Source organism: Ranitomeya imitator, chromosome 1 (assembly GCF_032444005.1).
Source record: "Ranitomeya imitator isolate aRanImi1 chromosome 1, aRanImi1.pri, whole genome shotgun sequence".
In the NCBI taxonomy this organism is placed as follows: domain Eukaryota; kingdom Metazoa; phylum Chordata; class Amphibia; order Anura; family Dendrobatidae; genus Ranitomeya; species Ranitomeya imitator.
The window spans coordinates 640366977-640439065 of NC_091282.1; the positions used below are offsets into that span (position 1 = coordinate 640366977).

General features: G+C 44.1%; 1 protein-coding gene across 1 annotated transcript; it reads right to left on the minus strand.

Annotated features, from left to right (window-relative positions):
- Positions 1-8064: 8064 nt before the first annotated feature.
- On the minus strand, positions 8065-37532 carry CRABP2 (cellular retinoic acid binding protein 2). The gene is made up of 4 exons (XM_069727633.1): positions 37286-37532; positions 17211-17389; positions 10650-10766; positions 8065-9242 (listed from the first exon to the last, which is right to left on the minus strand). The coding sequence occupies exons 1-4, from the start codon at positions 37353-37355 to the stop codon at positions 9192-9194; spliced, it is 417 nt and encodes a 138-aa protein (XP_069583734.1). The 5' UTR covers positions 37356-37532; the 3' UTR covers positions 8065-9191.
- Between the last annotated feature and the right edge of the window lie 34557 nt (positions 37533-72089).

The window sequence follows — 72089 nt, forward strand, 5'->3', positions numbered from 1 at the left end:
GGAATTCTTTTAATAGGTGAGCTGTGTACAAAGGAGGATGGCTGACCCAGCAGCCAGCTCCTTCTCAGCCTTTGCATCAGCCCGAATAGAGAAGAGAGCTGGTTTAGCCATTTAAAGACTAATGTGTTGAATCATTTAAGTGGTTATTACCAAAAAAATGCAAGTTATCCCCTACCTGTACCAAAGCAGATAATTTGCTGATCACAGAGACGTTCAATGATCCCGACATCAGGGCTCGGTCTTAAATGTTGTTGGAGTTGTGCATGCATAGCTTTTGCTCCATTTATTGTCCATCTAACTGCAGCATACAGCTATTGTGAGTTCCAGCAGTCAGCATGCTATCCAAAGGTTGCTTTTAGGAAATAACTCCTCATGGAAGGGGATAGGGCACTAGCAGAATGAGGTCATTTATCTATGATAGCCCGTTTAATGGCCACATTGGATTGCAATACAAACATGTGACTTTTGTAATGTGGAAATGTCATTCTCCTAAAAGCTTTTCAGATGCTAAATCATAGCTGTTTTAAGAAAAAAATAAAAAGTAGCAAATTTAATTGGTTGGACATGAATCTACAAATTCTACCTTTATCTTACATCAACTGACAGCCCTGCGGTAGGACTTCACAGCAAGCACCAAGGTGTAACAAGTACATACATCTCAACTACCAAGTGCACAGCGATTTGTGCACCATGAGTAAATAAACTAACAAAAGACTGCACCCTCTCTACAAGAAGCCAAAAGCCTCACCCAACTTGGGGAAGTCTAGAAAACAATGGTAGTCTACAGACACCTTCCGGGTTTCTGGGCAACTACTCCAGAAATGTTGTCTTCCTGACAGAGAAAAGAGCAACAATTATAATGTAGCATTACAGTACCCAATTATTATCTGCACATTAATTCAGACAGTGATAAACGAAAGTGTGAATGGCCTGTAGGCTTGTATCAATGCCAAGGAGCCATGTTGAAGAGATCATTCCTGGTGACTCAGAGTTGCCTTCAGGCAGACAAGCCATTTGTGGTTAGGTATGAACAGAGTTATTGTTAGAACATGTAATATCCATAATTAATGAAGACCTGATGGTAAAACAAGTTTTACTGGGACACCACTAAAAATGTATGGTAAGTCAAAAGAGACCAATCACATATACCAATGTCACTAGTAACTCTTCCTGTACTGAAGAGTATTGATGGCAACGTTTTGGCAGGACATTCTTTTGGGGGATAGAGTTCCTCATCATTCTCTGCTTCAAAATGGTGGCAATTACCAAAATATAGGAATATTAGTGGGCTCCCGAGGTGGGAACATCTTCATGTTAATGTTTTTTGTAGGATTTCTCCGATTCAGATCCTATTTATATAGAATTAGTTTTGAACTTTTGAAGACCAGATGATATTTCCGTTCCAAAAACAAATAAAATAGTTGGACCACCCAGAACTGGGAAAAAAGTCACTCCCTAATCTTCGAAAGCCTATTGTGGTAACATATGTTGTGTATTTTACTTTTTGCATATCCTTGTGGACATGTACCAGAGGCAAATAAGTGAAAATGTCACAAAATATGAGAAGCAACCATTGTTCCCAGCCAAAAGCCTCACCCAACCCTGTGAAGGCTAGAAGACAATTGTAGTCTACAGACACCTCCTGTGCAACTGGTGACCAACTATGTAAAAGTCTTGAGCTCCCCATGTACATCAGAGGTTTGTTGGCAAATACCGACCACATTCTGATGGATTTGGGCACTAGTGACCCTGTCAAAAGTTCACTTTTGGTATGGAATGTGCAATGTTGGAATTTTTGGTTAATGTTTTCTATACCATGGAGGTGATTTTTCTGAAAATGTCTTAAACTGTCCATACACACAAGAGCAATGTCAGCTGAACCTACCAATATTGGTGGAAATTACTATCCAAGGTGTGCTGACTTCTCTTGAAATTTAAGATTTCATATTTTATTCTCGAGAGGTATGCCATTGCCAAAGATGTCTGTCTGCAGTTTGTTTCCTTCTTCCCATTGAAAGTACATGCACATTTGGCAAAATGTACAAAGCATTTGTTAGATTAGGCAGGTGTGGGAAGGGAGAACTGTTGGACCAGCCACCAATTCAAGGTGTATGGTCACTCACTCAAGCGGTCCTCAATTATAACCCATTGGTTTTCCATTTGGGACTAAATGATTCCATGGAATAGATTTTTTGCCCTCCGTCCCTTTAATTCTCAAGAAATAAGCTATGACATTACAAAGTGTATAAAGAGAATTGTCAAAGTGAACATTTTTGCTCTTTGTTTATTTCTAAAGCTCCCCTGAGTATTCTGTGTTTTTCTTCAAATCTGATTTTATTCCAGAGATAATAGGTCTTTTTATTTAGTGCTGCAGGATCCTCATGGGCACGACTTTAGGCTGCAAGTCCATCCCCCATGGTCAAGTGCTTAAAAGATACCACTAAATAGAAAGACCTATATTGGTGGAAGCATGTGATAGATTTTGAAAACAAAAACAAAAACAAAAAGTTGAATACTCAGGTGAGCAGTGGGAGTAAAACTGGCCACGTTTAATCCGATGGATAAGAAAGAAAGAACAACCCCTTTAAGTACATAACTATTTTAATTCTACAACTCCTGGCAAAAATTATGGAATCACCGGCCTTGGAGGATGTTCATTCTGTTGTTTAATTTTGAAGAAAGGAAAAAAAAAAAAAAAGCAGATCACAGACATGGCACAAAACTAAAGTCATTTCAAATGGCAACTGTCTGGCTTTAAGAAACACTAAAAGAAATCAAGAACAAAAAATGTGGTAGTCAGTAATGGTTTAACCAAGCATAGGGAAAAAAAATTATGGAATCACTCAATTATGCAGAAAAAAATATGGAATCATGAAAAACAAAAATACACTCCAAAACATCACTAGTATTGTGTTGCACCACCTCTGGCTTTTATAACAGCTTGCAGTCTCTGAGGCATGGACTTAATGAGTGTCACACAGGACTTCATCAATCTGGCTCCAACTTTCTCTGCTGTTGCCAGATCAGCTTTGCAGGTTGGAGCCTTGTCATGGACCATTTTCTTCAACTTCCACCAAAGATTTTCAATTGGATTGAGATCCGGACTATTTGCAGGCCATGACATTGACCTTATGTGTCTTTTTTCAAGGAATGTTTGCACAGGTGCTCTATGGCAGGATGAATTATCTTGAAAAATGATTTAATCATCCCCAATCATCAGATAAGAAAAGTATCCAAAATATCACCATAAACTTGTGCATTTATTGAAGATACAATGACAGCCATCTCCCCAGTGCCTTTACCTGACATGCAGCCCCATATCATCAATGACTGTGGAAATCTGCATGTTCTCTTCAGGCAGTCATCTTTATAAATCTCATTGTAACGGCACCAAACAAAAGTTCCAGCATCATCACCTTGCCCAATGCAGATTCGCGATTCATCACTGAATATGACTTTCATCCAGTCATCCACAGTCCACGATTGCTTTTCCTTAGCCCATTGTAACCTTGTTTTTTCTGTTTAGGTGTTAATGATGGCTTTTGTTTAGCTTTCCTGTATGTAAATCCCATTTCCTTTAGGCGGTTTCTTACAGTTCGGTCAGACATTGACTCCAGTTTCCACCCATTCGTTCCTCATTTGTTTTATAGTGCATTTCCTGTTTCGGAGACATATTGCTTTAACCCCCTTCATGACCCAGCCTATTTTGACCTTAACGACCTGGCCATTTTTTGCAATTCTGACCAGTGTCCCTTTATGAGGTAATAACTCGGGAATACTTCAACGGATCGTAGCGATTCAGAGATTGTTTTTTCGTGACATATTGGGCTTCATGTTAGTGGTAAATTTAGGTCGATAATTTTTGCATTTATGTGTGTAAAAACAAACAAAAAAAAAAACGGAAATTTGGCAAAAAATTTCGCAATTCTCCAGTTTTGAGTTTTTATTCTGTTAAACCAGAGAGTTGTGTCAATGACAAAATAGTTAATAAACAACAACATTTCCCACATGTCTACTTTACATCAGCACAATTTTGGAAACAAGTTTTTGCTAGGAAGTTAAGGGTTAAAATTGGACCAGCGATTTCTCATTTTTACAGCAAAATTTACTAAATTTTTTTTTTTTTAAGGGACCACCTCACATTTGAAGTCAGTTTGAGGGGGTCTATGGCTGAAAATACCCAAAAGTGACACCATTCTAAAAACTGCACCCCTCAAAACCACATTCAAGAAGTTTATTAACCCTTCAGGTGGTTCACAGCAGCAGAAGCAACATGGAAGGAAAAAATGAACATTTAACGTTTTAGTCACAAAAATGATCTTTTAGCAACAATTTTTTTAATGTTACCAAGGTTAAAATGAGAAACTGGACACCGAAAGTTATTGTACAATTTGTCCTGAGTACGCCGATACCCCATATGTGGGGGCGGGGGGGGGGAACCACTGTTTGGGCGCACGGCAGGGCTCGGAAAGGAAGGCACGCCATTTGACTTTGAATGGAAAATTAGCTCCAATCATTAGCGGACACCATGTCGCAGTTTAAGAGCCCCTGTGTGTCTAAACTTTGGAGCTCCCCCACAAGTGACCCCATTTTAAAAACTAGACCCCCCCCTCAAGGAGCTTCTCTAGATGTGTGGTGAGCACTTTGAATCCCCAAGTGCTTCACAGTTTATAACGCAGAGCCGTGAAAAAAAATATAATTTTTCTTTCTTCAAATTGATTTTTTTTAGCCCGCAATTTATTTTTGACAAGGATGACAGGAGAAATTGGACCTCAAAAGTTGTTGACCAGTTTGTCTTGAGTATGCTGGTACCCCATATGTGGGGGTAAACCACTGTTTGGGCACACGTTGGGGTTCGGAAGGAAGGGAGCACCATTTGACTTTTTGAATGCAAGATTGGCTGGAATCAATAGTGGCGCCATGTCATGTTTGGAGACCCCCTTATGTGCCTAAACAGTGGAAACCCCTCAATTCTAACTCCAACACATCCCTAATCCCAACTCTAACCATGACCCTAATCACAACCCTAACCCCAACACACCCCTAACCCCAACCATAACCCTAACCCTAATTCCAACCCTAAGGCTGTGCACCCACGTTGCTGATGTGTGTGGATTTTTAAGCACCGTTTTTGAAAAATCCGCAGGTAAAATGCACTGCGTTTTACTGCAGATTTCCAATGTTTTTTGTGCGTATTTCACCAGCGGATTCCTATACAGGAACAGGTGTTAAACACTGCGGAATCCGCACAAAGAATTGACATGCTGTGGAAAATACCGAGCAGTATTTTCCGCACCATGGGCACAGCGGACAGTACATGGTACTGTAAATGTGATTGAAAACTGGTACGAATCCACAGCGGCCAATCAGCACCGTGTGCTAACCCTAATTGCAACCCTAACAGAAAGATAAAAATAAATATATTTATTTTATTATATTCCCTACCTAAGGGGGTGATCAAGGGGTGTTTATTTACAATTTTTTATTTTTATTTTGATCACTAATGATTTATCATAGTGATCAAAATGAATGAACGAACAAATCTGATGGCAGATTTGGCGGGTGCACTGCGGATGCGCCCACCATTTTTGAAGATGGTGGCACCCATACTAGAAGCCGGATGTACCGGGGGGGGTTTGGGTTGGACAGGACAGAGGGGAGACGATTGCAGTGGAGGAAATAAGGGAGGGTAGGGAACACTGGCAGCGGCGATCTGCAGTCGGTGGCAGATCATATTGCAGCGTCGGCCATGGCTGGATTGTAATATTTCACCAATTTTCATTGGCTGTTGAAAGTGGAAGAGCGATCATAGCCATGGGAGGGGGGGCAAAGCCACCTCCCCCCCCCCCCCCCCCCCCCGGGCTCAAGTATCACTCCCCCTGTCCCTGCAGGTCGGGTGAAATTTCAGTTAACCCTTTCACACGATCTGCAGGAATGCTATACTGCCATGACGCCACATAGGTGTCACAGGTCGGATTGGCACCGACTTTCATGACGCCTACGAGGTGTCACAGGTCGAGAAGGGGTTAAGTTTCTGGTCTTGACGCTTTGATGTCTTCCTTGGTCTACCAGTATGTTTGGCCTTTAACAACCTTCCCATGTTTGTATTTGGTCCAGATTTTAGACACAGCTGACTGAACAACCAACATCTTTTGCAACATTGCGTGATGATTTACCCTCTAAGAGTTTGATAATCCTCTCCTTTGTTTCAATTGATATCTCATGTTGGAGCCATGATTCATGTCAGTCCACTTGATGCAACAGCTCTCCAAGGTGTGATCACTCCTTTTTAGATGCAGACTAACGAGCAGATCTCATTTGAAGCAGGTGTTATTTTTGGGTATGAAATTTTACAAGGTGATTCCATTACTTTTTCCCAATGCCTTACTAAAAAAAAAAAAAAAAAAAAAAGGGGGGAACCATTACTACCACATTTTTTTGGTTTTGGATTTCTTTGAGTGTTTCTTAAAGCCAGAAAGTTGCCATTTGAAATTACTTTAGTTGTGCCATGTCTGTGATCTGCTTTTTATTCTACAAAATTAAACAACTGAATGAACATCCTCCAAGGCCAGTGATTCCATTGTTTTTGATAGGGATTGTATACATTTTAGAAAGGTCTTAAAAATTAAGTAGTACCTCTAGTCTCATGACCCACATTCATATCCGTAGGGAATGCCTGGCTTATGTTATAAGGAGGCAGTTCAGAAAGACGACATTAAGTCACTGTGATGATTATTTAATGCTAAGACTTCTCTTCTGATCCATAATGTGAGGGCTGTGTGCCGACTGTGCTTTGAAGTTGCAGACTAAGTTGATTCCTTACCAGAGGGAATTAGCGAGGGGTTATGAATAACTACTGTGGATTTGATTCCAGACAAATTTAATTAACCCGGTCTATAAATTTTTTTTTTTTTTTTATCATTAGACATCTACGGTTTATACACCCCTAGCGTAAGAAACAGGTTGCAGGTCTACTAAAAGAATGATCTGTGAATGGTACTACTCATGGAGTCCTTAAGAATGACATGCATCATAAGGTCTTTGTGGATGACACTATGGGATCCTTATGACTGGCACTATTCATGGGATCCTAATGGCTTGGCTGACATTGATCATTGGGTCCTTCTGGCCAACACTGATCATAAGATCCTTCTAAGGCCGGGGTCACACTTGCAAGTTCAATGCGAGAAACTCACGCGAGTCTCTTACCTCAAGTCCCGGCACTCAGGACCGCAGTGCTGTTAGCACTGCCAGAACTTGATGTGCGAGTTTCTTGCATTGAACTCGCATGTGTGACCCTGGCCTGACTCATGATTCATAGGATCCTAGAGTCCCTCTGGCTACAGCTATTCATGTAGGCCTTCTAGCTGACACTATCCACTGGGTTCTCCTAGCAAACACCATTTCTGGAGTCCTTCTTGCCAACATTACGTACTCATGGGATCTTCTTGCTGACACGAACTGTGATGTTCTTCTGACCGACACTATTCATTGTGTTCTATAGGAGGCTACCATTTTGGAGTCTTCTGGAGGTGATTATTGATTGAGATACTGTTTGTTTTTTTTGACTGTGGTATCAAAGATGGTAAAGTACAAGAATCAAAAATCTCTTCCTGGCCAGCATCTGCCATGGGCTCAACTTCTCAGCCTTCACTGTACAGCTCCTTTGACAATTTCAACTTTCACCATGTATGTGAGAAAAATGTTATACGCTACCAGTAATAACTATCAAAGAGCAAAAATATTCATACTACACCGATCTGGTATCCACTCTGGTACTCCATGGCATCCCGATCAAGGAAGAACAAAGTTCTTCAGCGGGCATTTCAATGCTGATCTCCTGGGTGCCTCTTGCAATGTCAAAGGTTGCTTGAGCACTAGCCAATAGTCTTCATAACATGCATCACGCCATGGCTTTGTGATGTCACAGATGCTTATTAATTGCAAAAAGTGTACAGGATGATTACCACGGATGTTCGCTGAATCAGAGTAGTGGAAACCAGATCAGGGTAGTGCAAATCTGTTTGCTTGTCTCCATTAATAATTCAAACCAAGAGAAAACTGTAAAATCAAAGAATTTTTCTTTAATTGAAAAAAAAATTATATATATTGACAAATAAATACAGAATTGATGCATAAACTAGAAAAAAAAACAAAACACGTATTGAGAGACATCTACCTGGGGAAAAGAAGAATCCTTGTAGCTAGCGGTACTACATTCTCTAGCCATGTGTTTTACATACATAAAAATTGTATAAAATGTTAAGAGTTACATAGTCAAAGAAGATCCTTTTTTTCATGCGAGCTGGTAAGTTTTGGAGAGTTTGACATTTTATTCACAAATTAAGACATGGACTCCTTCCATAAAATCATAATATCAAAAGAACTTGTACAATTTTTACCCTTAGCTAACCTAAGGCATAACCTAAGACAGTAACCCCATCGATAATTGCAGCCAATAGATTAGGTACAAATTGGAGTAAATGAGCACATCCATATGTCGCAGTCCAAGTGTGGTCCAGCCATACGCATCATGACCTAAACTCAACCACCATACTGTATGAGGCTGTTGAGTTGGGGTCAGGAGACCATTGACCCATCCACGACACAGATTTGTGAATGTAGCCCAAGTCTCACTTCTAAAGGCTACGTCGGCCCGTGTCTTATTTATCTCCATTTTACATGCACACAACTTGCACATGTCTTATTATCCAGTGCATCTTATAGTATAAAATACAGCAAGACACCTTCAGGTATCACTACTTATTCACATCTTTGCCAAATTATTGCTACCGAGAGTTTTCCAGGCGACCCTTCTTTTCGTAAAATAGGCAAAATATGGTCTTCCATTCAGAATGGCCGACAGAAGGTTTCTGCCCCCCACCCAAAAAAAATTTAAAAATGTTTGGAATGGTCCATCTAATCTCCGGATCAACTTTTTTACTTTATCACATAACAGACAATTCAATTGTTAACTCTTGTCAATTCACAGTCTTGTTAATGCCACTCCTTGGTGCCCAATTTCTACCATCTTCCAATGAGTAAATGAAAGATGGTAGACATTACAGGAGAAGCATTGGCATGTTGCTGTAAACGGGGTACTCTCTGCTTCATAATATATGTGTTATATGGGAGTCAGACTATCGGCTGCAGAAGGTGGTGCCTCAGGTCCCTTGGGCAGTTCACTGGTTTTATTCTCTGATGTAAATTCGTGTGCAGACGACGTCATCGGCGGTCATGGTCTGTAGAAAGAATGAAGGAAGGTTAATGTTTAATATAACCTTAGGGTCAACATGGGTAGGTCAATTAAAAACAGCACATGAAGGCAGGGGTATAACAACTGCAGTCACAGGTCAGCAGAGGGGGTCTGGGTGTGAGCCATTCTCTGACGTCAAGTCCGTGCTCGGCAATACACGCTACTGGCCACTCAGGCCACCAGCTGAGGCTGGCGTGCATGGCAGTGACATCACGTGCTCCTGTGCTTGCATGTTGAAGTCAACTGTACTTCAGAAGAGGAGGTAGCACAGTGGGGGAGCAGAGGTTTTTTTTTCTTACAGCAGCAGAACGGGGATACATACATAAATTTCAAATCTTGCACTGGGGCTCATCGGACTCAAGTTATGCCACTGTATGAAGACTCAAATGACTTAGGATTAACATGGTTAGCTTGAAAAGAAAGTATTAGTTTGTAGTCTCATTGAATTACTTTAGAGTCAACATGGGTAGCTCAATAGGAATGATATCTATTGACTCAATGACTATGGTCAATATCGGGGGCTTAAAATGAACAGCATCTGAACACTTATTGAATGGCCATGTGGTCAACCGAATTATTTTAGGACCAACAGTAACTGTAGACTCCGTGAAGTAAAAAAAAAAAAAAACCCAATGGTTTGCCAACGTGATTGGCCAGATTTGGAATATCCAAAAGACCCATTAAGGTGTGGAAGCCTCTGAAAAATGAGTACACACCTCCAATTATGCATTTATTGGTTGTTCCAATCCATGGATCCCGACATTGAGGGAATGATGGACTATTATGCCGAAGCAGCCACACAGAAGAAGGTTTGTGGTTCAACAACCCTTGAGTGAAAGATTATGCCAATGCAGTCATACGTTTTCGTACATCTTGGCCTTTGCACATTTTTTTTTTTTTCAGCGACAGGGTAAAAATATGAAGACTTTCTGGGAACGTTATGGAAAGGTCCTTTCATTGATGAATGACTAACAGATCAACCTGTTTCTAGACCATAGTGCTATCTGCATTAAAATATTGACCATAAATTACTGTCCGTTTTGACTTGGATGATTGAGCTAAAGTTTGGCTTACTGCATTTATGGTTGTTAAAGTTAGGGGTCAATGGTCCTGTAACATACATGATGAGATCAATGTTCCTGATAGCTGATTACCAAGTTTACTCTTAGGCTTGGGTCACATTTGCGAGTGCAAAGCAAGAAACTCACACGAGTCTCTTGCATCAACACCCGGCACTTGGGACCAGAGCATTCAGCTGAATGTATTTCTATACAGCTGAACGCTCTGGTCCCGAGTGCTGGTTATTGATGCGAGTGACCCGTGCGAGTTTCTTGCATTGTACACGCAAGTGTGACCCCGGCCTTAGTGGTGAAGTATCAGGGCTGGTTCTTACCAGGATAAGTTCTCCATCGTTGGTCAGTTCTCTTGTCCAGGAAGTCTTGGGACCATCCCCTTTGAGAAGCTTCTGTTCACACACAATCTTGTTCTCACTTTCCCATTTGGCCAAGCTCTGAAGAGAGACAAAGATAAGAGAAGGAGACACTTAAGTTACCATAAACAGACAGGTCCTCCATAGGAGCATACCCAAAACCATGGCCATCATCCATCAAATGCAGGAGACAGCAACCAACCTCATCCTTGAGAAATTTAACACTCAATTGACTCCTCTTCCACATTTCTCTGATTCATCAATGTCTGACTGGAAAGTGAATGGGGGCAGGGAGACAAATCATTACCAGCTCACTGATTGATCCAAGAGTGTGCACAGACCAGACCTGATAAATTCCAAGGTTGTGGCATGAAAGTATTGGCTGATGTCAAATCCTAGAATACCTTGTATGTTCAGATTGACCAAGCACTTCATGTTCATTCAGTGGAGCAGTTTCCCATGAGTTTACAGTTCAATGTAAACCTATGGGAAACCAAAGACGCTGTGCACATGCTGCGGGAAAAAAAACAAAACGTGCGGAAACACAACAGTTTACATTCCGCAGCATGTCACTTCTTTCTGCGGATTCCGCAGTGGTTTTACAGCTGCTCCTATAGGAAACTGCAGAAAAACCGTGGTAAATTTGCAGCAAAAATGCAGTGTTTTGCCCTGCAGATTTATCAAATCTGCTGTGGAAAAATCCGCAGTGGCCTAGAATACGTGTGCACATACCCTTACTGTTTGTAAATGGTTTTTAGCCATTTTTGAATATTAAGTGTACAAACTGCCTATTTTTACAAGCATTACACAATATCCATAGGTGAATATGGGGGAAACCCTTTAAAGTGAGAAAAGGTAGGCAGCTTCTCAGATCCTAAATCTGCTATCTGAGGGTTATGTGACCTAACTAAGGAAGGCTGGGAACAGGCAAGTTTTAGTGTAGATACTGATGAATGGTACAAACCATTTTTTGTTATGCAAAATAAAAGCACTGTCCCCACATACTTAACATCTAACAAAAAATGATGCGACATGTTGAATTAAGTAGTGTCTAGTACCTAATCAATGAAGCATCTACCCTGGGTGTTTTGCCCAGAGCCTCAAGTCTTTTGGTGCCATTAAGTCTTTTCTGTCTCCAGTGCCCAAAGTTGGTACAAGTCCCAACAGCTATGCATAAAAAAAAAAAACTCTAACACCCCACCTTGTCCTTCTCTAAACTATAGGCACACCATAAGGTCCATCAAAAAATGATTTTTTTGTGTCTGCCATAGATCAAGGCTGACTTGCAACATCTCATTGCATTTTCTTAGTAATCTCGCTCATTATTATAAGAACACAAGATAGGTGCAATATATTAGACAAAAGAATGAACAGAAATCTAATGGTCACTACTCCTTGCCAATTCTCCTGGATCTCTCTGTAGCATTCGACACTATGGCTCATCAGCTTCTCCTCACTATGCTCCGCACCATCGGCCTCAATGACACCGTTCTCTCCTTGTTCTCCTATTATAGCACCATTTATTCCATGGCGCTTTACATGTGAAGTGGTATACATACAAAAAACAGGTACAATAATCTTGAACAATACAAGTCACAACTGGTACAGGAGGAGAGAGGACCCTGCTCCTCTTACCTCTGACTGCTCCTTCACTATATATTTTGCTGGCTCCTCTCCCCCTTACTGTTAGGATTCCTCAAAGACCAGTCCTAGGCCCCTTCCTCTTCTACTAATGGTTTGTCCAACAGACGCTGTACATAAGGAGATTTGGTTTCAGTACCATCTCTGCTGATGACAGATTAAACACCTCTACTGCATTACTACAAAATATCAGTGATTATTCTCTGAATTCTACGCCCAACATTGCCATTTCCATGTGACATTCTACCATTACTCCCCAGCAACATTTCCACTGTTCCTTAACCCACTACATGTGATCACTCAGGTCACCCATCCCTCAAAAATATATCTAAAATTTGACCAGACTATTGCAACTCTTGGTCTCTCCCTCCAATCCCTTCTGAATGCAGCAGCTAGGATCATATTTCTTTCCAACAGTTACACCAGTGACTCTACCCTGTGCCATTCATTGCACTGGTTACCAATCCACTGCAAAGTTCAATACAAATGCATTATTCTCACCCAAAGCGCTCCACAGCACCAACCTACATCTACTCCCTCATCTCAGTCTACCTTCCCACCCGTGCCTTCCATTCTGCTAATCACCAAAGACTAAGGGTACCGTCTCACAGTGGCACTTTGGTCGCTACGACGGCACGATCCGTGACGTTCCAGCGATATACTTACGATCTCGCCGTGTCTGACACGCTACTGCGATCAGGGATCCCGCTGAGAATCGTACGTCGTAGCAGATCGTTTGAAACTTTTTCGTCGTCAAGTGTCCCGCTGTGGCGGCATGATCGCATCGTGTAACAAAGGTGTGCATGATATTCTCCACCTCTGCTGATTTTACATCGCAAATACGTCATGAAATTAATCGCTCCAGCGCCGTGCATTGCGAAGTGTGACCGCAGTCTTCGACGCTGGAGCGATAATGGAGCGACGCTGGAGCGTCACGGATCGTGCCGTCGTAGCGACCAAAGTGCCACTGTGAGACGGTACCTTAACATTCTCAATTTGAACCTCCCACTGTCTCCAATACTTTGTGTGCTGCACCAATTCTCTGGATTGCACTACCCAGGACAATTCAATTAATCCATAATATCCACAGTCTAAGCATATCCTAAAAACGCATATTTTATTTTTTTATTTTTTAGACGGCCTACCAGCCTCTCCTCACTTAACTATCCCCGTTTTGCCCACACAAAATTTTCTTCAAGATGAGGACCCTCTTAGCATCTGTACACACCCTCCACTCACTTATTAGCTCTGTCTGTACTACTGATACTGGCTGGTCACTAGTTCATTCAGCATTGTGAATCCCCCTATGAATCTTAGGGATGGCTGGACCGTACAATATAATTTTTTTTTTTACCTTGTGTCTCTCCCATTTCCTCACAGATTTGAAAACAGGGCCCTCACTTTTGGCATCTTGATTTTAGGTGTTTCTGTAATGTTTGTCTATACAAGTCCCCACTAAAATATAATGTGCTGCGGAAAAAAAAAATTATAACAAGGAGAATTTCAATAGGAGTTACTGAAGCAAAGAGGAGTCACGTCTCAGATAATGAGATCAGAATCATGTACAACTTGAGGAAACTGTGTGACCCATCCCTAGACTTGTCATGCCTGAAGAAGCCCATCTGAAGCCTTTGTTCTAGGTGGCACCTTGCCATCAGTTGTCCTTCTCTTTATTACAAGGTAACGACTTCCGACAATGGATATTTATCAGTCTCGTAATGGGTTTTAACAGTTTCTCAATGCCCTTAGTATAATGAGTTATATTAAAAATGGGCCTTCTGGGGATACGTGGATGATAAATGAGGCCATCACACCACTTAGGGTCTAATGTGCATTAATGCTTTGTCAATTTATAATTCCGTTTAAAGGTAACCCTAAAATTACCTGAATACCGTTCCTTTAAAGAAAACCCATCACTTGCTACAGATTATATATAATTTTTTTTTTTTACCCAATGTAAAGGCCCTTGTTCTCCTGAATCCAGCAATGTTTCTTTCTGTGCCTCTGTTCCAGAGATATGACCTCATGTTATCTGCATATAAATCTAGTCTTATTAGCCAACTGGGTTAGTCACCCATGACGTATAAACAAAGTCCACGCCTATTTGGCTAAACTGACTATTTACATAAAAGGGAAGAGGAGGCCATATCTCAAGAACAAAAGAGGGCTAGGAAAAAAAAAAAAAAAAAAAAAAAAAAAAAAACAAACACCATCTCTCTCTATATATCCATTATATCACTGCATTCAGGAGAACAGCAGGATTTACACCAGGTAAACAAAACTACATATTTATGGCAAGTGACAGGTCCCCTATAAATTTAATTTATCATGAAATCAGTACTCTGGTTCCTATCGACTGAAAGTGACAGTTAAACCTTAGGCAGAAGGATATAAAGAGAAGATCCTGAAACTGAAAATAATGGTCATTCTAGGCTCCACCTAGGTTCTTCAGAGAAGAATCCAAAGAAAAAAAAAATGGTTTTTTTTTCTATATTCCACCTAATAAAAGATCCCTCTGACAAAATACAGGAGTCTTTCTAGGCTCCATCTACAGGGAGGAGGTCTCGGGAGGGGGGGAAATAAAAGTGTGATCAGCCCCTTTAAGAGAATAAAGTTATAAATTTCAATACTAAAATCTAAAAAATGTCCCGTAATAATATTTCCCTCTTCCTTGTACTTGTGAATTAAGTATCGTAAGAAGCATTTGGCTTATGTATTCCATGCAAGATCAGGCATGGTCTCACATCGGTGCTGGATTTCTTTATGGCAACGGTTCAACATAACCTCACCTTACCCAACCACAAATGGCTTCACGGAAAGCAATCCAGGAGAACTGCAATTTCCCCTCTGCTAAAATAGTTACTCAAGGATTGCCTAAAACTGTCCTGCACGGGACACGAGGGGCGTGAAGCTCCCAGTTTCTACCCTTCCAATATCGGGACTCCTTTAATTTCCATCCACTGACTGCGGTGAGAACACGGGGTTAATTGTGGAAATCGACACGTGGTAAAATAAATATCTTTATGACTCATTACCCCAGACAGGGGAAGCCAAATGATTCCTGCCCGCTTGTCACTAGCCTTTAATATATTATTAGAAATCTTCCAGCACGCCATAAAAACAGGAACGGATTTGGTCCATGATTTAATGGCGGGGATAGGCGTCCACCTAAAATAACGAGGATTTTTTTTTCTAATTTCTGCTGCAACAATGAGTGCTGTGTTTCAGGCACCTGCAAGCCAAAATCCAAAAATGGGTTTTATGGGGAATTTTTTTTTTTGGACACTCGCGAGCAAAATATAAAATAAATGACAGTATTAAATCTCATGTGGTCGGCAATAAAACGACTTGTCGGTGCAGGGATGGAAACGATCAGGTTCAGATTTCTATTCCACTGGGAACTTTGACTGAAAGCAGGAAGGAAGAGGTGCGATGCCGGTGACGTACAAGGATGAATGCAAGTCACAGGACCCACACAGGTTGGTGACTGGTACTGTTGTGGGGAGTCTGTGGCTGAAAAACAAAAACAGGCAGAGATGCTTACCTGTCTAAATAGGCCTCAATACAATTGCACTACCAGGGTGCAGCGGACCAAAGTAAAAATGGCAACTGCACAGGTGCAATACCAAATGAGACAGCCAACCTTTAATCATGGATTGGCCGTGTGGTACACCTATGCAAAAAAAAATAAATAAATAAAAAAAATATATACTCTATGTGGCAATGTTCACACAAGGAATGTAGAGCATCTGGTTCTCAGCCTATTAATGACACGCTATGGCAGGCTGCTCAGTGCCAACTATGAGAGCAGAGGCCAGTTTACAGAACCATTTGGGCCCAACTGCACCCTGAAAAAAAAAAAAAAAAAAAAAAAAAAAAAAATGATGTGCAAAAACATATCAATATATGCAAGGTATTGTTTGATATTCTGGCCACAGTATGTAAGCTGGCAACACACGTCAAGGGTCCTTACGTTTGCCAGTCCTACTCTAACATGAAAACCACAAAAAGGAAATAATGCGCCAATATTCAAGAAAAAAAAAAAAAAAAAAAGAAAAAAAAAAAAACAGGCAGAGATGCATTGCTTACCTTACCTGTTTGTTTTTTTCTTGAATATTGGAGGATGTTTTCCTCTTTGTGGTTTTCATGTTAGACTAGGAATGGCAAACATAAGGACCCTTGACGCGGATTGCCAGCTTACATATTATGGCCAGAATATCAACCAATACCTTACATATATGTTTTTTGCACTATATGTTTTTCACGGTGCAGTTGGGCCCAAATGGTTCTGTAAACTGTGGGCTCTGTTCACAGGTTGAGTCTATGGCTGCCAATGTTTTGGAGCATTTGGAGGGCATTGTTACAGGGCTCTCATAGGGCACTGGACACAATGGTATTGTTGGGAGTACTGCGATACGGCTTGTGGGGATGATGTAAGCCACAGTCAAAGGCACTGTTATGGGGTACTGTGGCTGGTACAGCTATGGGGGAGCACTGTTGGGATAATTATGGCTATATTATGTGCTGGAGAAATTACATTATTATGAATCGCTTAAAAAAAAGAAAAAAAAGCTACTATAGTAAATTGCACCATTATGGGATATGGCAGCTGGCCCTTTTTTTTGGTGTCGGGGATTGAAGAGCAGGGTGCTGCTACTGGGAAAGCGGTGTTGTGGGACTAATGAGTGACATTGTTTTGAGTCAACGGTTTGTGAAAACTGACTGATAAAGGGCACCATTTTGAGTCACTGTAAAAGGTACTGTGTTTTCTCATTGTTATGGGGACACTATGGATATCCATGTCCTACATCAATACTAACAATAAGGATATGCCGTCTGATCTGCACTACCCTCATTGTTTCCAGAAGAGGAGCAGTTCGCTACCTTACACTGACGACCATCTACCGTCTGCTCATCAAACTCTTCTCCGATTTTGAAGTTGATCTCGGTGGTGCGGACAGTCGTGGAGGTTTTGATGTAGAAGGTCTCATCTTCCTGTTTGATCTCCACTGCCGGTTTCGAGGCTGCAGCCACAGCTATTTTCCGCAGCATGACATTGACACCTGCGGCGAAACATGACTGTTAGTGGCGCCACCTATGACAAATTTTAAAATTACAGCTTTTACAATAATATTTAACCATTCATCAATAATCAGATTCCACCAAAGAATTTGACTTTTAAACAAATTTGGTTATAAAATATATTATACTTTGCTTTCGTGACAGGAAATTGGTGTTGTCAAATAGTTCATTAAAAAGGTCACCCAGTGTCAGCTGATCTGTCAGCCGGTGGAGGAGACAGAACCCAGGCGCTCTTCCTCAGGACAGCTAATTTTATCCCCATTTGTCATAGGAACGTCTGTCAACGTAGTAGGGGGAATCCTATACCCCATTACATGACAGATGGATTCCTGCGATGCCCCTGCACCTGTGGGCAATTAGACCAAACTTGTAAAGTATATACTCACTTATCCCTTTAAAGAGAACCCATGACTTGCCATTAATGTTATCTGGTGTAAATCCTGATGTTCTCTGGAATCCGATGAGGTTTTTCTTTTGTTCCTGCGCCTCTTTGTTCCAGAGATGTGGCCTGCTTGGCTAAAAAGACTAGCTTTATATACAGAGAAGAGGCCATATCAGGAACAAAGGAAAAGTATTGCTGGATTGAGGAGAACAGTGACATTGTGTTTAACAGAGCCTAAGGCTAGTTTCATACTAGCGTTTGACAGTGCTGCGGATGAAAGCCTTCTTCCTCCTTCAGCTCCGCATACATACGTATGGCCTGCGTACCCAATGTTAAAGCTAGGGTACGCAGGACGCATGCAGACGTAGGCGGAGCTGAAGGAAGAGATGCGGCAGTGGGCGGGGCTTTATGGAGGAAGAAGGCTGCCATCCGCAGTCCTGCCGAATGCTAGTGTGAAACTAGTTAAATCTGCTTACTCAAGTACATAAAGATAATCGGGGTATTTTGGGAGAGATTTCAGTAGAAAGATGAATATTTCAACATTCTTTGTCTAAAAAAAAAATGAAATAAATAAATTCAAAAACAAACAAAAAAAAAAAAATAATCATTCATCTTACAACTTGTTTCCCAACCCTTGAAAAAGAGAATCTGGACAATTTTTGCATAAATAACCATCACGCTTGTGTTATTACGTTATTTTTAAAGCACATTGCCTGAAGGAAGTCAGTCAAGGGACGGGGCAGAGTGCTTGTCATTGCCGAAATATCTATATACATAATTGTCTAAGGGTCACTTCCGTCTGTCTGTCTTTGTCACGGTTATTCGTTCGCTGATTGGTCTCGGCAGCTGCTCGTCATGGCTGCCACGACCAATCAGCGACGGCCACAGTCCGATTATTCCCGCCCCTACACTCACTGCCCAGCACCCGCTCCATAATTCCCTCCACTCACACAGGGTTAATGGCTGCGGTAACGGCCTGCGGTGTAACACTCCGTTACCGCTGCTATTAACCCTGTGTGTCCCCAACTATTTACTATTGATGCTGCCTATGCAGCATCAATAGTAAAAATGTCATGTTAAAAAAAAAACAAAAAAAAAAAAACCTGCTATACTCACCCTCCGCCGCCTTTCCCGCTCCTCTGGACGCTCCCAGGACTGTGCCATTGCAAGCGTCAGCTTCTGGTGAGGTCCCGTCCCCGGGCTGGTGTGCGACAAGGACCTGCCGTGACGTCATGGTCATGTTACCGCGATGTCATCATAGGTCCTGCTCACACCAGCCCTGGGAGCGGAAGCTGGCGCTTGCAATGGAGTGGTCCTGGGAGCGTCCAGAGGAGCGGAAAAGGCGGCGGAGGGTGAGTATAGCAGGACTTCCAACGGGCCTTCTGGACAATATACTACGTGGCTCTGCTATATACACTACGTGACTATGCATATTCTAGAATACCCGATGCATTAGAATCGGGCCACCATCTTGTTTTTTTAATAAAAGGTAAAACAAATTGCTCTTGTGTTTAGGAGGAATGCTGAATACCATGAACAGGGCAGAGGAAGCATGCTAAAAACCGCCACGTGTGGGAAAGCACAAATCTAGAGATAAACGACCCAACATTCCTACGTGACAGCAAAAGACATACTTCACTGCAACTTCAAGTGCGCCACTCTGAAAGAGCCTGATGTTGGCCAATCTCAGAAGAAAAGACTACACTGAAAATTTGTTAATAGTTATTATTCTTATTGTTGTTATGGTTTTGATTTAATTAAAAAACAAAAAACATTAATTGTAAAATGATGTAATGTTGAGGGTCTGGCATTTTGATGGTCACCTTTTACTCTTTATTTTATTTTATTCCTGCTGCTCCCATGACTTCAGTGTTTTTTTTTTTTTAAATCAATCATACAGCCCCAAAGATAGGGGTCTCTCGAGCGTGTCTCAAGGGTGTGTCTTGAGCAACATCACTCAAGATGAGGAGACTTAAAGCTGCAATGCTCCTCTGGGAAAAATACTAATTATGCAAATGGTCTCTTCAGAGGGGAAGAGAACTAGAACTACAGTGCCACCTATTGGAAGGTAGCAATCCTACAAGTCAATGTTGACCCTTTAACGAGCCTTGTCACATGACTTCGGATAATAGCCAAACCAGAATCTCAATTTGCAGACACTGTTTCGGAGTACTGCCCCTTGTCAGTGCAAAGTGGAGATCTGGTTTGGCTGCGAGAGGCATCTGACCGATATCCAAGGAGTATCGTTTCTCCTATAAAGGTAGTGGAAGTTGAGGGCCATGTCCCAATGTAATCACTAGGTCCCAGTAGTTTAAATCTGCCCCTAGCTAAAGGTCCCTTTGATCTCAATGAAGATACTAGTACTGCTCTAGTTTATGTGGCAAGAATTTGGGTTCTCAGACTCCAGGACATGGGTGCGATCCCCACCTATTAAAAAAATTAAAAAAAACAAAAAAACAAAACAGAAATTGGTTGCCCTGGATGAAACTAGTTATGCTAAACCTCTCTGCTCTTTCCCCACTATGACCTCGACCAGGAGGGAGGCGAATCTCATAATTATGGATGATAGAGACGATATCTCCTTTCCCAAGAAAGCAGAAATAACGTTATTCTTGGAAATATACAATACTCGGATTGTGGAGCATCAAGAATCTGAACTCTAGGAAAATGAGAGGAGAAAATTAGTATCAGAAGGGATGACTAGTATGGCTTGTGAGGTCTTACCCTCCACAAGATACAAGTTCAGAGCAGACACATGATTTCGCCTCATCGGATGGAAAGTCACGTCTTTGTTTAGAGAGACCAGTATGATCCACCTCGGGACAAAGTGGACAGAGCTGTCATTTCCTCATAAGACTCATCTTGTCTGGAATGAATGAAGAATAAAGCCCTTGTTTGCTTGGTGCCTTGGCTGCTGATGGAGGTAAATTTGGCAGTCACTGAGCTCACGTTCCTCCTGTCAATTCAAAACTTCTATCATAGGTGGCCTGTGAACCTTTACAGCAACGATAAAAATGACATGGTTTTAACTTTGCCAGTCAATGAGTAGAGGACACAGCATTGCAGCCTTTACCTGGTTTACTGAAGATGTAACAGGACTCAGTCCAGGGCACCGGCAACAGGTACATTAGGTGTTCAGGCAGCCCAAAAACAAGTGAAATCCCCTTGCAAGTCAGGTTGGGAGCCTTCCACTGTGCGCTTGCTATAGTCCCTTGCTGTCTGTAATGTCCTAACAAGGTCCTGGTTCCTTCCCGTCCTGGGACAGTGCCTGTATAGTAGGCAGTTTGAGCAGTTCCTTCTGGGGTCTCTGCACAGTGACTCCAGGGTGCAGCTGTACCACAAGCTTAATTTGGTCAGTATGTGTAGTTCTGTGCCTTCCGGTTCTCCTACAGTTCCACTCTAGCCTTGGGCTCCCGGTACCAGGTTTCTGCAAGGAGGCCCTCTTGCAGCCTCCTTGAGCCCGAAATCTCTCCTCTGCCTTAAAACAGGGTTTGGAGTTCCTCTCCTGGCTGGGATGGATGGATCCTCCCAGAGGAAGGCAGCACTGCTGTGGTACCCAAGCCCCGGGGTGCCACACAGAAAACAGTACTCCTTTTATAAAATTTTCACCCCCAAAAATCAGGGTTATAGTTATGGGGGGGGGGGGGGGTAGAATATGACCCTGGAGACTGCAGGGACCCAAAAGGAGACTAGAGTTGAGCAGAATGATATGCAGGACCCCAGTCGAACAGTTACGTCAGTGGTCCTTTACTGCCAGGCAAAAGCTTTTTGAACCTCCTTTTATTTGCCAACATCCAAGACACATCTCTTGACAGGAAAGTGGTCATACCGAACCGACTAATCAGAAACAGTGCCAGGGATGCAAGTAGTTAAGTGGAAGTCTGTTGGACTCTAGTCCGGTGATCATGGACTACCAACGTCTTCCAAATTATTTTGCTCAACCCTAGAGGAGAGCAATGGATGATAGTTGGGGGTTCATGGTATGGATTTTGCATTGATGCACAGAACAAATTACAGGGAATCTTTCATTTATATCCTATGGTAGGCTAGAAAGCAAAACAAAAATGAAGATTACAATTTACAGAAGCAGATGATTTTCTATGGTGAGTTTTTTTTTTTTTTTTTTTTTTTTTTTTAAGTGTAGGGTCATCAGGAGCCTTATACAAATTTCTGCCAGTAGACTTACTAAATTCCAGTTCTGACTTTAGACCATGATCTAGAATTAGGTGCAAAGTAACTTGTCTAGTGGAGGTGTTAAATTCTTTGCAAGTCACTGACCAGGAATACAAGACAACTTTCTCATTCTACACCTGCTTTGATCTTTCTATAGGCTATAAAGTCAGAAGATTTACACAATCCTCATGGACAATGCAGAAGGCACTAAAACTAGTCCAGAGCAGTTTTCTGCTTGTGAATCAGAGGATCATCAAATAGCCATAAACATTGCACATTGAGGTGGTCAATTGCCTTTTTTGTTTGATGTAAAAAATTAACTGGTCAATGACCAGGGGTTAAGCTAAGGTTGAAGGAAATGATCAAAATGACTTGTTACCATTTGGAAAGGTCAAGAAGACAAGAGTTTAATTTGAATGGGGTCAAAAGATATTATATTAAGTCCAGGGGTGTCAATCATGGACTAACAGACCCCATACACAATAGACAGCTGTCAGCCAAAAGATGGTTTGACCAATTGGACCGCTGGCCGCTCTCCCCCATACACCAAGATTCCTCTTATCAAGAAAAGATGGATCGGCATGCTTAAATCAGACATGCTAGATCCTCATTTCTCGTGGCAGGCCTGATACACATTAGACTATCTTCTAAGGCCGGCTTCACACTTGCGAGTTTTACGGACGTAAGAGTGCAGAAACTACGTCCGAAAAACTCGCAAAACATACGGCACAATTATTCTCTATGCCCCTGCTCCTATCTGCCATATTAAACTGATGTGCCTTTTCTGGGGTGGCTGGGGGCAGGTGTTTTTAGCCCGGGGGGGGGGGGGGGGCAATAACCGTGGACCCTCTCCAGGCTATTAATATCTGCCCTCAGTCACTGGCTTTACCACTCTGGCGGAGAAAATTGTGCGGGAGCCCACGCCAATTTTTTCCGCCATTTAACCCCTTAATTTACTAGCTAGAACGGCCAAATTTTGCATAGACACACTACTAACATTAGTAGTGTGGAATATGCAAAAAAAAAAAAATGGTGATATGACATGGTTTACTGTATGTAAACCAGGTCTCATATCATGTCGGGTTTAGGAAGGAGAAAGCAAAAGCCGGTAATTGAATTACCGGCTTTCTGCTATATCGCGCTGGATGAAATATTAATATATCTATATATATAATTGCCTAAGGGTTTTTCCGTCTGTCTGGTCGAGGCCGCCAGGCCTCGACCAATCAGAGACCGGCACAGCATCGACGTAGAAATCCCGCATCTCTGATTGGTCGAGGCCGCCAGGCCTCGACCAATCAGCAACGGGCACAGCGATGATGATGTCATAAAGGACGTAGACATCTCACGTTTCTGATTCAGCGACGGGTACAGTATCGACGTAGATGTCATAATGGTTGCCATGGCGACGATGATGTCATAAAGGTTGCCTCGACCAATCAGCGACGGGCACAGTCTGCCGCGAATTCTGGAATCATCATTGTCCATATACTATGGGCACATGCATATTCTAGAATACCCGATGCGTTAGAATCGGGCCACAATCTAACGCATCGGGTATTCTAGAATATGCATGTGCCCATAGTATATGGACAATGATGATTCCAGAATTTGCGGCAGACTGTGCCCGTCGCTGATTGGTCGAGGCAACCTTTATGACATAATTGTCGCCATGGCAACCATTATGACATAATCGTCGCTGTGCCCGTCTCTGGTCGAGGCCGCCAGAGACGCGGGATTTCCAGGACAGACAGAAAAACCCTAATATAGAATATATATAAGTATATATGTTTTTTTACACATGGATCCCTTGTATAGCCGTATGTCGGTTTTGCAAGCCTGCGATAAAAACACGCAGTACGGATGCCATACGGAGGATGCCATGCGCAAAAAACGCTGAAACACCCTGCCTACGGAGGAGCTACGGACCACTATTTTCGGGACTTTTCAGCGTATTACGGCCGTAATATACGGACCGTATTTTCATACGCTGAGTGTGAAGCCGGCCTAAGCCTACCGTTTCAGACAACATTAGTCTGTATGGGGACTGTTAGCTATAGCAAAAAAAAAAAAAAAAAAAAAAAAAAGTGGTTTGTAGACCCCTTTCTGGTTGACAAAATTGTGAGGAGCCCATTTTTGATTTAAGACTCACTTCATATGAAGAGTGTCTGTACAATTCCCCTCTAAAATGTAAAGTGCAGTGGAATATGTTGGCGCTACAGAAAATTTATCATTATTAGATGAGAGCATTTGAGGCCATGAAGCCATGTGTAGAGTCGCAGGATTTCAACTGAACTATTTGGAAATCTGATTTTCTTCAACTTGGGGTAAATTTTTATGATCTGGTGGCCTTGGAGCAGCATGAGACGTACTCTGGAGAAGGTGGCACCTGTACTGACCGCAACCCCTGAACTTAGCAGCGCAATTAGAAGTAGCCGTGGGGGGTACCTAACGCTCCCTAGACCCCTCGACACAGCCTAAGAACTAACTACCCCTAAAGATAGAAACAGGAAACCCATCTTGCCTCAGAGAAAATCCCCAAAGGATAGACAGCCCCCCACAAATATTGACTGTGAGGAGAGGGAAATAACATACGCATACATGAAATCAGGATTTAGCATAGTAGGCCATACTAGCTAAATAGAAAGAATAGAACAGAGTACTATGTGGTCAGTAAAAAACACTAGAAAATATCCACCACAGAAAATACAAATCACCACATCTGACTAAAGACATGGAGGGTATATCTGCATCTCCAGAGACAGCTAGGCTGCAAAAAAAAAAAAAAAAAAAAATCCTTCAGACCAAGCCGGACAAGACGAAACATGAAAATGCACAGAACTATAAAGTCCACAGCAGGTGGACTGCAAAAACTAAGCCAGGATTTATCTTTGAAGAAAAGCACAGCGAACAGGAGAGACCAGAAGGGATGTGGATCCTCCAAAAACAATGGACAACTGGCACTGACTAAAGGATCAAGCAGGACTAAATAGCCGAGTCCAAATTGAACACACCTGATAAATGCTGCGATCCACAGACAGCAGCACTACCACTCATAACCACCGGAGGGAGCCCAAGAGCAGAATTCACAACAGTAAATGCTCCTGTTCTACCAAATCCAGTGTTTCTCTTGTTCCTGCACCTCTGTTCCTGAGACATATCTGTCTTTCCTGTATATCAATTTAGTCTTGTTAGCCAAGGTGGTTTGACCCTCAACTCTTCTCTACAGGACTACATCCAGTTGGCTAACAACTAAATTTCTATACAGTGAACAGGAGGTCATATCAAAAAAGGAGGAGAGATGCTGGAACAAGGGAAACAGCAACGGATTCAGAATAGCGGCATTTAAACCACGTAAAATATACAGTTATACAAATGTATGGCAAGTGATAGGTGCTTATTAAGGGTCATTTTGACTTTAAATCCATGAAGAACAATGTTTAATCAGTAGGGCAATAAAAAAAAAAAAAAAAAAAAAAATAGAAAAAACATACCATTATGGTAAATAAACCTTTAAGGCATTCACATAGCAATTTCTTTTGACCCCACCATGCATGGATACTGAGAATTTTCAGGCTTTCACAGCTAAATTTCTGCATAAATTCCATACCTCAGCACACTTGCTTTTGTATGAATTTTTGACTATTATGTTAGATGTGCAAAGTGTGATGCCGAGTCACTTCTCACGGTCTAGCCATGAGACGGCATAGTCAGTAGTCTGAGGTCAAAAGCCAGGAAGGTACGTCAATCACAGGGAAGAGACAAAGGCGTAGTCAGGTACCATTCCAAGGTCAGAATACAGGAGGAAAGTGGATCACAGAAGATGGGGGTTAACCAGACAGATGGTCAGAGCAAGTTCCAAGGTCAGGCAACAAAATATTTACAAACAGAACACAAGGCACAGAGGGACAAACCACACTGTAGCTGAAGGTACAACTGGTAAAGGTCTGGGAAAAAACAGCCCAGTTAAGTAACCTGGCAATCACCTGGGACAATAAACACTTGGAGACAGCCACCGCCTCCCAGTCTCAGATTGGACGGCTGAGCTTTCAATCAACGCTGACAGCTTCAGCACTACCCTGCACCAGATTGGTTGGCTGAGCCGTCTGTAAACGCATCCTAGACACACTGAGGAGTGGAAACATGGGAGATTATCTATTATATATATTTTTAATTAGTTCCTTGCATGTGTAGTTTACTGTACATGAATTAACCAAATAAAGAAATTACATGGGGTCCCCAATATTTTTTTGATATCCAGAGAAATTATCAGGCTTGGAGGGGGGGGGGGGGGGGTTCATAGTCATTTTGCCCTCTCCAGCCTAAAATACAAGCCCACAGCCACCCCAGTATTTGGGCATCACATTAAATGTGCCATTTTTGGCACTTTGCATGGCTCTTCCCATTTGCCCTGGTGCGGTGGCAATCAGGTTAATGGTAGTTGGGGGTTTATGACAGCTGTGATTTGTCAAAAGTCAAAGCTGCCATCAACCCCTGGGGTTAGTAATGGGTGATGTGTCAGACACCCCTAATTCAGTGTTTCAAAGAAAAAAAAAAAAAAAAAAAAAAAGGCAGAATAAAAAGGAGTCTCATTCACCAATTTATAACCTAAAATTGTTCCACAAAGCTCTGCCATAGGCCAGGTACTCAAATCCAGCTCCAGCATCTGTGACTAGCAGTAGAGTGACCGCAATTTACAGGAGCTAGATAGTGACTATGATGCCCATCAGAGCCACCGAATCTCGCTGAGCGCAGGATGAGCCAGCGGCGATGATGGTAGTGAGGACACCTGTCAGCACCTGTGAATAGCAGGAACTTTGCTGCTATTCACAGTAGCCGCAAAAAGATTCAGGGAACGTGGACTATGGCAGAGCTTTGTAGAAACATTTTGGGTAATAAATTGGTGAACAATGGACTGTTTTTATTTCTGTCTTGTTTTCGGGACTTTTGGAGCTGTTGGTTCAAGGCATACATGATAGGGATTTTTTTCCCCCAATAAATTGGTGAACAAAGGAATAGTGTTTTGTTTTTTCCTTCTCTTCATTACCAGGATAGTAATGGGAGTGTGTGATAGACCCCTCTACATTACTAACCCTAGGGCTTGATGGCACCTGTGATTTTAAATAAATCACAGCTGTCTAACCCCAATCACAATGCCCTGATGCGGTGGCAATTGGGGTAAATCAGGAAAAGCACCAGAATTTGTGCATCTAGTGTGATGCGCCAATGCTGGGGCGGCTGCGGTGTTTAATTTTAGGCTGGGAAGGGCCCAATAATCATGGACCTTCCCAGCCTGATATCAGCTCACAGCTGTCTGCTTTACCCTGTCTTGTTTTCCAGTCCTTTATTTATTAAAACCAGACTAAACACCTTCATAAATGCACTTACAACGCATGTGCTCTTCTCAACTATGGATTTTCTGTAACTAATGCAAGTCTATGGGGAAATTCCACACAGAAGACTGAGCATTCCCGCAAGAGAAATGGACATGATGTGGCTCGGAAACCCACACCGTACGCGATTTTATGCAGCGTAAAGAAGCGCAGGGGGTATGAGATTTCTATTAATCCAATCCACGTGCCTGTACTGTATAATGCAGCGTTTTGGAGGTAGTGAAAATATGCTGCATCCAGTTCACTAGTATTACTGATTGTGGGCACGCACAGTTAAAATAGTACTAGTCAAAAGACTAGTTAGGTACCAATTGCCACCATCAAGTTAGATAACTCAGTCAGGTATCATTAGTTAATTAGGCATCCATAGACATTAGACTAGCCAGTTGGTCCTGCCAAGTTCCCTGGGTCTAATGTGTATTGGGGACTTCCATCTCTTCCACGACAGATATAGGGGAAAAAGATTTCCAACAAACGATCCTTAAGTCGACACTAGATTGAATTCTCTTGTATAAGTAGAGTAAGATAGCTGCCAGCTGAACGATCGGTCAACATCTATACTGTATGGGGCCCCCCCCCCCCTTTATTAATGTCAAAATGACCTCAACATATATGGCTATTAGAAAACAGATGCTAACCATTGCTTCATGGCTGTGCGGTCACATACTATTTGTATTGGTTATTCAGTTTTTTTTATGGCTTTATCTCCATAGCTCTATTGCTAATCTGTGAGGTCTACTCACTATCCAGATTCACTACAAATTGGCTGCTGCATTCCCTGCATCTTCTTTTATACAGACTATGATAATACATCTTGATGGGCTGTGAAATCAAAAATTGCTCAGCGATTTTTCAAATTTTTTTTTTTATATTATTTTTTATTTATTTTTTTAAAGATACCACTCCAGTAATCAGACCACTATTTTAGATAAAAAGGTTTTATATATCTAAACCGATATTAGTCTTAAAGTGTCCTGAAAAATACAAAAAAAAGAGAAAAACAACACACATGACTGAAAGTAACATGATTTTCTATATAATAAAATATATATACATATATGTTCTGTTTTGTTAACTCTGTGCCCGGATACCTGCTGCATCTACCACCCACCAGTTAAGTCCTACTGATTTTTCATGCAGTTGCAGAAGCCTGTGGTGAAAAATCATAATGGTTCTCTCTCAGCAGAGGATGTAGACTAAGTTCTGTGTCAAATTCACAACCCCAACTGTCTTTCCTTCCAGCTGGCCAAGCTGTCCTGGTTGAGAGCCAAGATTCTGCCAACGACCTGGCTGTCCAATGTCTATGGAAACATTGGGACTGTGGTGGGGGAAGGATGTAGGGGACAACTGCACCTGTTGTGTGTGGCATGCACTAAATACTAGTGGGATTTAGAGAATTAACTCATTTGCCACTGACATGCAATTTGGATTAGCTGTTAAATCAGAAAAATGACTTATTGCTTAAAACAGATTTTAATGTTTACGTTATTAATAAATTTAGTAACTTTCACCACATTAACAATCTTCATTAAAAATGGAAAACTTGTAGTTTTCATAATGGCCAATGCAAGTTTTTTTGTTTTTGTTTTTTAAACCAATAACTTTCTGCTTCAGAAAATGCACATGTACATTAGCTACAATAGAGAAACTCCGCCCCAATCTTTTGTATTGAAGCATCCAATGTGCATGTGCAAAGGTCATTGTGAAGGGAGAGGGAGCATGAAGAGCTGTGACACCCATTATGATTGGTGTATTTTGCATTATTAGCTGTATATAATAATCTTTATTTTTAGATAGCACTAACATTCTGCAGCGCTTTACAGTTTGCACACATTAACATCGCTGTCCCTGATGGGGCTCAATCTACAATCCCCATCAGTATGTCTTTGTAATGTGGGAGGAAACCGGAGTGCCCGGAGGAAACCCACACAAACACAGAGAGAACATAAACTCCTTACAGATGTTGTCCTTGGTAGGATTTTAACCCAGGACCCCAGCGCTGCAAGGCTGCAGTGCTAATCCATAAAGGTATGATTTATCATTGCAATACTGCCTCTGATGATAAGTCTACTGAAAGCGCACAGCGCAATGGCTCATTGGTTAACACTGAACCCCAAATTCTAATACCATGAAAGGATTTTGCATGCTCTCCCTGAGTTTGCGCGAGTTTTTGGAGTACGTTGGTTTCCGCCCACACTCGAAAGACAAACTAATAGGGATTTTAGAATGTAAGACCCAATGGATACAGTGATTATGTCTGTAGAGGTGCTAAATAGGATGGAGCGATAGAAGAAAAATTAAATAATCTCCCCAGCAGCAACTTCTCAAAAAAAAAAAAAAAAAATTAAAAAGACACTTTCCCTTTAAAATTTGGAAATGAAATGCTGCAGGAAGAGGCTATGCGTTGAGGACTGTTCTGTAATATAAAATAAATGAGACAAATACAATAGTCTAATTTTTTTTAATAGAATTAATTTTTAATTTACAGACTCAGTTTCTTTGTATTCCAGGCCATGAAAGGGCAATATATAAATAAAAGTATAATTGTGGAATTGGAAATCGCCTGCATGCATTTAAGAATTACTCGTTTCGTTCAAGATTGTCCTTGTTTTAGTTATGTATATGCCTTTTCACATGTAAAGTGGCATAATAGTAGTGATTGAAACTGCAGTTCCTCCTCCCTCTACCAGCACAGCACACCGAGCATGCTCACTACACTCTACAGTTGAACCCTACCACATTAGCATCCTTTATGGTGTGAAATAAAGGAATAGAATATCTAGTTTGACCATTGGCTAGAGCAGTGGTGGCGAACCTCAGGCCCCAGGGCCATTTACGGCCCTCGATTACGTTTTATAAAGACCCCGGAGCAGATTCTCAGGGACCGCATTCTTGTGTAGGGAGGTGTATTTTGATTACAACCAGCTCATTAATTTCTTCTTGCTCTGTTAGTACAAACACACAGTGTTCACTACTGAACATTGAAGGGCATGCAATGAAAGATTACATCCTCACACCAGTGCCAGAGTCAGGATGCACTTTGTGGGCCGAGTTTGTACGGCCCCCAAAGGTTGGTATAAATATCCAAATGGCCCTTAGGAAAAAAAAAAAAGTTACACAATCCATCGAATAACACTGATATCACAGAGGATTAATAAGGATGAGCTAGCATCAGTAATACGATCACAGCTGGAAAAGGTTCACTGGTGTTAATGACCGACTCCACAGCGACGCTGGACTTGGTTCTGTAGGGTTCTATATTAAATGTCTCGAGATTTTATTCACCACATGAAGGACAGGCTGGCAGGTTTTGGGGACTCTAGGAACATCAAGAGCTGTGACAATAAATTTAAATTAAAGATAATTATATTGAGTTACATTAAGCCCCAAATCTGGGCTTAAAAGCCAAAGATGAATAGAAAAATTATATTTTAAAATTGAAGATTTAAGAAAAATATATGTTCCAAGTTCAAACATTCCAGAAAAAAAAAAAAAAAAAAAAAAAAAAGTTCCAAATTCAAAGATTTTTGAAAAAAAAATAAAAAATAAAATGATATCACAACTCGGCAAGTTATTAAAGGGCTCATATTTATAGGAAAGAGGCTTTATGTACAGTCAAGAATGAATTGTGACCAAGCTTTAAATTAGATACAGTTCTTGACTCCTGAAGGACCCCCCCCCCCTTTTTAAAGGGATAATGTTCATGACGCCACCTGTGGTATTGGGATGACCGACGCTGCTTTAAGGGGTCCGCTGGGGTGATGTTTTGGCAGCTAGATGGTATACCTTCCCACAGGTGAAGTGTGTCCCCAGGGCTTCCCAGAGTGTAGATGGTGGATGGTGAGAGGCGCAGTGAAGATCAAGGACACAAGGTTGCAGTCTCTACCTTTTACTGTAGATTTCAGCATCCACAGTCCAGGGTAGGGACCACAGGGCAGGCAGAGTCCAACCGGTTTGGAGGCAAATCCAGAGTCCCCTTATCCAGGTGGAAATCAGTAGCCTTCCTTCTAGCGCCTGGGTGTTGTAGTACCTCCCTGCTGAGCTTCTCATAAGGTCCTCACAACTGTTGTAGATGTTATGTTCTCTGTCCCCCTGATGGATAGGATAGGACAAACCCGTATGACTGGTGGCCTGAGGCTTTTTACAGGGACACTTGCACACCTGAGCCCCCACAAGTTGCCACCGTGCCTCCTGGGTATGGGGTGGATCAGTAACTTGAAATTAGCTGTCCTGCCGGTCTCTGGAGCAAGGCATAAAGGACTGTTGCTGCCTCGGTGTTTCGGCTACCGGATCCTGCGCCTCAGAAGGAGGCAGCCTGTGCAGGGCAGAACTCCTTCTGGTTTCCTCTCCTTTTGCTATGACTTCTCCCCCTCTACAATACAGTTCTCTGTTCGTGTCCTTTCTTACTGGCTGCTGCACGTGGGGCAGGCGCAGCTCCGTGTCCTTCTGTCTAGGCCTCTGACAGGATCCCACCCCTGTCAGTGACCCACTAACTGAGCAGAGCTCATCTAGCAGCTGCCTGAGTGGAGCTGTCAGCTTCTGTCTGCCCAACTTTCTATCCAGACCACCAGTTTTACCTAAGTGTGAAGAGTGCCCTAATAAATAGGAGCATAGCTCCCCCTGGTGGACTGGAGTATGAAGTGTGTTGCATGTTTGTGATACCTGGTAAAGAGATCTCCTTTATTGCCTTCAAACGTAACATCACTCCCCCCTAGAGGAGCATGATATTACTGCAACGACCAGGACCCTGGGGTGCTGCACTGGCTCCTGATTATTCAATGTTCTCAGGCTTTTAATGATATATTCAGAAGGTGGAAACAGTTTACAGATGATCTCTCCAACTTTCAGACATTAGTAGAACTTTGAGGAAACCTAAAATTGAGAAGTCTGCCTGGCGACCAATAACTTATGTGGATGTTAAAGAAATGTTGGTACTTTGAAGAAAATTAGACTATGGCCTGTGCAAGTTTGACTGTGCAGTTGTGCCAGGCTCACATTCCTGCACCCTCAGGGGTATTTGACAATGTATAGAACAGACAAACCAGAACCCAAGATCAGACGCTTCTCGAAATCCTCAGACACCCGAGTCCCCGCCAGCTTTTAATATCCTATTAAAATAAAACTACGGCGCGCTTTGATATCGTTAATACTTTATTGGGCTCTTTAAATCTTCTGAATATTTGCTGAAGCCAAGCATTGGCCGATTTCCTAGCATAATTATTTTAGTGCTGCAGGTAAGAAGGAGTCACTGCAAGTTTTAAGGATTTAAAGGGGCACAAGACGTTTAATGATGCATCTTGAGGAGTGAGTCTGCAATATGAACCTATTTTCCTTACCAAGTGAAGGCAGCTATTGTGTATTAAACAAACATTTCATAATTAAGTGAATGGGACTGAGCTGCATTGCCAGACTCTGCCCATAGAACAGAGTGCGGCTATTTGGGTTAGGAAACCCTTTCGGTATCACCCCATTTTCAATACCTAGATATGTCATGCAGAGTCTGGGGGTAGGCATCTCCAAAATGTTCAGTGATGGTAGGGCATGTATGGCCAAAGTAATAACACCATCCCACACAGGGCACGTGCAGAGATTCACACCCTGCAAGCAGCTGTGGAGGTGGGTGGGGAAAGTGATAACAGTTGTAATTAGTAGTTTATCTGCAAGTTATCAATAACCAAGAAGACACAAAACAATGAGGGAAGAAGCCTGCCATCTGTATACACACCCCTGGGAGAGAAGCCTGCCGTCTGTATACACACACCCAGGAGAGAAGCCTGTCGTCTGTATACACACACACACACGGGAGAGAAGCCTGCCGTCTGTATATACACACACACACCCGGGAGAGAAGCCTGCCGTCTGTACATACACACACACCCGGGAGAGAAGCCTGCCGTCTGTATACACACACACACACGGGAGAGAAGCCTGCCGTCTGTATACACACACACGGGAGAGAAGCCTGCCGTCTGTATATACACACACACACGGGAGAGAAGCCTGCCGTCTGTATACACACACACCCAGGAGAGAAGCCTGTCTGTATACACACACACACACGGGAGAGAAGCCTGCCGTCTGTATACACACACACACACACACACACACACACGGGAGAGAAGCCCGTGATGTGTCTAACAGGAAGGGGAACTTTTTTTTCATTCATACCCAGAGGGTCTAAAATAATCTCAAAACATATATATATATATATATATATATATATACACACACACACACACTAGCTGCTCGGCGTTGCCTGGGCATAGTAAATATCTGTGGTTAGTTATAGCACCTCACTTCTCTTATTTTCCCATCACGCCTCTCATTTTCCCAATCACATCTCTAATTTTCTCCCTCACTCCTCTCATTCCCCCCAACACTTGTCATTTCAACCTCACATCTGTCATTTTCTGATCACTCCACTATTTTTCCTCACTCCTCTCATTTTGCACTCACACCTTTTCATTTTCACCTCACACCCCTCATTTTCACCTCATCACCTCAGTATATACATGTTTGTCATCTCCCTTATATATAGTATACATCTGTATGTCATCTCCTGTATATAGTATATACCTGTATGTCATCTCCCCTATATATAGTATATACCTGAATGTCATCTCCTTCTATATATAGTATATACCTGTATGTCATTTCCTCCTGTATATATTATATACCTGTGTGTCATCTCCCCTATATATAGTATATACCTGAATGTCATCTCCTTCTATATATATATATATATATATATATATATATATAGTATATACCTGTATGTCATCTCCCCTGTATATAGTATATATCTGTGTCATCTCCTCCTGTATATAGTATATACCTGCATGTCATCTTCTATATATAGCATATACCTGTATGTCATCTTCTCCTGTATATAGTATATACCTGTATGTCATCTCCTCCACTATATAGTATATACCTGTGTGTCATCTCTCCTGTATGTAGTATATATCTGTGTGTCATCTCCCCTGTATATAGTATATACCTGTGTGTCATCTCCTCCTGTATTAGACCTCGTTCACACGTTATTTGCTCAGTATTTTTACCTCAGTATTTGTAAGCTAAATTGGCAGCCTGATATATCCCCAGCCAACAGGAAGCCCTCCCCCTGGCAGTATATATTAGCTCACACATACACATAATAGACAGGTCATGTGACTGACAGCTGCCGTATTTCCTATATGGTACATTTGTTGTAGTTTGTCTACTTATTAATCAGATTTTTATTTTTGAAGGATAATACCAGACTTGTGTGTGTTTTAGGGCGAGTTTCGTTTGTCAAGTTGTGTGTTGAGTTCGTGTGACGACATGCATGTAGCGACTTGTGAGATGAGTTGTGTGGCAACATGCGTGTAGCAACTTTTTGTGTGTCGAGTTGCATGTGACAGGTTAGTGTAGCAAGTTGTGTGCAGCAAGTTTTGCGCATGGCGAGTTTTGCGCGTGGCGAGTTTTATGTGTGGTGCCTTTTGAGTATGTGCAAGTTTTGTGTGAGGCAACTTTTGCATGTGTTGCAACTTTTGTGCATGTGGCAATTTTTCCGCGTGTGCAAGTTTTGCGTGTGGCGAGTTTTCCATGAGGTGAGTTTTGCACTTGTGGCGAGTTTTGCAATTGCCTAGTTTTTGCATGTGGCGAGTTCTGCGCGTGGCGAGTTTTGAGTGGTGACTTGTGTTTCGACTTTTATGTGGCGAGGTTGGTGTATTTGTGGTGAAATGTGTGCTGAGGGTAATATGTGTTCAAGCATGTGGTAGTGTGTGGCGCATTTTGTGTGTGTTCATATCCCCGTGTGTGGTGAGTATCCCATGTCGGGGCCCCACCTTAGCAACTGTACGGTATATACTCTTTGGCGCCATCGCTCTCATTCTTTAAGTCCCCCTTGTTCACATCTGGCAGCTGTCAATTTGCCTCCAACACTTTTCCTTTCACTTTTTCCCCCCCCATTATGTAGATAGGGGCAAAATTGTTTGGTGAATTGGAAAGCGCGGGGTTAAAATTTCGCCTCACAACATAGCCTATGACGCTCTCGGGGTCCAGACGTGTGACTGTGCAAAATTTTGTGGCCGTAGCTGCTCAGGATTATTATGCATCTGTGTATTAGATATGAGATTTAACAGCTGACCCATGTGTCTATGTATGAGACTAGGATATGGAGTATGAATAGCCAATACCTGTGTATTAGGATAAAACAAGAAAAATCAACAATATCTGTTTATAATGAGCCAATATTCTCTAATATCTATGTTTTAGGAAATTATAAAAGAATCATCCAATACCCGTGTATTAGAGTAATCTAGGGAATGCTAGTCTCTGATAACGGTGTATAAGGACATAATAGAAGGGAATATGTCCAATAAATGGGGCAGACATTTGATATTTATACAAGCTGTGCATTAGGAAATGGTATTGTCCTTATTAACTGTATATTAGGACAAGATCCGAGATGTGAGACCCCAGCATATGAAGGAGAGGCGACACGAGAGATCAGTCAATATCTGTATATTAGGACAAGATGTGACATTAACCTTCAATATCCGTATAAAGAGAAATACAGATCATGAAGCCGAGTATCAGGGTCCAACCTGCTCCAATAGCCCCCCGAGCTCTGCGGATTGGAGGGCTGAGGACATAAGTACATCAGCCCCCTGTGTATTAGGGTCATTTATAGAATAATCTCAAGATTTCCACATATTACCGGGAGATTAAACACGTTGTTCAACTGACTGTTTGAGATTCAGATCTCATCTATTAACCCCTGATACTGTATATTAGGGTCACATCCCATCCATTAACCCTTTATATTCATATATTAGGATCAGATCTGATCTGTTTTAGCCCCAGGTACCTGTGGATTCAGATCACGGGATATTTATTTAGCCTATGACACTGATTAACTCTTTATATGTGTGTATTAGGATCAAGTCTCGTCTATTAACCCCTGGTATATGGGTTGCAATCAGATAGATCTGTTTATTAAGGTGAGCCAAGACAGTTCCTTACATGAACCCCCTATTGCCTGTGTATGAGAATCAGATCTCATATTAACCCCTGATCTCTGTAATATCAGTATATTGAGATGTTAAAGACGACATTAATTGCATGAATTCACAATTTACCTGTGTAGTAGGAGCTGTTCTGTGTATTAGGCACATGTCATCCATTAACCCTTTGTGACAATATGTGTTAGGAGAATCCATCAGCTAATAACCACGTCTCCTATCTTAACACCAGATATCTGTATTTGGATCATATTGCTGGATATTACTTGATATTTGTTTTATTAGGCTCAAATCTATTAACCCTTCATATTTATATATGGTCTCATTTACACTTCACTTATATCAGCACATATCTATTAACCCATTATACCTATGGTAGATGCATGTCTCACCCATTAACCCTTCACAGTTATATATTAGGGCATCTCTTAACCCATCACAGCTGTATATTGGTTTTAGGTCTCATCCATTAACCCATTCGATCTATACATTGGAATAAACTCATTAACCCTACATACAATATATATTAAAGTCCTCATTTATGAACCCATTATATCTAAATATTGGAATCATCTCATCTATTAACCCTTCATATCTATATATCAGACATCTCAGCTGTTAACCCTTCACATCTACATATTAGGATCACGTCTCACCTATTAACCCTTTCTACATATTGCATTTATTACCCCACAATACCTGTGTATTGGGCAAACTTCTCATCGGTTAACCCTTTATACCCATGTTCAGATCAGATGACGCAGGACAATTGCATACTAGAATGTGACCATTATAACCTGCTTATTTTACACCGGACCCCAAGATAACCCTGCCCATCATCATCATCATCATCATCCAGCTGGATTTCCCCATCAGCTAGATAGCAGCATTGCCCTGGTCACCCCATTCATTCGCACTTACTCAAAGCCTTCAACATCTCCTCGAAATTCTCAGAATGTTTCATTTTCCAGTTTCCTGAGAAGTTGGGCATCTTTGAGATTTGGAAGACGAACACCACACAAAAAAAAAAGGAGAATAAACTAAAATCCCGGTCTCCAGTGCAGAGGAGGCGGCTTCACTGCAGCAAGTTCAGCCGCACAGAGGTGTCATGGGCTGCTCCTGGGGTCTCCGGAGGGACACAGCCTCCAACGTGTGCAGGTTACTGACTGACCCACCACGCTGTGTCTGGGACTATATATACCTCCCCTCCCTCCCTCATATGTGTGATGCTGACTACTCAGCCTCCTGCTGCCACCTCTCCCTCCACCGCCTCTACTGGGAGGGGCATTCACCACAGAGAGAAAGCTCACAATCCCACCTGTGGCATTATCTTACTACAGCACCACTACACAAGGAGGGCAGGGAGAGATGACAGACCCCCCACTACACAAGGAGGGCAGGGAGAGATGACATGCCCCCCACTAATCATGGAGGGCAGGGAGAGATGACAGACCCCACACTACACAAGGAGGGCAGGGAGAGATGACAGACCCCCCACTAATCATGGAGGGCAGGGAGAGATGACAGACCCCCCACTACACAAGGAGGGCAGGGAGAGATGACAGACCCCCCACTACACAAGGAGGACAGGGAGAGATGACAGACCCCCCACTAATCATGGAGGGCAGGGAGAGATGACAGACCCCCCACTACACAAGGAGGGCAGGGAGAGATGACAGACCCCCCACTAATCATGGAGGGCAGGGAGAGATGACAGACCCCACACTACACAAGGAGGGCAGGGAGAGATGACAGACCCCCCACTAATCATGGAGGGCAGGGAGAGATGACAGACCCCACACTACACATGGAGGGCAGGGAGAGTGACAGACCCCCCACTAATCATGGAGGGCAGGGAGAGATGACAGACCCCCCACTACACAAGGAGGGCAGGGAGAGATGACATGCCCCACACTACACAAGGAGGGCAGGGAGAGATGACAGACCCCACACTACACATGGAGGACAGGGAGAGATGACAGACCCCCCACTAATCATGGAGGGCAGGGAGAGTGACAGACCCCCCACTAATCATGGAGGGCAGGGAGAGATGACAGACCCCCCACTAATCATGGAGGGCAGGGAGAGTGACAGACCCCCCACTAATCATGGAGGGCAGGGAGAGATGACAGACCCCACACTACACATGGAGGGCAGAGAGAGATGACAGACCCCACACTACACAAGGAGGACAGGGAGAGATGACAGACCCCCCACTAATCATGGAGGGCAGGGAGAGATGACAGACCCCACACTACACATGGAGGACAGGGAGAGATGACAGACCCCACACTACACAAGGAGGACAGGGAGAGAGGACAGACCCCACACTACACATGGAGGACAGACCCCACACTACACATGGAGGACAGGGAGAGATGACAGACCCCACACTACACATGGAGGACAGGGAGAGATGACAGACCCCACACTACACATGGAGGGCAGGGAGAGTGACAGACCCCACACTACACAAGGAGGACAGGGAGAGATGACAGACCCCACACTACACATGGAGGACAGGGAGAGATGACAGACCCCACAGTACATATGGAGGACAGGGAGAGATGACAGACCCCACACTACACAAGGAGGACAGGGAGAGATGACAGACCCCACACTACACAAGGAGGACAGGGAGAGAGGACAGACCCCACACTACACAAGGAGGACAGGGAGAGAGGACAGACCCCACACCACACAAGGAGGACAGGGAGAGAGGACAGACCCCACACTACACATGGAGGGCAGGGAGAGAGGACAGACCCCACACTACACATGGAGGACAGGGAGACATGACAGACCCCACACTACACAAGGAGGGCAGGGAGAGATGACAGACCCCACATTACACATGGAGGACAGGGAGAGATGACAGACCCCACACTACACAAGGAGGACAGGGAGAGAGGACAGACCCCACACTACACATGGAGGACAGACCCCACACTACACATGGAGGACAGGGAGAGAGGACAGACCCCACACTACACATGGAGGACAGGGAGAGATGACAGACCCCACACTACACATGGAGGGCAGGGAGAGTGACAGACCCCACACTACACAAGGAGGACAGGGAGAGATGACAGACCCCACACTACACATGGAGGACAGGGAGAGATGACAGACCCCACAGTACATATGGAGGACAGGGAGAGATGACAGACCCCACACTACACAAGGAGGACAGGGAGAGATGACAGACCCCACACTACACAAGGAGGACAGGGAGAGAGGACAGACCCCACACTACACAAGGAGGACAGGGAGAGAGGACAGACCCCACACCACACAAGGAGGACAGGGAGAGAGGACAGACCCCACACTACACATGGAGGGCAGGGAGAGTGACAGACCCCACACTACACATGGAGGACAGGAAGAGAGTGACAGACCCCACAGTACACATGGAGGACAGGTAGAGAGTGACAGACCCCACACTACACATGAAGGGCAGGGAGAGATGACAGACCCCACACTACACAAGGAGGGCAGGGCGAGATGACAGACCCCACACTACACATGGAGGACAGGGAGAGAGTGACAGACCCCACAGTACACATGGAGGACAGGTAGAGAGTGACAGACCCCACACTACACATGAAGGGCAGGGAGAGATGACAGACCCCACACTACACAAGGAGGGCAGGGCGAGATGACAGACCCCACACTACACATGGAGGACAGGAAGAGAGTGACAGACCCCACACTACACATGGAGGGCAGGGAGAGATGACAGACCCCACACTACACATGGAGGACAGGGAGAGATAACAGACCCCACACTACACATGAAGGGCAGGGAGAGAGCACAGACCCTGTTGTGAGTTCTGTTTTTGGGCTCCCTCTGGTGGTTACTGATGGTACTGGGTGATTTGTGTTCTGCTGTCTCTGGTGTCCACCTGTTCTATTAGGATTTGGGAGTTTCCTATTTAACCGGGCCTTCTTGTCATTTCCTGGCCGGCTATCAAGGTTATCAGAGTGTTTTGTTACCTCAGCTTCTGGCCTCAGTAATCTTCAGGACAAGCTAAGTTTTTGATTTTCTTGTTCCACGTTTGCTTTATTTTTGTCTTGTCCAGCTTGCATTGACGAGTTTCTTTGCTGCTGGTTGCTCTAGCGGGCTGTAATTGCTCCTCATGTTCCATGAGTTGGAACATGAGTTCAAGTAATTACAGGATGGTTTTTTGAAGGGTTTTTTGCTGACCGCACAGTTTACTTTTGTATCCTCTGCTATCTAGTTTTAGCGGGCCTCATTTTGCTGAATCTGTTTTCATACTGTGTATGTGCCTTCCTCTCATTTCACCGTCATTATATGTGGGGGGCTGCTATTTCTGTGGGGAGTTTCTCTGGAGGCAAGAGAGGTCTGTGTTTCTTCTAATAGGGGAAGTTAGATCTTCGGCTGGTGCGAGACGTCTAGGATCAATGTAGGCACGTTCCCCGGCTATTGTTATTTGTGTGTTCAGGTTTAGGGTCGCGGTCAGCTCAGGTTCCATCACCCTAGAGCTCGTTGGTGCTTGTCCTTTTGTGATTCCCTGCCATTGGAATCATGACAGTATAGCCGGCCACAAAGTTTGGGCTGAAGTAGGAGGAAAAGTAGTCTGAGGAAGTTTTTTTTTTTTCTCCTCTGAGGTTGCTGCCTAGCCTTAATTGCAGCCTGGCTGATTTTTTTTTTCCTCCTCTTAATCCTTGAATGGCTCTGACCTTAGCTGTTTGTCATGGACGTCCAGAGTTTAGCTTCCAGCCTGAATAATCTTGCTGCTAAGGTTCAAAATATACAAGATTTTGTTGTACATGCTCCTATGTCTGAACCTAGAATTCCTATTCCAGAGTTCTTTGCTGGAGATAGATCTAGTTTTCTGAATTTTAGGAATAATTGCAAGTTGTTCCTTTCTTTGAAATCTCGCTCTTCTGGAGACCCTGCTCAGCAGGTTAAGATTATTATATCTTTCCTGCGGGGTGACCCTCAAAATTGGGCATTTGCATTGGCACCAGGGGATCCTGCGTTGCTTAATGTGGATGCGTTTTTTCTGGCATTGGGTTTGCTCTATGAGGAACCTAACCAAGAGATTCAGGCTGAAAAAGCTTTATTAGCTCTCTCTCAGGGGCAAGATGAAGCAGAAATATATTGTCAAAAATTTCGGAAATGGTCAGTGCTTACTCAGTGGAATGAGTGCGCCCTGGCTGCAAAGTTTAGAGATGGCCTTTCTGAGGCCATTAAAGATGTTATGGTGGGGTTCCCTGCGCCTACAGGTCTGAATGAGTCTATGACTATGGCTATTTAGATTGATCGGCGTTTACGGGAGCACAAACCTGTGCACCATTTGGCGGTGTCTTCTGAACAGGCACTTGAGACAATGCAATGTGATAGAGTTCAGTCTAGAAGTGAACGGCAAAACTATAGGCGGAAAAATGGGTTGTGCTTTTATTGTGGTGATTCAGCTCATGTTATATCAGCATGCTCTAAACGCACAAAAAAGGTTGATAAGTCTGTTGCCATTAGTACGTTACAGTCTAAGTTCATTCTGACTGTGACTCTGATTTGTTCATTATCATTAGTGTTGAGCATTCCGATACCGCAAGTATCGGGTATCGGCCGATACTTGCGGTATCGGAATTCCGATACCGAGATCCGATACTTTTGTGGTATCGGGTATCGGTATCGGATACATAGAGATGTGTAAAATAAAGAATTAAAATAAAAAATATTGATATATTTACCTGTCCGGCGGCCCCTGGACTCAGCGCGGGTAACCGGCAGGCTTCGATGTTCAAAATCAGCGCTTTTAGGACCTGAGAATCACGTCCCGGCTTCTGATTGGTCGCGGGCCGCCCATGTGACCGCCACGCGACCAATCACAAGCCGCGACGTCACCGCAAGCTATTAACGCGCTCATTTTTAAAAATGAGCGCGTTAATGGCTTTCAAAGACGTAGCGGCTTGTGATTGGTCGCGGCCACGCGACCAATCACAAGCCGCTACGTCTTTGAAAGTCATTAACGCGCTCATTTTTAAAAATGAGCGCGTTAATAGCTTGCGGTGACGTCGCGGCTTGTGATTGGTCGCGTGGTCGCGACCAATCACAAGCCGCTACGTCTTTGAAAGCCATTAACGCGCTCATTTTTAAAAATGAGCGCGTTAATAGCTTGCGGTGACGTCGCGGCTTGTGATTGGTCGCGTGGCCGCGACCAATCACAGGCCGCTACGTCTTTGAAAGCCATTAACGCGCTCATTTTTAAAAATGAGCGCGTTAATAGCTTGCGGTGACGTCGCGGCTTGTGATTGGTCGCGTGGCCGCGACCAATCACAAGCCGCTACGTCTTTGAAAGCCATTAACGCGCTCATTTTTAAAAATGAGCGCGTTAATAGCTTGCGGTGACGTCGCGGCTTGTGATTGGTCGCGTGGCGGTCACATGGGCGGCCCGCGACCAATCAGAAGCCGGGACGTGATTCTCAGGTCCTAAAAGCTCTGATTTTGAACAACGAAGCCTGCCGGTTACCCGCGCTGAGTTCAGGGGCCGCCGGAGAGGTAAATGTGGCACCCCTAGGGGTATTTGCCACAAAAATAGTTACTGACAGTAAATGCAAATACTAAAATAGCAAGACTGCACTACCACCTCCGGCCAGAAGGGGGAGCTCCAGAGACTCCCCTTGATCCATTCTGGTCTGAGAGAAGAACTGGCAGTTGGGCAGTTGGGCTAAGGAGCTGAAAGTGAGAGGTCATACAGTTGAATCTCTAACAGCCCTATGACGGTTTCCAGGCCCAAATCACCGGCCTGAGGAGAAGAGGGATAGAGAAAAAGGACATTGTGAGAACCGGGTAGCATTAATCACTACCCAGAACGGGCGCAAAGACGGATACCGGATCCGTGGCTGTATTCATTATATATAATACAGCAACCGGAAAAACGTGAGGTGATATCAGCTTCACTAGGGCCGGACGCAGCAACAGACACAGAGTTCAGCGGTACTCCCAGAGGGGGTAAACCGATAAAAGGACTCGGGTTGCCCGTCGAACCAGGACCCGGAGGGGACAGATTGGGCCGGCAGCCAGTTCACATACAGCAGCAGGGCCACACAGAAATTGCGCACAATAAGAGGCGAAGACCCCGGCAGGGTCAAAGTAACTCAGAGTTCCCATACAGACTCCGGTGACAGGACTGGTTGTAAATCCTTTTATGTTAAAGTAAACTGGTTAAACGTTTCAGTGCCTCAGTCTTTCATTTGGACAATAGCCATCTATCCAGGATCGGGATCGTCACCGCTGGGAGAACCTGCTGCTGATCAAGTAAGTGCCTGTCCCCTCACGATACTCCTTACACTGTGCATTGCCTGAGGCCACAGCACCGGGTCAAGCCACCCGTGACATCCCCCTCAAGAGACAGACTCCATTGGTCCGGTGCTGGGTATCCCGGTCTCCTGGGCGTCACAATTGGCGTCACGAACAGGATCTAGCCAGCCCGTATACCGGGTATTGTGTGCCGTGATTGGAGCCCAAAACTGTGAAAACTGGGATGAAAAATCTTGAAAATTGACTTTATTAAAGAAAAATCCATTCCCCATTGAAAACTATTGAAAGTGACTTTTCCCCATTGGTTATAATGGAGTAAAGATGGCCGCCATCCCCTGAGGTAATCACTTCATAACCGTTAGGCACGAGACTGTTAATTGAGCTACGCCATCACCTGAGCCCCAGTCTAACTGAAAAACTTCAGAATCCGCCATTACAAAGCCCGGTGGGTGGGAGCAGCAGGGGGCGTGTCATTGTGCGCGGCACCAAGCTGAGCGCTCTGACATCAGAGCAAGGGGAAAATCGATCCTGCTGCACAGCGGAACGAATCTACACTATCCCGACGGAAGCGGAGGACCGGAAGGGTCCGGATTAACTAAGGGGGCACAGTATGTCGCAGCACGGAGACGCCGCAGCACCCGGTAATGCAGCTGAAAGACAGAGTGTCAATAGAGAGTCCGGCAGCGCAGCGGTGCAAGGAGTGGCGCCCATCATGCCGGTGCTGATGCCATATACCCCGGGTGGCCCATGGCTTCCAATGTATGAAGGTGAGCCTAATACACTTGACGATTTCAGAGAAAAGATGCTGGCCCATTTTGACATGTTCCCTGTTCAGCGTGTTAGTCTCCTGATGATGCAGTTAAGTGGCCATGCTAAGCGAGAAGTCACAGCATGGGCAGCTGATCTAAAAGGCACTGTTGAACGCATATTTGCTGGATTAAAAGCTACATTTGAAACCACGGCCAGCAGCAAAGCTAAAATACGATTCTTTAATTGTAAACAAAAAGCTAATGAGGGCGTGAGAGACTTTGCCTTAAACCTGCAGGAAGCCCTTAAATCACTTACACTGGCTGAACCCATTTTTAACACCGGAGCGGATAAACTGCTAAGAGATCAATTTATTGAGGGACTCTACACCCCTTCTCACCGGGGGCATGTGAGCATGCTTGTTTTTAAGAACCCTGAATTGACATTTGCCCAATTAAAGGAGAGCGCTATACGTCTCCAGCTGGCAGAGGCACCTCGGGATCAGGATCCTGCGCAACCCATGGCAGAGGCACCTCAACAACAGGGAGTGCCAGTGACATCAGCTATGTCTGGGGCCATTGCTAAGCCCCTGGGGCCCAGTACTAATGAGGCTCTTCAACAAAAGCTTGACTCTTTAGCTGATGTTGTTGCTTCAATGGCTAAAACCATGCAGGAGATGAGAGGACACAAGATGGAGTTGGCAAACTGTAGAGAGGATGTTCCATGGATGAGACCCCGGAGATACCCGACATGGAGAGGACGACCCCGCGACCGCTACCAACCGGATGGACAGCCCATTTGCCGCCGTTGCCAGCAGCCGGGCCACTTTGCACGAGATTGTGATTTAAACGGGAATCCCCTGGGAATGCGGGCCGCTTCGCAGGAATGAACTTTCAAGGCCCAACACCCTGGCACGACAGGTACATCGGAGGACGACCCATTATCCCTATCGTGCTGGACGGAATTCCCCTCAACGCTTTGCTGGACACAGGTTCCCAGATTTCATCTATACCGTATATCCTTTATAAGAGGTACTGGGCTGATGCAGATATTGATAAAGGGCCCTCTGATGTTGAACTAGATATATGGGCCAGTAATGGTAAGTTGGTACCGAAACTAGGATTCAGGGAGATGACCATAAAGATTGGTAAAGTAGAACTGAAGAAACAGGGTATAATTGTTGTTGATGTTGACCGGCGGAACTGTGAACCAACTGTATTGATAGGAATGAATGTGTTAGAGAACTGCTTTTCCGAAGTCATTTCTGTCTTACAGCAAATTGCTGAAACTGCCCAATCCTGCCAGCAGAGAGTTCTCCGGAGGGAAATAAAAGTATTGATGTTAAGGCAACAGGTAGAAGTTGCAGGTGGAGAAATCGGCAGTGTGAGGGTAAGTGATCCAACGTCTATTGTAATCCCACCAAAAACAGAAATGCTGGTATGGTGTAGAGCAGCCATTGGTACTAAGGGACGAGATTATCAAGCCTTAATAGAACCAGTGTACACCGACAGCAGGCCCACTATACTCACAGCACGAGGGATAGTCGAGGTACACCGGGGACGAGTGCCGGTACGACTTTTGAACTGTGGAGAGGAAGAGGTCACTTTGCCAAGGTATGCTACAATGGCAAAGCTATATACTGTTGACAACAATGCCATCACAACCATTGAGCCCTTAGAACCAACCTGTCAGGTGGAGGGCAATGGCTCAGATGGAGAAATGGAGGATTGGTGCCAACAGCTACACGTGGGCATAAATTCAACACCTACCCATCAAAAACAAGGGGTGTATAGGCTAGTGACGGAATATGAACAAGTCTTCAGTAAACACCCATTGGACTTCGGACGGATAGAAGGGGTAGAACACACAATCCCCACAGGTGACCATCCCCCAATAAAAGAAAGATATAGACCCATACCGCCCGCTCACTATCAATGTGCAAAAGATATGCTGAGGGAAATGAAACAGGCTGGGGTAATAAGAGACAGCTGTAGCCCCTGGGCGGCCCCTCTAGTGATTGTCAAAAAAAAGGACGGAACCATGAGAATGTGCGTAGACTACCGGAAGATTAATAACATCACCCATAAAGACGCCTACCCCTTGCCTAGGATAGAAGAGTCCTTAACTGCTTTGAAATCTGCTAATTATTTTTCCACCTTAGACTTAACAAGCGGGTATTGGCAAGTCCCTGTGGCTGAGCGAGATAAGGAAAAGACGGCATTCACCACACCAATGGGTCTATGTGAATTTAATCGCATGCCGTTCGGACTCTGCAACGCATCCGGTACCTTCCAGCGGCTGATGGAATGCTGCCTCGGACACAAGAACTTCGAGACCGTCCTCCTGTACCTAGATGATGTGATCGTCTACTCAAAGACTTACGAACAACACTTAATAGACCTGGCAGAAGTGTTCGAAGCCTTATCCAGGTATGGCATGAAAGTCAAGCCATCCAAATGTCACCTTCTCAAGCCAAAGGTACAGTACCTGGGACACATCGTGAGTTCGGAGGGAGTAGCACCAGATCCCGAGAAAATAAGCGCCATAAGGGATTGGCCAAGACCTACCAGCGCAAAAGAAGTGAGACAATTCCTGGGATTGGTGGGTTACTATCGCAGATTTATAAAAGGATTTACCAAGTTGGCAGCACCCTTGCAAGACACCTTGGTAGGGCAGACGAAGAAACCTTCAAACCGAAACCCTCCTTTTCAGTGGAACGACGAAAGGGAAGACTCCTTTGAACAACTAAAGAAGGCACTAACCGGAGAAGAGGTTCTGGCATACCCAGATTACCATCAACCTTTCATCCTCTACACCGATGCCAGTAATGTGGGACTAGGAGCGGTACTGTCACAAAAGCAAGAAGGTCGGGAGAAAGTCATCGCCTTTGCAAGTAGAAAGCTCCGGCCTACTGAAAGAAATTCAGAAAATTACAGCTCCTTCAAATTGGAACTACTGGCAGTAGTTTGGGCTATGACGGAGCGTTTCAAACACTATCTGGCCGCTGCAGAATTTATTGTCTATACTGACAACAATCCGTTGACCCACCTGGACACAGCCAAATTAGGTGCGTTAGAACAGCGATGGATAGCCCGGTTATCTAATTACAACTTCATAATCAAGTATCGAGCAGGTCGCAAGAATGGAAATGCCGATGCCCTATCCCGGATGCCACACTTGAGAGATGTAGAAGAGGAAACGGGGGAGCTTGAAGAAATTGAACTACCAGCGTTCCATCGTCCCAAGGCAAAACATCATCAGTCAAGTACCTATCAGAAACAACAAGAGGTGAATTTTAATCCGTTAGCACACCATAGATGGGCTGACACCCAAGACAGCAATCCGGCTGTGAAGTTGGTGAAGGAACTGTTGACTGAGCAAAGTGCATATCCCGATGAGGATGCCCCAGAAGAGACGCATCAACTCTGGAAAGAGAGAGGCAAAATGTTCCTGTATCAAGGGAAGCTCTGTAGAAGATACACCAATCCGAAAACACATGAATTGGTTTGGCAGATTATTATGCCTAAACAAGATGTGAAGATGGTCCTCGAAGCTTACCATAATGGTGCTGGTCACTTCGGTTGGAAAAAGTTAGAAGTACTTCTAAGAGAAAGATTTTATTGGGTCGGGATGAGAAAATCAATCGAACAGTGGTGCAGAAATTGTGGCCCGTGCAACCTCAGAAGAAATGATCAAAAGAACCAAAGAGCACCACTGCAGCCCATAATCACCAAACAACCACTTGAACTTGTAGCCATGGACCACGTGAAGTTGACACCAAGCCGGTCTGGCTATGTCTATGCCTTGACCATCGTGGACCATTATTCACGCTTCTTGGTAGTAGTACCTGTAAAAGATCTGACAGCAAAAACAGCAGCCAAAGCGTTCCAAACGTACTTTTGTAGACCCCATGGATATCCGAAACAGGTTCTCACCGACCAAGGTACAGCCTTTGAATCAGAGATCTTCAGAGAATTCTGTAATATGTATGGTTGCAAAAAGATCCGGACGACGGCCTATCATCCACAAACAAACGGCTTATGCGAGAAGATGAACCATATTGTAATAGACCTACTAAAGACTTTACCTGAGACAGAAAGGAATCAATGGCCAGAGAAATTGCCTGACTTGGTGGATCTGTATAATCATGTCCCGGTGAGCTCCACCAACTGCACCCCAGCTTACCTTATGCGTGCAAGACCCGGCCAATTACCAATTGATCTAGAAATGGGAATTCTGAAACCAGACGCAGAAGTTCAAGACTCCAATTGGGATATCATACGGCAAAAGCAGTATCGCCAAGTGCAAGAGAGTGTGGAAAGAAGCCTTCAGCAAACTAGAGAAAGACAAGAGCGAACTTTCAACCAGAATGCTCTAGCGACCCCATTAAGACCGGGTGACCAAGTGCTCAAGAGAAATCGTCGAACCAATAAACTGGACAATCAGTGGGAAGCCGTACCCTACACAGTTTTACCAACAAGAGTGGATAATCCTAAAATGTGTCTCATTAGCAAAAACGGAGGCTTAACATCTGTACTAGTGTCAAGAGACAATCTTAAATTATGTCCGGAAGCATTGAAAGAGCCAGACGTTGTCCAGCCAGAACCAGAAGTTATTCAACCCATACAGGTTCAACCAGTAAAGGAAAAAGAAGAGGAAGTGTATCACACCTGTATAGGAGACTTTCCCAAAACCCTACTAACATACCATGGTGCAGTAGTGGTTCCCATGGTGGACTTTTACCCAACACCGAACCCAATACCAGAAGTCCCAAGACAGGAAGAGGCTGGCCCCGTACTACAGGAGGTTCCAGGCCAGGAAGAACAGATTCCTGATCAGAGTAATCCCATTCACGGTGGACTTGCCAACTCCATAGTCATGGAATTATATTTAGCAGAGCGGGCAGATACTACATCCGCAGTAGACAGGAACACATGGGCTACTTGCACAGTGAACAAGTCTGTAAGAACATGTTCACACACCACCAAGAAACCTGAAGACACAAAAGAGAATGGTAAAACCAAAAACACTCAGTTTGAAAAAATGTTTGCAGTAATCCGCAAGTGCTAGTAAAAGATGTAAATAACAGGGTATTTGGTTGATACGTTTTTTGCAAAAAATGTATACTAAGCTGCTCTACCAATCTTCACGGTATACCCATATCAGAGCAGTCCTAACTAATGTATGCAATCCCTATCTGATGTATTTAAAAACCTGATCATCTGTATATTACCTGTGTGAACAGGGTTCAGAGAGGAAAAATCCATGTGTGCATACAGGGCAGAACAGCTTTTGTGCAGCTAGCCCAAGAGGAGTGGTGGAACTCCCCAGTCTTGTAGACACAAGAGAACAATCATGGAAACAGGAACACATGGGCTACTTGCACAGTGAACAAGTCTGTAAGAACATGTTCACACACCACCAAGAAACCTGAAGACACAAAAGAGAATGGTAAAACCAAAAACACTCAGTTTGAAAAAATGTTTGCAGTAATCCGCAAGTGCTAGTAAAAGATGTAAATAACAGGGTATTTGGTTGATACGTTTTTTGCAAAAAATGTATACTAAGCTGCTCTACCAATCTTCACGGTATACCCATATCAGAGCAGTCCTAACTAATGTATGCAATCCCTATCTGATGTATTTAAAAACCTGATCATCTGTATATTACCTGTGTGAACAGGGTTCAGAGAGGAAAAATCCATGTGTGCATACAGGGCAGAACAGCTTTTGTGCAGCTAGCCCAAGAGGAGTGGTGGAACTCCCCAGTCTTGTAGACACAAGAGAACAATCATGGAAACAGGAACACATGGGCTACTTGCACAGTGAACAAGTCTGTAAGAACATGTTCACACACCACCAAGAAACCTGAAGACACAAAAGAGAATGGTAAAACCAAAAACACTCAGTTTGAAAAAATGTTTGCAGTAATCCGCAAGTGCTAGTAAAAGATGTAAATAACAGGGTATTTGGTTGATATACGTTTTTTGCAAAAAATGTATACTAAGCTGCTCTACCAATCTTCACGGTATACCCATATCAGAGCAGTCCTAACTAATGTATGCAATCCCTATCTGATGTATTTAAAAACCTGATCATCTGTATATTACCTGTGTGAACAGGGTTCAGAGAGGAAAAATCCATGTGTGCATACAGGGCAGAACAGCTTTTGTGCAGCTAGCCCAAGAGGAGTGGTGGAACTCCCCAGTCTTGTAGACACAAGAGAACAATCATGGAAACAGGAACACATGGGCTACTTGCACAGTGAACAAGTCTGTAAGAACATGTTCACACACCACCAAGAAACCTGAAGACACAAAAGAGAATGGTAAAACCAAAAACACTCAGTTTGAAAAAATGTTTGCAGTAATCCGCAAGTGCTAGTAAAAGATGTAAATAACAGGGTATTTGGTTGATACGTTTTTTGCAAAAAATGTATACTAAGCTGCTCTACCAATCTTCACGGTATACCCATATCAGAGCAGTCCTAACTAATGTATGCAATCCCTATCTGATGTATTTAAAAACCTGATCATCTGTATATTACCTGTGTGAACAGGGTTCAGAGAGGAAAAATCCATGTGTGCATACAGGGCAGAACAGCTTTTGTGCAGCTAGCCCAAGAGGAGTGGTGGAACTCCCCAGTCTTGTAGACACAAGAGAACAATCATGGAAACAGGAACACATGGGCTACTTGCACAGTGAACAAGTCTGTAAGAACATGTTCACACACCACCAAGAAACCTGAAGACACAAAAGAGAATGGTAAAACCAAAAACACTCAGTTTGAAAAAATGTTTGCAGTAATCCGCAAGTGCTAGTAAAAGATGTAAATAACAGGGTATTTGGTTGATACGTTTTTTGCAAAAAATGTATACTAAGCTGCTCTACCAATCTTCACGGTATACCCATATCAGAGCAGTCCTAACTAATGTATGCAATCCCTATCTGATGTATTTAAAAACCTGATCATCTGTATATTACCTGTGTGAACAGGGTTCAGAGAGGAAAAATCCATGTGTGCATACAGGGCAGAACAGCTTTTGTGCAGCTAGCCCAAGAGGAGTGGTGGAACTCCCCAGTCTTGTAGACACAAGAGAACAATCATGGAAACAGGAACACATGGGCTACTTGCACAGTGAACAAGTCTGTAAGAACATGTTCACACACCACCAAGAAACCTGAAGACACAAAAGAGAATGGTAAAACCAAAAACACTCAGTTTGAAAAAATGTTTGCAGTAATCCGCAAGTGCTAGTAAAAGATGTAAATAACAGGGTATTTGGTTGATACGTTTTTTGCAAAAAATGTATACTAAGCTGCTCTACCAATCTTCACGGTATACCCATATCAGAGCAGTCCTAACTAATGTATGCAATCCCTATCTGATGTATTTAAAAACCTGATCATCTGTATATTACCTGTGTGAACAGGGTTCAGAGAGGAAAAATCCATGTGTGCATACAGGGCAGAACAGCTTTTGTGCAGCTAGCCCAAGAGGAGTGGTGGAACTCCCCAGTCTTGTTGACACAAGAGAACAATCATGGAAACAGGAACACATGGGCTACTTGCACAGTGAACAAGTCTGTAAGAACATGTTCACACACCACCAAGAAATCTGAAGACACAATAGAGAATGGTAAAACCAAAAACACTCAGTTTGAAAAAATGTTTGCAGTAATCCGCAAGTGCTAGTAAAAGATGTAAATAACAGGGTATATGGTTGATACGTTTTTTGCAAAAAATGTATACTAAGCTGCTCTACCAATCTTCACGGTATACCCATATCAGAGCAGTCCTAACTAATGTATGCAATCCCTATCTGATGTATTTAAAAACCTGATCATCTGTATATTACCTGTGTGAACAGGGTTCAGAGAGGAAAAATCCATGTGTGCATACAGGGCAGAACAGCTTTTGTGCAGCTAGCCCAAGAGGAGTGGTGGAACTCTCCAGTCTTGTAGACACAAGAGAACAATCATGGAAACAGGAACACATGGGCTACTTGCACAGTGAACAAGTCTGTAAGAACATGTTCACACACCACCAAGAAACCTGAAGACACAAAAGAGAATGGTAAAACCAAAAACACTCAGTTTGAAAAAATGTTTGCAGTAATCCGCAAGTGCTAGTAAAAGATGTAAATAACAGGGTATTTGGTTGATACGTTTTTTGCAAAAAATGTATACTAAGCTGCTCTACCAATCTTCACGGTATACCCATATCAGAGCAGTCCTAACTAATGTATGCAATCCCTATCTGATGTATTTAAAAACCTGATCATCTGTATATTACCTGTGTGAACAGGGTTCAGAGAGGAAAAATCCATGTGTGCATACAGGGCAGAACAGCTTTTGTGCAGCTAGCCCAAGAGGAGTGGTGGAACTCCCCAGTCTTGTAGACACAAGAGAACAATCATGGAAACAGGAACACATGGGCTACTTGCACAGTGAACAAGTCTGTAAGAACATGTTCACACACCACCAAGAAACCTGAAGACACAAAAGAGAATGGTAAAACCAAAAACACTCAGTTTGAAAAAATGTTTGCAGTAATCCGCAAGTGCTAGTAAAAGATGTAAATAACAGGGTATTTGGTTGATACGTTTTTTGCAAAAAATGTATACTAAGCTGCTCTACCAATCTTCACGGTATACCCATATCAGAGCAGTCCTAACTAATGTATGCAATCCCTATCTGATGTATTTAAAAACCTGATCATCTGTATATTACCTGTGTGAACAGGGTTCAGAGAGGAAAAATCCATGTGTGCATACAGGGCAGAACAGCTTTTGTGCAGCTAGCCCAAGAGGAGTGGTGGAACTCCCCAGTCTTGTAGACACAAGAGAACAATCATGGAAACAGGAACACATGGGCTACTTGCACAGTGAACAAGTCTGTAAGAACATGTTCACACACCACCAAGAAACCTGAAGACACAAAAGAGAATGGTAAAACCAAAAACACTCAGTTTGAAAAAATGTTTGCAGTAATCCGCAAGTGCTAGTAAAAGATGTAAATAACAGGGTATTTGGTTGATACGTTTTTTGCAAAAAATGTATACTAAGCTGCTCTACCAATCTTCACGGTATACCCATATCAGAGCAGTCCTAACTAATGTATGCAATCCCTATCTGATGTATTTAAAAACCTGATCATCTGTATATTACCTGTGTGAACAGGGTTCAGAGAGGAAAAATCCATGTGTGCATACAGGGCAGAACAGCTTTTGTGCAGCTAGCCCAAGAGGAGTGGTGGAACTCCCCAGTCTTGTTGACACAAGAGAACAATCATGGAAACAGGAACACATGGGCTACTTGCACAGTGAACAAGTCTGTAAGAACATGTTCACACACCACCAAGAAATCTGAAGACACAATAGAGAATGGTAAAACCAAAAACACTCAGTTTGAAAAAATGTTTGCAGTAATCCGCAAGTGCTAGTAAAAGATGTAAATAACAGGGTATATGGTTGATACGTTTTTTGCAAAAAATGTATACTAAGCTGCTCTACCAATCTTCACGGTATACCCATATCAGAGCAGTCCTAACTAATGTATGCAATCCCTATCTGATGTATTTAAAAACCTGATCATCTGTATATTACCTGTGTGAACAGGGTTCAGAGAGGAAAAATCCATGTGTGCATACAGGGCAGAACAGCTTTTGTGCAGCTAGCCCAAGAGGAGTGGTGGAACTCTCCAGTCTTGTAGACACAAGAGAACAATCATGGAAACAGGAACACATGGGCTACTTGCACAGTGAACAAGTCTGTAAGAACATGTTCACACACCACCAAGAAACCTGAAGACACAAAAGAGAATGGTAAAACCAAAAACACTCAGTTTGAAAAAATGTTTGCAGTAATCCGCAAGTGCTAGTAAAAGATGTAAATAACAGGGTATTTGGTTGATACGTTTTTTGCAAAAAATGTATACTAAGCTGCTCTACCAATCTTCACGGTATACCCATATCAGAGCAGTCCTAACTAATGTATGCAATCCCTATCTGATGTATTTAAAAACCTGATCATCTGTATATTACCTGTGTGAACAGGGTTCAGAGAGGAAAAATCCATGTGTGCATACAGGGCAGAACAGCTTTTGTGCAGCTAGCCCAAGAGGAGTGGTGGAACTCCCCAGTCTTGTAGACACAAGAGAACAATCATGGAAACAGGAACACATGGGCTACTTGCACAGTGAACAAGTCTGTAAGAACATGTTCACACACCACCAAGAAACCTGAAGACACAAAAGAGAATGGTAAAACCAAAAACACTCAGTTTGAAAAAATGTTTGCAGTAATCCGCAAGTGCTAGTAAAAGATGTAAATAACAGGGTATTTGGTTGATACGTTTTTTGCAAAAAATGTATACTAAGCTGCTCTACCAATCTTCATGGTATACCCATATCAGAGCAGTCCTAACTAATGTATGCAATGTGGGAGTTCCACCACTCCTCTTGGGCTAGCTGCACAAAAGCTGTTCTGCCCTGTATGCACACATGGATTTTTCCTCTCTGAACCCTGTTCACACAGGTAATATACAGATGATCAGGTTTTTAAATACATCAGATAGGGATTGCATACATTAGTTAGGACTGCTCTGATATGGGTATACCGTGAAGATTGGTAGAGCAGCTTAGTATACATTTTTTGCAAAAAACGTATCAACCAAATACCCTGTTATTTACATCTTTTACTAGCACTTGCGGATTACTGCAAACATTTTTTCAAACTGAGTGTTTTTGGTTTTACCATTCTCTTTTGTGTCTTCAGGTTTCTTGGTGGTGTGTGAACATGTTCTTACAGACTTGTTCACTGTGCAAGTAGCCCATGTGTTCCTGTTTCCATGATTGTTCTCTTGTGTCTACAAGACTGGGGAGTTCCACCACTCCTCTTGGGCTAGCTGCACAAAAGCTGTTCTGCCCTGTATGCACACATGGATTTTTCCTCTCTGAACCCTGTTCACACAGGTAATATACAGATGATCAGGTTTTTAAATACATCAGATAGGGATTGCATACATTAGTTAGGACTGCTCTGATATGGGTATACCGTGAAGATTGGTAGAGCAGCTTAGTATACATTTTTTGCAAAAAACGTATCAACCAAATACCCTGTTATTTACATCTTTTACTAGCACTTGCGGATTACTGCAAACATTTTTTCAAACTGAGTGTTTTTGGTTTTACCATTCTCTTTTGTGTCTTCAGGTTTCTTGGTGGTGTGTGAACATGTTCTTACAGACTTGTTCACTGTGCAAGTAGCCCATGTGTTCCTGTTTCCATGATTGTTCTCTTGTGTCTACAAGACTGGGGAGTTCCACCACTCCTCTTGGGCTAGCTGCACAAAAGCTGTTCTGCCCTGTATGCACACATGGATTTTTCCTCTCTGAACCCTGTTCACACAGGTAATATACAGATGATCAGGTTTTTAAATACATCAGATAGGGATTGCATACATTAGTTAGGACTGCTCTGATATGGGTATACCGTGAAGATTGGTAGAGCAGCTTAGTATACATTTTTTGCAAAAAACGTATCAACCAAATACCCTGTTATTTACATCTTTTACTAGCACTTGCGGATTACTGCAAACATTTTTTCAAACTGAGTGTTTTTGGTTTTACCATTCTCTTTTGTGTCTTCAGGTTTCTTGGTGGTGTGTGAACATGTTCTTACAGACTTGTTCACTGTGCAAGTAGCCCATGTGTTCCTGTTTCCATGATTGTTCTCTTGTGTCTACAAGACTGGGGAGTTCCACCACTCCTCTTGGGCTAGCTGCACAAAAGCTGTTCTGCCCTGTATGCACACATGGATTTTTCCTCTCTGAACCCTGTTCACACAGGTAATATACAGATGATCAGGTTTTTAAATACATCAGATAGGGATTGCATACATTAGTTAGGACTGCTCTGATATGGGTATACCGTGAAGATTGGTAGAGCAGCTTAGTATACATTTTTTGCAAAAAACGTATCAACCAAATACCCTGTTATTTACATCTTTTACTAGCACTTGCGGATTACTGCAAACATTTTTTCAAACTGAGTGTTTTTGGTTTTACCATTCTCTTTTGTGTCTTCAGGTTTCTTGGTGGTGTGTGAACATGTTCTTACAGACTTGTTCACTGTGCAAGTAGCCCATGTGTTCCTGTTTCCATGATTGTTCTCTTGTGTCTACAAGACTGGGGAGTTCCACCACTCCTCTTGGGCTAGCTGCACAAAAGCTGTTCTGCCCTGTATGCACACATGGATTTTTCCTCTCTGAACCCTGTTCACACAGGTAATATACAGATGATCAGGTTTTTAAATACATCAGATAGGGATTGCATACATTAGTTAGGACTGCTCTGATATGGGTATACCGTGAAGATTGGTAGAGCAGCTTAGTATACACTTTTTGCAAAAAACGTATCAACCAAATACCCTGTTATTTACATCTTTTACTAGCACTTGCGGATTACTGCAAACATTTTTTCAAACTGAGTGTTTTTGGTTTTACCATTCTCTTTTGTGTCTTCAGGTTTCTTGGTGGTGTGTGAACATGTTCTTACAGACTTGTTCACTGTGCAAGTAGCCCATGTGTTCCTGTTTCCATGATTGTTCTCTTGTGTCTACAAGACTGGGGAGTTCCACCACTCCTCTTGGGCTAGCTGCACAAAAGCTGTTCTGCCCTGTATGCACACATGGATTTTTCCTCTCTGAACCCTGTTCACACAGGTAATATACAGATGATCAGGTTTTTAAATGCATCAGATAGGGATTGCATACATTAGTTAGGACTGCTCTGATATGGGTATACCGTGAAGATTGGTAGAGCAGCTTAGTATACATTTTTTGCAAAAAACGTATCAACCAAATACCCTGTTATTTACATCTTTTACTAGCACTTGCGGATTACTGCAAACATTTTTTCAAACTGAGTGTTTTTGGTTTTACCATTCTCTTTTGTGTCTTCAGGTTTCTTGGTGGTGTGTGAACATGTTCTTACAGACTTGTTCACTGTGCAAGTAGCCCATGTGTTCCTGTTTCCATGATTGTTCTCTTGTGTCTACAAGACTGGGGAGTTCCACCACTCCTCTTGGGCTAGCTGCACAAAAGCTGTTCTGCCCTGTATGCACACATGGATTTTTCCTCTCTGAACCCTGTTCACACAGGTAATATACAGATGATCAGGTTTTTAAATACATCAGATAGGGATTGCATACATTAGTTAGGACTGCTCTGATATGGGTATACCGTGAAGATTGGTAGAGCAGCTTAGTATACATTTTTTGCAAAAAACGTATCAACCAAATACCCTGTTATTTACATCTTTTACTAGCACTTGCGGATTACTGCAAACATTTTTTCAAACTGAGTGTTTTTGGTTTTACCATTCTCTTTTGTGCCATCCGCAGTAGACAGTAGTACACCACATGAAGAGATACCGCTATTACGTAGATCACAGCGTAGTACCCAGGGTCAATTACCGGCCAGGTATGCAGATTACCAACTATAAAGCTCATAATGTGAATTGTATATATGTTATGCCGTATATAGTTAAACAGAAAATGTAGTATAGTCATTGTTATCAGTCTGCAACGTTTAAGCCCAGTGCCTACAGAGACTTGTCTGTATGAACTTCTTGCATATTCTTGAACTTTTTATCAGCCCGGAGGCACTAAATCAAAGCTCCGGAAAGACTGCATTTTGAACTTTGCTTTTTGCTCTTTTTGAACTTTCTTTAGACTTTAAATTGATAACTCCGTTGGAAAAATGGAACTAAATTCTTGGACACAAAGTGCAGTGCCTTTCCTAGTACCTTCAAGGATAGAACTGTATTAATGGACGCTATTTGAAGTGACTTTTTACAGAACTATATTTTTGTTTCCTTGAGTGTTTTTTGTAACTTTTCATTTTTAAGACTCTGTACATATTAATTGTTATTTCAAAATGTTATTGTCCCACAGTCCCGGAGTACTGTTCTTAACTAAGGGGGAATGTGGCACCCCTAGGGGTATTTGCCACAAAAATAGTTACTGACAGTAAATGCAAATACTAAAATAGCAAGACTGCACTACCACCTCCGGCCAGAAGGGGGAGCTCCAGAGACTCCCCTTGATCCATTCTGGTCTGAAAGAAGAACTGGCAGTTGGGCAGTTGGGCTAAGGAGCTGAAAGTGAGAGGTCATACAGTTGAATCTCTAACAGCCCTATGACGGTTTCCAGGCCCAAATCACCGGCCTGAGGAGAAGAGGGATAGAGAAAAAGGACATTGTGAGAACCGGGTAGCATTAATCACTACCCAGAACGGGTGCAAAGACGGATACCGGATCCGTGGCTGTATTCATTATATATAATACAGCAACCGGAAAAACGTGAGGTGATATCAGCTTCACTAGGGCCGGACGCAGCAACAGACACAGAGTTCAGCGGTACTCCCAGAGGGGGTAAACCGATAAAAGGACTCGGGTTGCACGTCGAACCAGGACCCGGAGGGAACAGATTGGGCCGGCAGCCAGTTCACATACAGCAGCAGGGCCACACAGAAATTGCGCACAATAAGAGGCGAAGACCCCGGCAGGGTCAAAGTAACTCAGAGTTCCCATACAGACTCCGGTGACAGGACTGGTTGTAAATCCTTTTATGTTAAAGTAAACTGGTTAAACGTTTCAGTGCCTCAGTCTTTCATTTGGACAATAGCCATCTATCCAGGATCGGGATCGTCACCGCTGGGAGAACCTGCTGCTGATCAAGTAAGTGCCTGTCCCCTCACGATACTCCTTACACTGTGCATTGCCTGAGGCCACAGCACCGGGTCAAGCCACCCGTGACATCCCCCTCAAGAGACAGACTCCATTGGTCCGGTGCTGGGTATCCCGGTCTCCTGGGCGTCACATAAATATATCAATATTTTTTATTTTAATTCTTTATTTTACACATCCCTATGGATCCCAGGGCCTGAAGGAGAGTTTCCTCTCCTTCAGACCCTGGGAACCATGAGAATACCTTCCGATACTTGATGTCCCATTGACTTGTATTGGTATCGGATATCGGTATCGGCGATATCCGATATTTTTCGGGTATCGGCCGATACTATCCGATACCGATACTTTCAAGTATCGGACGGTATCGCTCAACACTAATTATCATCCATTTCCGTCGATGCCTATGTAGATTCAGGCGCTGCCCTGAGTCTTATGGATTGGTCATTTGCCAAGCGATGTGGGTTTAGTCTTGAGCCTCTGGAAGTCCTTATTCCTTTGAAGGGAATTGATTCTACACCTTTAGCTATGAATAAACCTCAGTACTGGACACAAGTGACCATGCGTATGACTCCCGTTCATCAGGAGGTGATTCGCTTCCTGGTATTGTATAATTTACATGATGTTCTAGTACTTGGTCTGCCATGGTTACAAACTCATAATCCAGTCCTTGACTGGAAAACAATGTCTGTGTTAAGCTGGGGATATCAGGGGGTTCATGATGATGCACCTCCGATTTCTATCGCTTCATCTACTCCTTCTGAGGTTCCTGTATTTTTGTCTGATTATCAGGATGTTTTTGAGGAGCCTAAGCTCAGTTCGCTTCCTCCTCACAGGGATTGCGATTGTGCTATAGATTTAATTCCTGGTAGTAAATTTCCTAAAGGTCGTTTGTTCAATCTGTCAGTGCCAGAGCATATTGCTATGCGGGATTATGTTAAGGAGTCCTTGGAAAAGGGACATATCCGTCCATCTTTGTCCCCTTTGGGAGCAGGTTTTTTTTTCGTGGCCAAAAAAGATGGGTCCTTGAGGCCTTGTATAGATTATCGTCTTTTGAATAAGATTACCGTAAAATATCAGTATCCTTTGCCTTTGTTGACTGATTTGTTTGCTCGCATTAAGGGGGCTAAATGGTTCACTAAGATTGATCTTCGGGGTGCGTATAATCTTATACGAATAAAGCAAGGTGATGAGTGGAAAACCGCATTTAATACGCCTGAGGGCCATTTTGAGTATTTGGTAATGCCTTTCGGACTTTCTAATGCTCCTTCAGTCTTCCAGTCCTTTGTGCACGATATTTTCCGTGAATATCTTGATAAATTTATGATTGTGTATTTGGATGATATTTTGTTTTTTTCTGATGACTGGGAGTCTCATGTTCAGCAGGTCAGGAAGGTGTTTCAGGTCCTGCGGGCTAATTCCTTGTTTGTAAAGGGCTCAAAGTGTCTCTTTGGAGTCCAGAAGATTTCTTTCTTGGGGTATATTTTTTCCCCTTCTACTATTGAGATGGATCCCGTCAAGGTTCAGGCTATTTGTGACTGGACGCAGCCTACATCTCTTAAGAGTCTACAGAAGTTCTTGGGCTTTGCTAATTTTTATCGTCGTTTTATAACTAATTTTTCTAGTGTTGTTAAGCCTTTGACGGATTTGACTAAGAAGGGTGCTGATGTTGCTGATTGGTCTCCTGCGGCTGTGGAGGCCTTTCAGGAACTTAAACGCCGGTTTTCTTCTGCTCCTGTATTGCGTCAGCCTGATGTTTCGCTTCCTTTCCAAGTTGAGGTTGATGCTTCCGAGATTGGAGCGGGGGCGGTTTTGTCACAGAGAAGCTCCGATTGCTCGGTGATGAAGCCATGTGCGTTCTTCTCTAGAAAATTTTCGCCCGCTGAGCGGAATTATGATGTGGGTAATCGGGAACTTTTGGCCATGAAGTGGGCATTTGAGGAGTGGCGTCATTGGCTGGAGGGTGCTAGACATCGTGTGGTGGTCTTGACTGATCACAAAAATCTGATTTACCTTGAGTCTGCCAGGCGTCTGAATCCTAGACAGGCTCGTTGGTCACTGTTTTTCTCTCGTTTCAATTTTGTGGTTTCATACCTGCCAGGTTCAAAGAATGTGAAGGCGGATGCTCTTTCTAGGAGTTTTGTGCCTGACTCCCCTGGAAATTCTGAGCCCACTGGTATCCTTAGGGATGGGGTGATTTTGTCGGCTGTCTTCCCAGACTTGCGACGTGCTTTGCAGGAGTTTCAGGCGGATAAACCTGATCGTTGTCCGCCTGAGAGACTGTTTGTTCCGGATAGTTGGACCAGTAGAGTCATCTCCGAGGTCCATTCTTCTGCGTTGGCAGGTCATCCTGGAATATTTGGTACTAGAGACTTGGTGGCCAGGTCTTTTTGGTGGCCTTCCTTGTCGAGGGATGTGCGTTCTTTTGTGCAGTCTTGTGAGGTTTGTGCTCGGGCTAAGCCTTGCTGTTCTCGAGCCAGTGGATTGTTGTCACCTTTGCCTATCCCGAAGAGGCCTTGGACGCACATTTCCATGGACTTTATTTCGGATCTCCCTGTCTCTCAAAAAATGTCCGTCATCTGGGTTGTGTGTGACCGCTTTTCTAAAATGGTTCATCTTGTACCCTTGCCTAAGTTGCCTTCCTCCTCTGAGTTGGTCCCTCTGTTTTTTCAGAACGTGGTTCGTTTGCATGGGATTCCGGAGAACATCGTTTTTCATCTTGTACCCTTGCCTAAGTTGCCTTCCTCCTCTGAGTTGGTCCCTCTGTTTTTTCAGAACGTGGTTCGTTTGCATGGGATTCCGGAGAACATCGTTTCTGACAGGGGATCCCAGTTTGTGTCTAGATTTTGGCGGACGTTCTGTGCTAAGATGGGCATTGATTTGTCCTTTTCGTCTGCATTCCACCCTCAGACGAATGGCCAGACGGAGCGAACTAATCAGACCTTGGAAACTTATTTGAGGTGTTTTGTTTCTGCTGATCAGGATGACTGGGTTACCTTTTTGCCGCTGGCCGAGTTTGCCCTTAATAATCGGGCTAGTTCTGCTACCTTGGTTTCTCCTTTCTTTTGTAATTCGGGGTTTCATCCTCGTTTTTCCTCTGGTCAGGTGGAGCCTTCTGATTGTCCTGGAGTGGACATGGTGGTGGATAGGTTGCATCAGATTTGGAGTCATGTGGTGGACAATTTGAAGTTGTCCCAGGAGAAGGCTCAGCAGTTTGCTAATCGCCGTCGCCGCGTGGGTCCTCGACTTCGTGTTGGGGACTTGGTGTGGTTGTCTTCTCGTTTTGTTCCTATGAAGGTCTCTTCTCCTAAGTTCAAGCCTCGGTTCATCGGTCCTTATAGGATCTTGGAAATTCTTAACCCTGTGTCGTTTCGTTTGGATCTCCCGGCATCGTTTGCTATTCATAATGTGTTCCATCGGTCGTTGTTGCGGAGGTATGAGGTACCTGCTGTTCCTTCGCTTGAGCCTCCTGCTCCGGTGCTGGTGGAGGGAGAATTGGAGTATGTTGTGGAGAAGATCTTGGATTCTCGTGTTTCCAGACGGAAACTTCAATATTTGGTCAAGTGGAAGGGTTATGGTCAGGAGGATAATTCTTGGGTGGTTGCCTCTGATGTTCATGCTGATGATTTGGTCCGCACTTTTCATAGGGCTCATCCTGGTCGCCCTGGTGGTTCTCGTGAGGGTTCGGTGACCCCTCCTCAAGGGGGGGGGTACTGTTGTGAGTTCTGTTTTTGGGCTCCCTCTGGTGGTTACTGATGGTACTGGGTGATTTGTGTTCTGCTGTCTCTGGTGTCCACCTGTTCTATTAGGATTTGGGAGTTTCCTATTTAACCGGGCCTTCTTGTCATTTCCTGGCCGGCTATCAAGGTTATCAGAGTGTTTTGTTACCTCAGCTTCTGGCCTCAGTAATCTTCAGGACAAGCTAAGTTTTTGATTTTCTTGTTCCACGTTTGCTTTATTTTTGTCTTGTCCAGCTTGCATTGACGTGTTTCTTTGCTGCTGGTTGCTCTAGCGGGCTGTAATTGCTCCTCATGTTCCATGAGTTGGAACATGAGTTCAAGTAATTACAGGATGGTTTTTTGAAGGGTTTTTTGCTGACCGCACAGTTTACTTTTGTATCCTCTGCTATCTAGTTTTAGCGGGCCTCATTTTGCTGAATCTGTTTTCATACTGTGTATGTGCCTTCCTCTCATTTCACCGTCATTATATGTGGGGGGCTGCTATTTCTGTGGGGAGTTTCTCTGGAGGCAAGAGAGGTCTGTGTTTCTTCTAATAGGGGAAGTTAGATCTTCGGCTGGTGCGAGACGTCTAGGATCAATGTAGGCACGTTCCCCGGCTATTGTTATTTGTGTGTTCAGGTTTAGGGTCGCGGTCAGCTCAGGTTCCATCACCCTAGAGCTCGTTGGTGCTTGTCCTTTTGTGATTCCCTGCCATTGGAATCATGACAAGACCCCCCACTACACAGAGAGGACAGGTAGAGAGGACAGACCCCACACTACACATGAAGGGCAGGGAGAGATGACAGACCCCACACTACACATGAAGGACAGGGAGAGATGACAGACCCCACACTACACATGGAGGACAGGGAGAGAGGACAGACCCCACACTACACATGGAGAACAGGGAGAGATGATGGACCCCACACTACACATGGAGGACAGGGAGAAAGTGACAGATCCCACACTACACATGGAGGACAGGGAGAGATGACAAACCTGACACTACACATGGAGGACAGGGAGAGATGACAGACCCCACACTACACATAGAGGACAGGGAGAGATGACAGATCCCACACTACACATGGAGGACAGGGAGAGATGACAGACCCCACACTACACATAGAGGACAGGGAGAGAGGACAGATCCCACACTACACATAGAGGACAGGGAGAGATGACAGACCCCACACTACACATGGAGGGCAGGTAGAAAGTGACAGACCCCACACTACACATGGAGGACAGGGAGAGATGACAGACCCCATACTACACATGGAGGACAGGGAGAGATGACAGACCCCACACTACACATGGAGGATGGGGAGAAATGACAGACCCCACACTACTCATGGAGGGCAGGGAGAGATAACAGACCCCACACTACACATGGAGGACAGGGAGAGAGGACAGACCCCCACTACACATGGAGGGCAGGGAGAGATGACAGACCCCACACTACAGATGGAGGACAGGGAGAGATGACAGACCCCACACTACACATGGAGGACAGGGAGAGATGACACACCCCACTCTACACATGGAGGACAGGGAGAGATGACAGACCCCACACTACACATGGAGGACAGGGAGAGATGACAGACCCCACACTACACATGGAGGGCAGGGAGAGATGACAGACCCCCACACTACACATGGAGGACAGGGAGAGATGACAGACCCCACACTACACATGAAGGGCAGGGAGAGATGACAGACCCCACACTACACATGGAGGACAGGGAGAGATGACAGACCCCACACTACACATGGAGGGCAGGGAGAGATAACAGACCCCACACTACACATGGAGGACAGGGAGAGAGTGACAGACCCCACACTACACATGGAGGACAGGGAGAGATGACAGACCCCACAGTACACATGGAGGGCAGAGAGAGATGACAGACCCCACACTACACATGGAGGACAGGGAGAGATGACAGACCCCACACTACACATGGAGGGCAGGGAGAGATAACAGACCCCACACTACACATGGAGGACAGGGAGAGAGTGACAGACCCCACACTACACATGGAGGACAGGGAGAGATGACAGACCCCACACTACACATGGAGGACAGGGAGAGAGTGACAGATCCCACACTACACATGGAGGGCAGGGAGAGATGACAGACCCCACACTACAGATGGAGGACAGGGAGAGATGACAGACCCCACACTACACATGGAGGACAGGGAGAGATGACACACCCCACTCTACACATGGAGGACAGGGAGAGATGACAGACCCCACACTACACATGGAGGGCAGGGAGAGATGACAGACCCCCACACTACACATGGAGGACAGGGAGAGATGACAGACCCCACACTACACATGAAGGGCAGGGAGAGATGACAGACCCCACACTACACATGGAGGACAGGGAGAGATGACAGACCCCACACTACACATGGAGGGCAGGGAGAGATAACAGACCCCACACTACACATGGAGGACAGGGAGAGAGTGACAGACCCCACACTACACATGGAGGACAGGGAGAGATGACAGACCCCACACTACACATGGAGGGCAGGGAGAGATGACAGACCCCACACTACACATGGAGGACAGGGAGAGATGACAGACCCCACACTACACATGGAGGGCAGGGAGAGATAACAGACCCCACACTACACATGGAGGACAGGGAGAGAGTGACAGACCCCACACTACACATGGAGGACAGGGAGAGATGACAGACCCCACACTACACATGGAGGGCAGGGAGAGATGACAGACCCCACACTACACATGCAGGGCAGGGAGAGATGACAGACCCCACACTACACATGGAGGACAGGGAGAGAGTGACAGACCCCACACTACACATGGAGAGCAGTGAGAGAGTGACAGACCCCACACTGCACACGAGGGGCAGAGAAATTCATAGATGCTGCACTACACATGGAGGAAAAATAAAGAATAGCAGATCCCACACTACATATGGAGGAAAGGAAAACAATTACAGTCCCTGCTCTCCTAGGTTAACAATATGGCGGTTATAACAGTTGACATATAGGTGGACATGCATTTAGGTCAGCCTAGTTGACTCCTGGATAAATAGGCTGGGTGACAAATCATTTCAAAGTTATAAGGCAAGGTTCACATTGCGTTAGTGCAGTCCGTTCAACGCATACGTGGAACAGACTGCGCTAACGCAAGTGCCGACTTTTGCACAGCGCTAGTGCAGATGGAGCTTCTGCTAGCCCCATCTGCGCTAGCAGTGACGGAACCGGAAACGCAGCCCGCGTCTCGGGTCCGTCACTTAAATGACGGCACATCGCTAGCGATGCTTCCGACATTGCAGTCTATGGCGGCGTTAACGGACTACGTGACACCGCTTTATGCCGCGGTGTAATGTAGTCCGTTAAACGTAGAGCCATAACGCAATATGAACCCAGCCTAAGTCTTGAGAGTTGTATTGTTTGCTGAGAATTGTAGTGGCTCTTTGGTATAACTTCATGAAGGAAGGGGGACATGGTTCTTGGATTTGGCTTCATAAAGAGATAGGAGATGTTTTTGTGTTTAGCTTTGTGAAGAAAAGGGTGATACGGTTCTTGGGTTGAGTTTTTGCGCAGGAAGGGAGATTTGGTTCTTGCATTTAGCTTCTTGTAAAAAGGAGGACATGTTTCTCAAGTGTAACTTCATGAAGAAAGGGGGACTTGTTTCTTGGGTTTTTCTTACTAAAGAAGGGGACATTGCATCATGATGGACTTCATGTGCCCATCAGCATTTGACAATGCCTTTGGCTCCTGACCTTCACTGCTCTTATACAGTATAGGAATGATATAGGTACTTCCCTTCTAGATCAAGGGAAGAACCAAATTGCACTGGCTTAGTGTTTCGACTCCAAAGGCCACATTTATGAGGTTCTAGAAGTATTGACCCCCATCAGTGTCATGAATTAAGAGGTCTTTGAACAGGTTCAGCATTTTACCCCTCATAACTCCCACTGTTCACTGGAAAGGAGGCAAATCATAGTAACATACATAGTAACATAGTTAGTAAGGCCGAAAAAAGACATTTGTCCATCCAGTTCAGCCTATATTCCATCATAATAAATCCCCAGATCTACGTCCTTCTACAGAACCTAATAATTGTATGATACAATATTGTTCTGCTCCAGGAAGACATCCAGGCCTCTCTTGAACCCCTCGACTGAGTTCGCCATCACCACCTCCTCAGGCAAGCAATTCCAGATTCTCACTGCCCTAACAGTAAAGAATCCTCTTCTATGTTGGTGGAAAAACCTTCTCTCCTCCAGACGCAAAGAATGCCCCCTTGTGCCCGTCACCTTCCTTGGTATAAACAGATCCTCAGCGAGATATTTGTATTGTCCCCTTATATACTTATACATGGTTATTAGATCGCCCCTCAGTCGTCTTTTTTCTAGACTAAATAATCCTAATTTCGCTAATCTATCTGGGTATTGTAGTTCTCCCATCCCCTTTATTAATTTTGTTGCCCTCCTTTGTACTCTCTCTAGTTCCATTATATCCTTCCTGAGCACCGGTGCCCAAAACTGGACACAGTACTCCATGTGCGGTCTAACTAGGGATTTGTACAGAGGCAGTATAGTGATCTCATCATGTGTATCCAGACCTCTTTTAATGCACCCCATGATCCTGTTTGCCTTGGCAGCTGCTGCCTGGCACTGGCTGCTCCAGGTAAGTTTATCATTAACTAGGATCCCCAAGTCCTTCTCCCTGTCAGATTTACCCAGTGGTTTCCCGTTCAGTGTGTAATGGTGATATTGATTCCTTCTTCCCATGTGTATAACCTTACATTTATCATTGTTAAACCTCATCTGCCACCTTTCAGCCCAAGTTTCCAACTTATCCAGATCCATCTGTAGCAGAATACTATCTTCTCTTGTATTAACTGCTTTACATAGTTTTGTATCATCTGCAAATATCGATATTTTACTGTGTAAACCTTCTACCAGATCATTAATGAATATGTTGAAGAGAACAGGTCCCAATACTGACCCCTGCGGTACCCCACTGGTCACAGCGACCCAGTTAGAGACTATACCATTTATAACCACCCTCTGCTTTCTATCACTAAGCCAGTTACTAACCCATTTACACACATTTTCCCCCAGACCAAGCATTCTCATTTTGTGTACCAACCTCTTGTGCGGCACGGTATCAAACGCTTTGGAAAAATCGAGATATACCACGTCCAATGACTCACCGTGGTCCAGCCTATAGCTTACCTCTTCATAAAAACTGATTAGATTGGTTTGACAGGAGCGATTTCTCATAAACCCATGCTGATATGGAGTTAAACAGTTATTCTCATTGAGATAATCCAGAATAACATCCCTCAGAAACCCTTCAAATATTTTACCAACAATAGAGGTTAGACTTACTGGCCTATAATTTCCAGGTTCACTTTTAGAGCCCTTTTTGAATATTGGCACCACATTTGCTATGCGCCAATCCTGCGGAACAGACCCTGTCGCTATAGAGTCCCTAAAAATAAGAAATAATGGTTTATCTATTACATTACTTAGTTCTCTTAGTACTCGTGGGTGTATGCCATCCGGACCCGGAGATTTATCTATTTTAATCTTACTTAGCCGGTTTCACACCTCTTCTTGGGTTAGATTGGTGACCCTTAATATAGGGTTTTCATTGTTTCTTGGGATTTCACCTAGCATTTCATTTTCCACCGTGAATACCGTGGAGAAGAAGGTGTTTAACCCCTTCCCGACCCATGACGCCACGTAGGCGTCATGAAAGTCGGTGCCATTCCGACCCATGACGCCTATGTGGCGTCATGGAAAGATCGCGTCCCTGCAGATCGGGTGAAAGGGTTAACTCCCATTTCACCCGATCTGCAGGGACAGGGGGAGTGGTAGTTTAGCCCAGGGGGGGTGGCTTCACCCCCTCGTGGCTACGATCGCTCTGATTGGCTGTTGAAAGTGAAACTGCCAATCAGAGCGATTTGTAATATTTCACCCATTATAACGGGTGAAATATTACAATCCAGCCGTGGCCGATGCTGAAATATCATCGGCCATGGCTGGAAATACTAGTGTGCCCCCACCCCACCCCACCGATCGCCCCCCCAGCCCCCCGATCTGGCCGGTACACTGCTCCGGCTCCCCTCCGTCCAGTGCTCCGCTCCCCCCCGTGCTCTTGTCCGCTCCCCCCGTGCTCCAATCACCCCCCCGTGCTCCAATCACCCCCCCTGCACTCCGATCCACCCCCCCGGTGCTCCGTTCCACCCCCCCCGTGCTCCATTCCAGCCCCCCCGTGCTCCGTTCCACGCCCCCGTGCTCCGTTCCACCCCTCCCGCACTCCGATTCCCCCCCCCGTGCTCCGATCCCCCCCCGTGGTCCCCCCCCACCCCATCATACTTACCGATCCAGCCGGGGTCCCGTCCGTCTTCTCCCTGGGCGCCGCCATCTTCCAAAATGGCGGGCGCATGCGCAGTGCGCCCGCCGAATCTGCCGGCCGGCAGATTCGTTCCAAAGTGCATTTTGATCACTGAGATAGATTATATCTCAGTGATCAAAATAAAAAAAATAATAAATGACCCCCCCCTTTGTCACCCCCATAGGTAGGGACAATAAAAAAAATAAAGAAATTTTTTTTTTTCCACTAATGTTAGAATAGGGTTAGGGTTAGGGGTAGGGTTAGGGGTAGGGGTAGGGGTAGGGGTAGGGTTAGGGGTAGGGTTAGGGTTAGGGTTAGGGCTAGGGGTAGGGTTAGGGTTAGGGTTTCGGTATGTGCACATGTATTCTGGTCCTCTGCGGATTTTTCCGCTGCGGATTTGATAAATCCGCAGTGCTAAACCGCTGCGGATTTATGGCGGATTTACCGCGGTTTTTCTGCGCATTTCACTGCGGTTTTACAACTGCGATTTTCTATTTGAGCAGTTGTAAAACCGCTGCGGAATCCGCACAAAGAAGTGACATGCTGCGGAATGTAAACCGCTGCGTTTCCGTGCAGTTTTTCCGCAGCATGTGTACAGCGATTTTTGTTTTCCATAGGTTTACATTGAACTGAAAACTCATGGGAAACTGGTGCGGATCCGCAGCGTTTTCCGCAGCGTGTGCACATACCTTTAGAATTAGGCTATGTGCACACGGTGCGGATTTGGCTGCAGATCCGCAGCAGAGTTCCATCAGGATTACAGTACCAAGTATACCTATGGAAAACCAAATCCGCTGTGCCCATGGTGAGGAAAATACCGTGCGGAAACGCTGTGCTGTATTTTCCGCAGCATGTCAATTCTTTGTGCGGATTCCGCAGCGTTTTACACCTGTTCCTCAATAGGAATCCGCAGGTGAAATCCGCACAAAAAACACTGGAAATCCGCTGAAAATCCGCAGGTAATACGCAGTGCCTTTTACCCGCGGATTTTTCAAAAATGGTGCGAAAATATCTCACACGAATCCGCAACGTGGGCACATAGCCTTAGGGTTAGGGTTGGAATTAGGGTTGTGGTTAGGGTTAGGGGTGTGTTGGGGTTAGGGTTGTGGTTAGGGGTGTGTTGCGGTTAGGGTTGTGTTTAGGGTTATGGCTACAGTTGGGATTAGGGTTAGGGGTGTGTTGGGGTTAGTGTTGGAGGTAGAATTGAGGGGTTACCACTGTTTAGGCACATCAGGGGTCTCCAAACGCAACATGGCGCCACCATTGATTCCAGCCAATCTCGTATTCAAAAAGTCAAATGGTGCTCCCTCACTTCCGAGCCCTGACGTGTGCCCAAACAGTGGTTTACCCCCACATATGGAGTACCAGCATACTCAGGACATACTGCGCAACAATTACTGGGGTCCAATTTCTCCTGTTACCCTTGTGAATCAAAAAAAATGCTTGCTAAAACATAATTTTTGAGGAAAGAAAAATGATTTTTTATTTTCACGGCTCTGCGTTGTAAACGTCTGTGAAGCACTTGGGGGTTCAAAGTGCTCACCACATATCTAGATAAGTTCCTTGGGGGGTCTAATTTCTAAAATGGGGTCACTTGTGGGGGTTTCTACTGTTTAGGCACACCAGGGGCTCTGCAAACGCAACGTGACACCCGCAGACCATTCCATCAAAGTCTGCATTTCAAAAGTCACTACTTCCCTTCTGAGCCCCGACGTGTGCCCAAACAGTGGTTTACCCCCACTCATGGGGTATCAGCGTACTCAGGAGAAACTGGACAACAACTTTTGGGGTCCAATTTCTCCTGTAACCCTTGGGAAAATAAAAAATTCTGGGCTAAATAATTATTTTTGAGGAAAGAAAACGTATTTATTATTTTCACGGCTCTGCATTATAAACTTCTATGAAGCACTTGGGGGTTCAAAGTGCTCACCACACATCTAGATAAGTTCCTCGGGGGGTCTAGTTTCCAAAATGGGGTCACTTGTGGGGGGTTTCTACTGTTTAGGCACATCAGGGGCTCTGCAAACGCAACGTGACGCCCGCAGAGCATTCCATCAAAGTCTGCATTTCAAAACGTCACTACTTCAATTCCAAGCCCCGGCATGTGCCCAAACAGTAGTTTACCCCCACATATGGGGTATCACCGTACTCAGGAGAAACTGGACAACAAATATTGGGGTCAAATTTCTCCTGTTACCCTTGGGAAAATTAAAAAATTCTGGGCTAAATAATTATTTTTGAGGAAAGAAAACGTATTTATTATTTTCACGGCTCTGCATTATAAACTTCTATGAAGCACTTGGGGGTTCAAAGTGCTCACCACACATCTAGATAAGTTCCTTTGGGGGTCTAGTTTCCAAAATTGGGTCACTTGTGGGGGGTTTCTACTGTTAAGCCACATCAGGGGCTCTGCAAACGCAACGTGACGCCCACAGAGCATTCCATCAAAGTCTGCATTTCAAAACGTCACTACTTCACTTCCGAGCCCCGGCATGTGCCCAAACAGTGATTTACCCCCACATATGGGGTATCGTCGTACTCAGGAGAAACTGGACAACAACTTTTGCGGTCAAATTTCTCCTGTTACCCTTGGGAAAATAAAAAATTGCAGGCTAAAAGATCATTTTTGAGAAAATAATTTTTTTTTTTTTTCATGGCTCTGCGTTATAAACTTCTGTGAAGCACTTGGGGGTTCAAAGTCCTCACCACACATCTAGATTAGTTCCTTTGGGGGTCTAGTTTCCAAAATGGTGTCATTTCTGGGGGATCTCCAATGTTTAGGCACACAGGGGCTCTCCAAACGTGACATGGTGTCCGCTAAT

Excerpts from the sequence above, each read along its gene's own strand:
- CRABP2 (XM_069727633.1), bottom strand. The coding sequence starts at position 37,355 with ATGCCCAACTTCTCAGGAAACTGGAAAATGAAACATTCTGAGAATTTC. Across the intron at positions 10,767-17,210 it reads TAGATGGTCGTCAGTGTAAG|AGCTTGGCCAAATGGGAAAG; the intron begins GTAGCGAACTGC and ends GTCTCTCTTCAG. Across the intron at positions 9,243-10,649 it reads ACGATGGAGAACTTATCCTG|ACCATGACCGCCGATGACGT; the intron begins GTAAGAACCAGC and ends TTCTTTCTACAG.